At 39.5% G+C, this 72,089-nt stretch overlaps 1 protein-coding gene across 2 annotated transcripts; it reads left to right on the top strand.

Moving 5' to 3' along the window:
- The first annotated feature begins 52,054 nt into the window (after positions 1-52,054).
- Positions 52,055-70,241, top strand: LOC115415839 (RAB6-interacting golgin-like). Of its 2 annotated transcripts, XR_003934876.1 has the most exons (6): positions 52,055-52,257; positions 53,059-53,368; positions 56,411-56,512; positions 58,204-58,344; positions 67,449-69,377; positions 69,571-70,241. XR_003934876.1 is itself a non-coding variant. In XM_030129487.1 (5 exons), the coding sequence occupies exons 1-5, from the start codon at positions 52,203-52,205 to the stop codon at positions 67,858-67,860; spliced, it is 1,020 nt and encodes a 339-aa protein (XP_029985347.1). In that variant the 5' UTR covers positions 52,055-52,202; the 3' UTR covers positions 67,861-70,241. The 2 variants fall into 2 exon arrangements, 1 of the variants encoding a protein (XP_029985347.1); XM_030129487.1 differs by having other exon boundaries at positions 67,449-70,241.
- The last annotated feature ends 1,848 nt before the right edge of the window (positions 70,242-72,089 follow it).

Below are 72,089 nucleotides of genomic sequence, written 5' to 3'. Positions count from 1 at the left end.
AACCCCCCACTCCACACTCCCACCCCCCTCCCCGCCGCCTCGCAGCGAACAACGGCCGAGCTGAGGCCGAGGGCAGACACACAAAAACACTTAATGACTCATCGTGTGCCGCCAACAACGGGCCGAGTCATCCTGCTGCTGCTGATCCACATGTGTGCAGACGCTCACCTGGCATCGCATCAAGGTGTCTCATCAAAAAACCCTCCGCCCTGACTCACAGGAAACGCAAACGCACGCAAAACGCACAAAAACAGCAGAAAAAGCACAAAAAGGGTATAAAAAGCACTAAAAGAGTACAAAAAAAACACAAAAAGAGTACAAAAAACACTAAAACGGTACAAAAAACACAAAGTCCAAGAGCAGACTCAGGAAAACAGAGTATTTTCTAGGGGTGTGTATGGGTAAGAGTCCAACAATACAATACAAATCACAATACTAGGATCATGATTAGGAGTGTTAGAAAATATCGGTTCTACAATATATCGCGATATTTCATCTCACAATACTGTAGAGTGCACGGTTCACACATAACGTTACTTGAGCTAGCGTGAAAGCGAAGCTGAAACTCAACGTCTGGTTCCCTATTTCTGGTGGGGGTGGTATTTCAGGAAAATTTTCAGATTCAACTTTAGCCCAGATTTTCTAATTCTCCCATGTCTTGGTAATACAAAAATGTGAAAAAAATTCAAATCAAGCCCACCCCCCCGCCCTGAAAATTACTTTTTCAACCTTGAAAACGTGTTTTGTTTTTTTTTCCAACTTTCAAACCTTCACTTTTGATAAAGTATAATGAAATAATCTGCTCATGCTGGGCCCTTAAAGGTTTTTTTGTGAGACATGTCATGTCTTCAGAGTGCTTTGTACTATAAAAGGTGTAGAGTCAAAAGTCAAATTACAGGTCAAAGGTCACCCAAATGGTTCAAAATGCATATTTGATGGAATGAAGCTGTTCATGTGGGTTCTTCTAAATGTTGGGCTCAGGTTAATGGGGGTGGGACCTTTAGTCCATGGGGGTGGGACCTTTCTGTGTGGAGTTTACATGTTCTCCTGTGTCTGTGTGGGTTCTCTCTGTTACTCTGGCTCCTCCCACCATCCAAACACATGCTCTGATAGGTTAATGGGTTCATCTAATTCACCCATAGGTGTGAATGTGACAGTGTGTTTGTCTCTCAGTGTGTTTGTGTCAGTCTGTGATGAACTGGTCACATGTCCAGGGTGAACCCCGCCTTCACCCGTAAGTAGCTGGGATAGGCTCCGCCCCTGTGACCCTAGTGAGGATAAAGCAGGTTCAGAAAATAAATGAATGAATGAAGTGTTAGTGATTCCCGCCAAAATGTGTGCTAGTGTTTCCTCCACACTAATGGTGGCAAATTCAAATGGAATGTACATGTTACAATATTTAGTCTGTACTGTGTCTGTAAAGGGCCAAAGGGGGGGGACCAGAGGGAAGAGAACTGAGGACAGATTTGATAAAATGTTGGAATGGTATGAATTTTTTAAAAAACTAGGCAGTTTGGTGACCTTTAACCTCCAACATGACCTTGACATCAGACTGTTCATACAGTATATTGCGTATATATACAGTAATTACATATATTACGATACAATCTGGCACTGACAAGATCATGAACTGTCCCATCATGAACATATTTACACACTGCACTGGACAAAAGAGTGGAGAAGCTGGGAAAGCTGCGATTTTCAGAGTTAAAAAAGTCATTTTTGGGGTAGGGGGGTTCTGGATGAAAATTTAAAAAAAATTCCACAGGAGTGCGTAGAACATCTTGTTGCATCAGAAAATCAGGGCGAATGTGGTATTTGATATTAACCCCCCCCCCCCCCCCCCCATTTCTAGGGCTGATGTGCTTTGGTGGAGGTCTGCGCTCTCCGAGTGCTTCTCTAGTTTATTGATTTAATTCACAGATGACTCTTCTTGCTCCACCTGATGCCAACTGTGGACACCTACTGTTAAATCCATGGATACACTGAACCTTGAACTTTAATACTTTATTTATTGGCCCACATTTACACCTGGTATTAGAATAGGATCTGTGTCCAGGTGATATTTAATGCGTTCTTATTCTCCTCTTTTAGATCCGATGCTGTGTCATGATGTTCCATCAGGTTTGTTGACGTCCTGCACCAACGTCTGTTCAGAAACATCAGAAATGAACCATCCAGTTTCAGTCGAACTGCACTGCACGACATTATGAAGCTTCTCATTTCCATGGACGTGAATCTTCTTCCATCAGGTTAGTGTTGATGAGAGCTCAGATATTCACAGGTCCATAACATGTCTGTCAGTAAAATGAAACAAACCCATGATGAAGCAGAAAAATGACTCAAACCTGTCAGTTCTAACAGTAAAACACAGACAGGGAGTGTTTAACTGCACACTGAACACTTTGGTTTGGTTTATTTTGTTTCTATTTGTGCTACTTGTACTTGTAGTATTTTCCCAGTGTTTTAGTATTTGTACCTTTAGTGGAATGTGCGCAGCGGCGGTACCAGTGCAGAGTTAGTGTTAAACGCTGCTCTGACTGTTTGGAGAAAAAGGTCCAAGGCCTCTCACCGCCGCTGCTGCCTTCCCCCAGTTTGATAATGATGTAATGGATGTGGGCCCCTAAACAGCCCCCCCCTCCCCCCCAGACCAGAGACAGGCTCCGCTTCGAAAACGCCGCCTTGGTTTTTGTAGCTTTAGTCATTACTCTCCCTGGTTAGGATAACACGGTACGCAGCGAGGAACACGAGGCTTCACGGCGCAGTCAGCACATGATCAAAAGTACAATTTAACACAATTATGGAGAGTATTGTTTTTACAACTCCAGTCAAAGCCGCAGTGTTTTCACATTATTCTAACAGACAGTTTATGTTCCATAAAAAGGACCGTGGAGGAAAATAAACCTGCGGTAGCACACTGGCCTCTAGGGGGCAGTGTCATATGGAATCACGTGTTTTATGCATGTTTTAAAGCAGAGATTACAACCTTTTTTGGTTTGTGACCTCATTTTAACATCACAAATTTCTGGTGACCCCGGACATTCAAAACAAAGACTTTTTTTTTTTTTTTGCTAAAATTAATTAATTTTTGATCCTCTAACAGTTTGCTGTCCTATGTTTCAAATCCAGTTTAATTTTAGAGGACATTTAGTCTATATAATGTACACTACAGATCAAATTTTTAGAACACCCCAATTTTTCCAGTTTTGTATTGAAATTCCAGCAGTTCCAGTCCAATGAACAGCTGTAAATGGTACAAAGGTAAGTGTGAACTGCCAGAGGTGTAAACAAAAAAAAAAAAAAAAAAGTTAAGGTTAAACAAAACTGAAAAATAATGTCCATTTCAGAATTATACAAAAAAGTGAACAAGAAATGGGTTAACAACTGAAAGCAGTTCTGCAGCAATGGAGGCTGATCAAGCCTGGAAAGTTGGTGGTTCAATTCCTGCAGGTGTCCCAACGTTTGTGAATTCCTTCCACCCCCTGTGTCTGCAGAACAGGAGTGTGGAACACACTGTGGTACCAGACCCATGGAGCAGGACTGGAACAGGACTGGACTGAAGAAAGGAGTGTGGTACTGTAAAAATGGAAAAGAGGAAAAGGAATGAACCAGAGAAGAGAGACAGAGCATCAGAAGAGGGAAAAATGGAGGTGTGTCCTCCAGAGAAATGTCCAAGAAAGTCCAGGTGTCAGGAAGTCCAGTTTCCTTCAGCATCCAAAGGCACTGAAACTGGACTGGAAATGCAGACAGAAGAGGTCTGGAAGAAGCACAGACACAACAGAAGAAGAAGAAGAGTTTAGGACAGAAAACAGCTGGAGTGAGAGGAGACTGACAGGACAACAGCTGAAAGCACAGCTCAGTTGAGGTTTTGCACATACGTCACATGATCACGTGGTGTTCTGTTTATGACGCTATATTGGTAGGCAAGCTTTCCTTGGATCGTACAATTGCCTGTTGTTGGTGATATTTCTTTCTCCTGTGTAGATCTACAATAACATAAAGCTTTAAGCAGTGTGGTCATGGTAACCACACGTGTTGCGGTTGGTTGCAGCAGATGAGCTTCATGTGACGTATGCATACATTAAGTCTTGGAGGAGGAAATCACGCCGAATTCGTAACGTGTTAAAGGATGGACCTGCTAAACTCCTGTGTGCTGTTTATTCCTTAGCTTTCACCAGTTATAAGTTCTGCATACAGACCGCTGGGTTCCACTGGTGGCAGCGGTGGTTCTGTTCTGCCGACCGCTGTTTATAGTTATTACCGCGGTTAGCGTAGCTTCTCAGTATAGTTAGCGTAGCTTCTCAGTATAGTTAGCCTGCGTCCCTGTTGTGCTTAGCGGTGTGGAAAAACAGAACAGTCCTCATGTGGTCCGGTGCTGCAGAGCCCTTTAAACCTACAGGAGGACTCCCCCTGGACTATCACCTACAGACAGAGTGACTGTGGATCTACCTGCTCCCTTTGCCGGTGATGGCAGCCAGAGTTTCCTCAGCTGGAAGTGGCAGTCGGAGCTACGGCGGGCAACACCGCTGAGTTCAGCTGGAGCTGGTGACAATACTGCCCACCCGTCTGTGACAGTCTGCTTTAACTATGGGACAGCCTTCCACATGAGGTCCAGTCACATTATGAAGATGGGAGGGGCTTTTGGACACAGACAGTTCATGGACCGTTTTACAGCTAACATATCGGCTCGTTCACGAGTTCCGGGGCAGAGCCTGGAGGTGTACGGCTGATGTGAGCCAGCTGGAGCTGGTACTGGTGCTTTTGCCTCCGAGTTGGACGCGCATCACTGTTGTTCGTAAACATGTAAACTCATCTATGGTGCCTTTATCACAAGCAGACATACTCGCAAATAACAAAACACGCAAACATCAGTCCAAAGAAAAACACGATATAAAGCAACAGTTCTGACTTTCTGGATCCAGATGGCTCGCCTACCAATATGGCGGTGTAAACAACAATCACATGACCAGTGACGTCAGCTGCAAGTCCTCAAAAGTGGTCGGAATAAGCAAGTCTGAATTTACACTGGGAACACAAGACTGAACAGTTGCAGGTTTGATGAGTCCATAACATCTTCTTCCAGTCTTCAGTAGTCCACTGGCGGTGCTTCATGGCCCAGACGAGCCTCTTTTTCTTATTCTGAAGTCTCAGCAATGGCTTTCTGCTGCAACTGGACCCATCAAACCTTCAACTGTTCAGTCTTCTGTTCACAGTGTAAACTCAGACTTGCTTAATACGACCACTACTGAACTGTGTTTGAAGCTGTTGTCCTGACGGAAACCTGACGGGACATTTAATCCATTTTAGTAAATGTTTAGGGCCATGAAATCACATCTACTGTTTGCTTAGTTTTAATGTTTACAGACATTTTGACACATTTTGGTCAGTGTTCTTTAACTTTACCTGCTCTTTCTTTGCATCAGCGGTTCATCGGTTTGATCCTCTGATGCGCGGCATTTCCACCGCAGCAACAGTATTCGATTGGCTTGGCTGGTTGTCATAGGAACAGTCTAAAATGTTATGACATTTTCTGAGTGACTAGAGTAAAATAAGCCAAATTCTGTTTTAATTTATGAAATGAAATGTCATATTAAAGCAACACCATGGAACTTCTGCTCATGGGGTCCCCCTAAAGTCAAGAAACGGTATTGTCTGTAACAACTGTTGTAAAATCTGTATCTTGGAATTCAAACAGGTTGGAGAAATCCACTGGATTTTTGTCCAAATGAATCTAAAGATAATTTTACAGCAGCTGGAGGGTTCACATTCAAACTGTCTGAACTATTAAGATCCAAATACACAAAGAAATGAACCAGAGACCAAGAAACATGGGTTTAGACAAATATGAACCCTTTAAGATTTTTACTTGTGAGGATAAAGTCATTTACACTTGATTTATGGAAACAGAGTTGACTTGACAATTTCCTGGTGACATTATGATGCTTCACACACTGATGCAGCAATGACTGATTCAACCAACCTGAGATCTGTAGACGATATGTCATGATCACAGTATCGCCTCAGAGAAGGCTGGACTTAGACCAGTTTCTGAAGAAACACTTAAAAGGCTCACATACATAACTGTATTGTGTGTTTACAAAACTAACTAAAACGGATACAAATTATGGATAAAATTCCCTTCGTTTTCATCTTTGTCAATGTCAGATTGATACAAAAGTGATTTATTTCCCTCGAGCAATTTTCTCTGTTGTCACCATACGACACTTTTTGGTCCGACACTTGTGTTCACTTGTGGTTTCCAGTCGTCTTCTGGTCCCCACTCTACCTGGAAACATGGAGACTAAAGTTGGGAGAAAGCAGCAGAGTCCTGTCTGGGATTTATTTGAATACGACCACAGAGAAGAAGAGAAAAGAGACCACTGAACTACAATTAAAACTAAACTAAGACTAAGCATTTAGAGAAAAAAAAAAATTACTAAAAACTAGCAAACCTGCTCTAAAAACGAATTAAAATGAACTGAATTAGAGAAAAACAAGTTCAAACTAAATAAAACTAAACTAGAATAAAAAAATCCAAAACTATTAGAACCTTGCTTTGCATCATTAAACCTCTGTTGTGAAAACTATTGACATCAGCTGATGTGAATGCTTTTTGGTGATGCGGTCATAATGTTTTCGGCCCAGAACTACTGATACCGCTCCTTTAGCGTCTTTAACTCTAAATCTCTTTCATAACTGACAGAAATCCTGGATGAAGCCGTGACAAACAAAGCGAGCGTTGAGCAATCTTCTGGGTGTGTGAACTCATCTGCGGCAGCACATGTTTTGCGTGCTTGCGTTGGGATCGTATGTGGGTTTGCGTGCGTTGCACTCTCCTCTGCAACATGTGACGGCGGCGCGCAGCTCTCTGCCGGTTCTCAGGAAGATGAAATGCACCGCTCGCCGTCCCGGAGGGGGCCGCCGGGAAAGGAACGAGGGAGGGGAAACATGGCAACGTCTCCTCCGATTCCACATCCCAGGGAACTTTGACCTCCAGCAGAGAAACCAAAATAAAAATCCCCTTCTCGCCGCCAAGCCAGCACAACAGGAAGATGGGGTCTGAGAGGAGAGGTGGAGGGGGGGGGGACAATGAAGCCTCTCTGTTTGGCTCCAGATGGGCGCTTTTTTTTTGACAGCTCCAAGCTTTTGTTCTCTTCAAATCACAGGGCATTGCTTGGGCTTTGCGACGTTGCCAGACATTGTAGGTTTTCTCATGATGCTGCGCCGCGCTGGGTTTAATATCTGAGACTGGAGGAGCCTCCACCGACCAGAGCGTCCCCCCACTGATCCGATGTGTTAGCGCGCCGCTGGGCTCGACTCTGCTAACATGCAGCGGACTCACATTATTTATCCACAGACTCAGAGGCTTCAGGTTCTCTGGCCAGACCTGGGCCTGAGCTGCCAGCCACCATTAACAACATACACGAATAAAAAAAACCTGCCCGCTGTCTCAGGTTGGCTTTAACAGGACAGAGTTCAGAACACAAACCTCCTGTAGAGTCAGAACGCATTTAAACAGATGCTTTTCAACCCTTTATCACAATAGCATGTTGGCATTGAATGCTTTGGGAAAATATAGAATAATTCCTGGCTTTTAACCACAAAAACAGTTCCATATTTCCATCATCCAGAGACGACGTATAACTACAAAAGCACTCGGAGAGCGCAGACCTTTGCCAAGGCAGATCGGGCCCCCACCCCCATCACCACCAAAATGTAATCATTTGTTCCTTGTGTCAGTATCAACATTTCCTGAAAAGTTCATCCAAATCCGTCCATAACTTTTTGAGTTATCTTGCTAACAGACAACCCCCCCCCCCGATGAAAACAGAACCTCCACCGTTTCTGAGCGGAGGTAATAATAAGTACTAAATTTAATGTAAAAACATGTTTTGTTCAATAAACATGTTCTGAAAGTCCGACTCAGTGGCAGCAAGCTGTCGGGCACGCCTGTCAGTCAAAGCTTTTAGCAATATTCTGCTTATGATGTTGACAATGTTACTAAATGTTACTAAATGTTTATGTAACATTGTGTGTAAATGCACATGCATAAATAATAAGTCGAGGCATAATATTGTTCAAATTGCACTAATTTTCCAAATTAAATTTCTGTTTTTTCAGGTTATTCACATCTTTTTTGTAAAATGAAAATATTTTCATAATTTAATTGTTTTTTTGGGTTTTTTTTATACTAAAACAAAAAGAAAAACTTGGATTTGTCATTATTTATAGGTTATTAAGTCATTATTTTACTGGTCTGGCCCTCTTGAGATCAAATTGGGCTAAATATGGAACTGAACCAAAATGAGTTTGACAGCCCTGCTTTGGATGGAACTAAAACTAGGAGGTAAATGAGGCTAAAAACTGCAGAGTTTGCGATGAACCAACACTAAACTGACTGACTCTGCATTAGTTTCATAATGTAAGTGGTTTCACATAAACAGTGAAACTACATGAACTCCATACTGGGATTAGAACGAGAAATAATTTGGAAGGAACTGGTTTCATAAAAGGGAAACAAACATGAACCACAACTACAGACAAGTTCTCAGGAAAAACAGCCGTTTAATTCAATGAACAGAAGCTCAGACACCAGGGTTTGGTTTAACCCAAAAACTCCACAAAGACCTGATAAAAATGACTCACTATAAATGGACTCATATTTTTCGCCAAACCACAGTGTTTTCAGACACGAACTCCAGTCCTGGGTTTAGGAAATCCACTGTCACATCAAACCCCCTAAAGTCTAGATGAAGATTAAAGTGAAAAAAACACTAAATGCACAAATGTTGATATGAAAACATGAACTGTGTTTAGGGGTTACAGATGTTGGTATTTTATGTCCAATGGCAGCGTGGTGCTTTTCTCTAAATAAACTCTTGTTTTCATTGACCACTGACGGTGGAGGTGAGAGAGTAAACAACACAAACAAATCCCATGTCGTCTGAACAGAGGTCAAAAGGTCAGGTCACGGTGGTCGTCCTTACAGCTGGAGGCGCAAAAGTCAGAAAATGCACGTCTTCTGTCTGCAGTTTCCTTCTGCTTTACACTGGAAAAAATCCAATCTGACCAAGTGGATTTGTCTCATTTCTGTTCCAAATATCTGATCACACTTAAAATCAGACAGAATCACCGACAGAGGAACTGTTCACTGAGATAGAAGAACTGATGTACAGACAACTGATCTGGAAAATCTGATTTACACAAATTTCAAGATATTTTGTTTTTCTTTTGTTCCATTGGCAGATGTTTTTGCTTATTTCAAGGTTTTTTTGGTTAAGCGAAAAAAAAAAAATCTTGAATTGAGCAAAAAAAAATCTTGAATTAATTCAAGATTTTTTTTTTTTCTTAATTCAAGATTTTTTTTTTTTTTCTTCATTCAATACTTTTTTTGCCTATTCAAGATTGGGGGGGGGTTTTTGCCTCCGAGATTTTTTTTTTTTTTTTGCTTAATTTAAGATTTTTTTTGCCTATTCAAGATTTTATTTGCTTAATTCAAGATTTTTTTGCTTGATTCAAGATTTTTATTTGCCTTTTCAAGATTTTTTGCTTAATTCAAGATTTTTTTTTTTTTTTTTTTTTTGCTTAATTCAGGAATTTATTTATTTATTAATTTTTGCTTAATTCAAGATTTTTCCCCACTAATTCAACATTTTTTTTTTTTGCTTAATTCAAGATTTTTTTTTCTTAATTTGAGATTTTTTTTGGTTTGTTTTGCTTAATTCAAGATTTTTTTTTTTTTTTTATTAATTCAAGCAAAAAAATCTGCCAATGGAGCAAGGGAAAGTTATGTTGGTAAGATTTCTTGAAATCAGATTTTCCAGATCTGTTGTCTATAAATCAGTTCTTATATCTCACTGAAAAGTTCCTCTTCAGGTAATTATCTCTTATTTTAAGTGTAATGAGATACTTTGACCAGAGATTAGAAACATACACTTTGATTTTTTCCAGTGATAGGCTTCAGACACATAGAAAAACAGTACAATCACATCCATGTTATTGGTTAAATACAGCTGTCAGTCAAGTGCTTGAAGACAGGACTCCCTGACCCTTAGTTATTTCCATGTTTTATATTAGTTTGATTACATGGACACAGGTTTTGGGGTAGAGCTGATGAAAGATTTGGATTAAAAACAGAATGTCGTCGCGGCTGAAAACAGGAGCTGAAGGTCCAGGTGGATGGACGTCAGAGGACAAGTCAAAGCCAGAGACAGAAGCAGAAAGAGCCCGTCTGCATTAATGTTTACAGGGCATTAATCACAAACTGCACTGACGTTTTAATGGTTTAAACATGATCATTTTCGTGTTTGTAAGTCCCATTAAACTGGAGCGGTGGTAGCTGAACCTTAAACCCTGAGTGGACGGATCCTGGTCAGGTGTGAAACCCCCATCAGGTGCTTCTGAGCGAACACAAACACCAGTGGATGTGCTTTTCTAAACAGACACAGGAGGCTCCAGCCGCTCGCTGACTGATGCCATGATTAGACCAAACTACCACACCTGCTAGCATTCACGTCTGTTACTGTGCGTGTGCATGGCCTGAATTATGGTGAAGAGAAACCATTTCCCACCGCCGCCGCCGCCTCCGCCAATCTTCATACAACAACTGGGCTAACCTCTGGCCTGCAGAAGGCAGATTATTACAAGAATTCAGCCTAATGAAAACAGACACACACACATTAAGCCGTCACAGGAAGAACGAGCTGCAAAACGGAGATTACGGCATCGACCATGAGTCAAACGTGTGATATGCTTTATGAGGACGAACACATGGATCCACTTTGATTTTATAAACGGAGGATCTGTTGGCTTTACAGTATCCAAGGTCATGACACACACACACACACACACACACACACACACACACACACACAGCCTTAATCAGATCTGAATCCCATTTGTGCCATAAAATATTTATGATTGCACACAGAACAGGCCTGTGTAGATGTGTGTGTGTTTGTTGAAATTAGAGTGTAATTGAAAACAAATCCATGTAGTAGTTTTTCTCTGTAATGAGCCTGAGTCAGTGTTCGCCTCTGAGTCTGTGTCAAAGTCAGTGAGAGATCATGTGAGACGGAGACGTTTGAGAGGAAAGCCAACAACACACCTCATCCATCTGCACAAATGCACAAAGACGCACACACACACACACACACACACACACACACACACATACAGACCAGTGGTGGCTGCTGGTCTTTCAGACAGGGGAAGCTCATTGTCGGCTTACATAAAAAAAAACAAAAAACAGTCAAGTTATTTAAACATAAATTCGTCCTCTGTTCCTTTTTAAGAAAATGCTCAGTGACCTTATCGTACCAACTAAACAAGAAAACGCTGAAATTATGTTAAATGTAAACCAGTTAGTCCAGTGGTTGTGTTTTCTTCCAGGTCAGTAAATGAACAGTTCATTTGGTTTCTGTGATTTCCCAGCAGAATGTGTGACGGTATTAAACTGAACTGTGTCAGTGAAGGAGCAGATCTGAAAACAGCTGTCAATCAAACTGGATCCAGCCTTTGGACCGATCCTCCAATCAGCACGCGGAAGCCCGGTGTCTGGCCCGGCTGAGCTCCGCCCACAGCTCCATTCATCCCCAGAGATGCCGAGCATCTGGGGGCGGGACAACATGGTGGCATTTATCCAATGATGGTCCAGTTTAGAGTCAGTTTCCAGCAGTTCCACTCAGTCCCATTGAAGTGCATGGACGCTGAGCGTCTACGGACAAATGCACTGAGCAGAGATGGAGGAGAAAACACAGACACGGGAATGGAGGAGAAGTGAACAACATCCAGTCCACTGATCTGGGATCAAACTGATTCTGAACCAACTGGTCTGAGAGATGAACGTGTTCTAACTAGTGCTGCAAATTATCGATTAATTCATTGATCATTAGTTGGTTCACCTTATTGATCAATTAACAATTAATTGATAAGTGGCGATTTTCGTGAGAATCTGAATTTCTTTTTCAATACAGTCTGTAAGAATAAAAGCTAAATAATGTTTCTATACTTAATAAAAAACCATGTCATATTCCTTAATGATTGATTTATTGAACCATTGGATACAGTCAGTGTTTCATGTGAAATTCATCTGTTGATGTGGTGGTGTGGAATGGGGGGGGGCACGCACATGCATTTCGCCAGTGGATGGGGGTACTTGCACATGTTCAGTACGGCGGGGGGGGGGGTGCATGTTTAATCATTAATCATCAGTCGATTAATTGTTTACATCCCTAATCCTAACACATTTGTAGTCGGTGAAATGTCAACACAACCGTACAGATTTAACCATTTAATTAGAGTAATTTTAGGGGAGGCTGAGCTTCCATTGCAGTCTATGAGAAATCAGCCTCTGATCTGCAGGAGATTCCACACAAATATGGTGTGATATATTGAAAATAATCTGATCTGAGGCTCTGAGGTTCTGACAGACGGATGTGTCCAGACTGTCCAAGAATGAGGACAAGTCCATGTTTGGAGACGAGCACGGAACCTCCTGGTGCTAAACGGGTTATTAACCACGACTGGTCATGTGATGTCATCTACGACTGAATCTGGAAAGGAAATAGTGATAAGCGTGATGATGAACACTGCTGATGACGTGTTTATGAACATGTTAGAGTGAGGGTGTGTTAGGAGGCGGAGTCTGCAGAGGCTTTGAATGTGACGGAGCAGCAGAAACACCGTCCACATCCACTGAGGAGGGGACGATCTGTAGATTTAACCAACAGTGACTGAACTCAGGGTCAGGAAAACACCTCAAACTCAAACAAATGTTGTCAGTACTTCCTGTAGAACTGCTGTCCTTCAAAATAAGAGCATGTTATTTTCTTAAAGATACAGATGTCACAGTAAAAGTTTCTTAATTTCATTAAATATTCTCATTATTAGGGCTGTTAGAAAATATCAGTTCTGCAATATATCACAATATTTCATTTCACAATACTGTATCAATATTAAAAAGTACTGTATCGATATTTTTCGGTATTTATTCAAATGCAGATATTGTGGAGGTTCATTTTAGTTTTTTGTTTTTCTTTGTTTACATTATTATTTCACACTCTTTCATTCAATAATGTTGGTTCCTTTGTTGGGATTGAACTCAAATCCTGTTCTGATGTTAGTTGTGAACTAATAGAATCTGAACATTTGAACAGGATCTGAAACTGGAATGTCTGGAAAACAGAATTTCAGTTTGAACACAGTTTGAACATTTGGTGATAGAACATTAGATCCTGTTGGGATCAAATACAAATGTGTTTAGTATTTGTGCAGATTTCAGGTGTAATTCAATTCTTAAAGGAAATAATCATTTAAAAAAAGAAACAAACAAAAAAATTACCTTTTTAACAGTATCATGATATAGTGTGATATATCGTGATCCTTGTATTGTGATTGTATCGTTTCGCCAGATTCTTGCCAATACACGAACTAACAACTGGAATGGGATTATTAAGGACTAGTATCGGTACTCGGGATTGGCAAGTACTCAAATGTAAGTACTCGTACTCGGTCTGGAAAAAAGTGGTATCGGTGCATCCCTAGTTTGTGCCATTATTGACCCGGGAGTCGACGTCAGAACACGTGGTGTAAACACTGTTAGTCATCCCACAGTCCGTGTTCATCAGAGTTTATTAGATAAACTGACGACTGTGAGACCTGGCGGTGGGATGGAGTGTGAACTGGTTCATTTAGAGGAAGGTGAGCTGACCTGGAGGTCATGACCTCAGCGTCTGCACGGCTCTAGTCTGATCCTGCTGAAACAGCCTCATGTCCTCAGTTTGTCCCACAGCTGTAAACCTCAGCTCTGTAAGCGTCTTCATTTTCCAGCCTGGCCCCATCACAGTCTGAACACACAGATCATCAGCCATATCTACTCCCGTCTTCTACCCACGGCTTTGATTTGGAGCAATAAGACAGTACGTGTAATGACAGTATTAAGGCCGTGTTCTGCGCAGATCCAGTTTCAGGGAAAACGAACACAGATGCTTCTCGAACACATCAACAGAAAGGCTGAAAACACATTCCTGGTGTCTGCGCTGGCTGCGTCGCCTCCCTCCCAGCGTCAGTGTGTGTGTTCTGAAGGCCCGGAGAACAGGCGGTGCTGGATGTGTTGACTGGAAGCCCAGGCTCCTTGCCATCGTCAGCCGGTAACGTGAGTAATGAGCTCTGTCAGACGCTGGAAGCCCACTGATGTTTTCCACCGCAGACCAACCTCCCCGAGCGCTGACGGCCACATGCTAACGACAGCTCCGAACAGACGAGCGGCGGAATATCGGCCCGTCTCTGAACAGAGGAAGGAGACGAGATGATTGGCGTGATACGCCCACCGCCTCCTCGACTGGAGGTCACGACCTCCTGCGGCGGTGGACCGAGTACACTGTGTTCTTTAGGTGCGATTACAACCTGAGGGACCGGATCCACAAGTTCAGCAACGCTTTGTTTTGAACGTCGGACTTGTGCGTCTGAACTTCTTCAACTATTCCAACTTCAACTGTCAAAGCCTGTTCTAATCTGGTTGAGCGTTAATGTGACTTGAACACTCTCAAATGGCAATTTTGGAAAACACGGAACACGCTGAAAGCTCTGAGGAAGTACAGTAGTGTTTCTGAAATGTTGAAGTGAACAAACTGGGACTTGTTTTTGTCGTATTCATTTGACAAGAGCAGGGCCTCAGGAGGTTGAACACAATCTGTTCTGTAAAACTTGATCAGATCTCAACATCAGTGTGTTGTACATTATTTTAAAGGTAGGTCCAGTAAATCTGCACAGATGTCACTAGAACTACTGATGTGACACACCAGGTTGGGTTTGTTCAGAAATCGTAACTAGGGGTGTGTATTGGCTGTTCAAATGTTCATATTCTATTAGTTGAGAACTAACATCAGAACAGTGTTTGAGTTCAGTCCCAACAAAGCTCATCCACTGTGGAATGTGGACTCTGTGGACATTTTAATTTAACATTGAAAATCCCATTTACCACACACTTTTCATTATAACTCAACAAATATTGATTGGAATTTAATATAATTGGACATACACATGACTGGTACCAAGCTTCAGCTTGTTCTGCTGTATGGAGCAACACTGAAACTGTTGAATTTAAAAAGAAATAGTCCATCCACACATACACACCGTTTGGGGTGCTTAGCGGAGGTTTGTGTTCTCTGAACACTTGTTTTTTTCTTTTTGTTTATATTTTATTTGTTATTATTTAACACTCTTTTATTAATAATGTTAGTTTCTTATTGGGATTGAACTCAAATCCTGTTCTGATGTTAGCTGTGAACTAATAGAATCTGAACATTTGAACAGGATCTGAAACTGGAATGTCTGTAAAACAGAATTTCAGTTTGAACACAGTTTGAACATTTGGTGATAGAACATTAGATCCTGTTGGGATCAAATAAAAATGTGTTTAGTATTTGGTCAAATTTCTGGTGTAATTCAGTTCTCCCAGGAAATAATTATTTTTAAAAAAAGAGAGAAACAAAAAATTGCCTTTTTAACAGTATCATGATATATCGTGATATATTGTATCGTGATCCTAGTATTGTGATTTGTATTGTATCGCCAGATTCTTGCCGATGAACAGCCCTAACGGTGGGTTGGTGTTGGTCCACAGACCGTATGTTTGACACCCCTGCTCTAAGGGCATTTCTATCAGACTGAAGCAGCGTATTAGGCAGTGACCCATGTACAGTTAAAAAAAGTTTAAAAAAACAGGGCCAAAAAAATGGTGCACGGCTTGTGCAATAACTAATTGTCAGTGTATTGTTTTCTTATGTTGTCACAGGTTGTTGAAATACAAGCGGTTGGACTATTAGAGTGTTTGTCAACCTCTGCTTAAAGACCCCGTGTAAGTGCAAATTTATTTTTGGCTGGAAATAATCTTTTAAAAAAGAAACAAAACCAATAAAAAAATTCACCTTTTTAACAGTATCATGATATATCGGGATATATCGTATTGTGATCCTAGTATTGTCATTTGTATCGTATCGCCAGATTCTTGCGGATACACAGCCCTACTAAAGAGTCTAAAAAAGATGCGTAACTGTCAACATGAATGCATGAACTACTTCATACTCACAACATCATAAAATGACAAAACCATACAAACACACGTTACTGATAACTAGCAGCATTGTACCCGTGGTGCCATTGTATGATAGCATGAGAGGCTAAAATCTCCCAGCATACCTCACAACATTTGAATACAGACATAAAATTGTGCCTAGTACATAGTCAGGTCATGTTTCTATTCATTTGGTGAGTTTGGAGACGACTGAGCCTGTGAAGGCTGAGGAAAAGCTGTACAAACGCCCTCCTGAGCTGCAACATCGATGGGACGATGATCGGACGGACGAACACAGAATGTGCATTCTATAGCAGGATACAACAGTGATCGACTACAGAAAAAACCATTACACTGCCTACATCATGCTGCGATCACGTTTTGACAGATTTGACTCGTTTCTTTCAGCGGCTGTGACACAAACTGTTGAACTGGATCTGATCAGCAGATCCAGATCTGGTTCTGTTTGAAGGCCCTGCGTTCACCACTGCCCCCCCCCCCCAACACTTTCTTCACTTTGGGGTTTTAGAAAATGAAACAGAAAAAGCTTCCCAGTGAGTTTTTTACGGTGAGTGATTGTTTCCCTCGTGGAAATTTAAAGAGAAGAAACCAAACAAACAACCAGCCTGTGCTTTACACGACACACCCTTTTGTGTTTCTGACACATTAAGGAAACCTTGAGGCCACTCGTAAAATAAAACTACATCTTTTTCTCTTGGCCATAAAATAAAACAAGATTGGCTGCCTCCGCAAAAAAGCACACTGGCAGCACTTTTCTGCCTGTTTTTGCTCTGAGAAGAATGATTGTAAATGCGTAATTAAATTAATAAAATAGTCCCAAGTAGTAAATCAGCGCCCTGAGGAGGCCTGTTACAGCGCCGCACATGCGTGTGCGTTTGTACACGGGTGTATGTGGCGTGTCGGGTGCACGCGGCGTGTTCACATATTAAAGAAGCTGGAGTCCGGAGGCCAAGCGCTCGCTCAGCTTCACCTCCGGCGGTTTGTTAGTGAGCTGAGGAGGCGCATTAGGCTGTGGACGCGCTGCCAGATTCTGCCATAATAAAGGCATTAAAAGCTCCTCATTAAACTATTTCGGGCGGCGGGGTGGGTTCGTGGATGGATGGGAGGTTGGTGGTTGGGGGGGGGGGGGGGGGGGGGCAGTGAATCTGTGCCAGGGCACCTCTATGTCACTGGTGGCTACACAACCTAATTACAAACACATGCTTATTAATGCAGCTCCAGGGACCGAGTGATGAGAGAACAGAGGTGTAACACGCAAAAGCCGAGCCGGGCCAAGTCCACAGTGTGCACGGAGCACGGCGCAGGCTTTACTCTGCATTTAAGGCCTTCTGTCAAAAACAACAACCCAGACTCCAAGAAAAGACGTTCACACATAACTACATCCAAACAGTAATTAGGTTTTCTCACAAATGTAAAGGCCCTCTGCACTACGATCAGCTACAAACAATCTGAGCCTTGAATTTGATCCAATAATGAAAATCACCTAAAAGACGCAACGACGTGAAAAACACAAGAAACAGATGCAACATGATACAACATGTAATGAGTAAATGTACGTTCTGTCTGTCCTTATCAAGGTTATTATCATTAACGAAAACTAACAAAATGACGAAAACTAGAAGTGAAAAAACATTTTCGTTAAAGCTGCGGGAGACTTTTGTGACCAGTTTTTCCTCACATCTGTCCATCCTCAGTCCTCTCCTCAGTCTCATTCGTCTGTTCGTCTGTCATTCCTCAGCTGAATCTCTTCCTCATGGTGAACAGTTTCTTAGTTCCATCCACCACAAACAGACCATGTGTTTACATTCAGAGCTGAGAGGGAACTGGGCATCTGAGGAATTTTGTCGCGATGTGCATCGTGGGAAAGGGAGGTTCGCGCGGCCGCCTGCAGCGGCAGTACAACCATATCATATTGTACAGATGAAACAAACACGACGCAAAAACGTCTGAAACGTGGAAACGGCTGGAGGAACATGCATAGAGGGAAGGGAGCTCCTGCTGTTTCCGAGTCCTGTCTGTTCCAGCTGCTGCTGTCAGGCGGCGGTGCAAACCTCCGTTTCCCACAATGCACATCATGACAAAATTCCTCAGACGCCCCAGTTCCCTCCCAGCTCTATTTGTAAACACATGGTTTGTTTGTGGTGGATGGAACTAAGAAACTGTTCACCATGAGGAAGAGATTCAGCTGAGGAATGACAGACAGACGAACAGATTCATGAAACTGAGGATAAGACTGAGGTTTGACAGATTTAATGAAAAACTGGTCACGAAAGTCTCCCGCAGCTTTAACTGAAATAAATAAAAAGTACAATTAAAAGAAAAAAATGATAACTAACTGAAACTGTATTCTGTGTTTACAAAAGTAAAACGTATAAAAATTATGTGTAAAATTCCCTTTATTTTCATCTTTGTCAATGTTGGATTGATACGAAATCAATTTATTTCACTCTAGCAATTTCATCTAGCGTCACCAAATGATTCTTAACGGTCCGTCACTTGTGTTCACTGTGGTTTCCAGTCGTCTTCTGGTCCCCACTCTACCTGGAAACATGGAGACTAAAGCAGCAGAGTCCTGTCTGGGATTGATTTGAATAGGAGCACAGAGAAGAAGAGAAAAGAGACCACTGAACTACAACTGAACTACAACTAAACTACAACTAAGCATTTAGAAGAAAATTAAAACTGATAAAAACTAGCAAACCTGCGCTAAAAATGAATTAAAACGAACTGAATTAGAGAAAAAAAGTCCAAACTAAATAAAACTAAACTATAATGAAAAATCCAAAACTATTCGAACCTTGGCAGTTAGCTGTAGTTCTGGTTGACCTTTGTTGACCTTTGTTGACCTTTGTTGCTGTGTCTGTCATGACCTGATGTGCCTTGCTTGTCTGCTTCTACTCATCAGCTCTGGCGTACTTACATTTGTCTTTTATTATTGTTGTTGTTGTTTCTTCCTCTCCACACTTTGCATTTTGGGATTGTTTTGTAAAAGTCCCAAACAACAGCAGAAAAAACAGCTCCAGCTCGTCTTCCTCCTCCATCTGGTCCAAACATGGTCTCAGCAGGACCCGCTTTTGTCCGACTCAGCAGAGGTGTGGTCAATCAACTCAGATATGTTGGTCTTGGACAAACTGTAACAAAAAAAAAAGCTGTATTTTTCAGTAGAAATTGTTTTCTTGTCCACACGACAACACCACAGTGTCTTTTCCTTCCTGTCTATTTGAAACAGAGCGTGCTCATAAACGCTGACAGAACTGGTGGATCTGTCCTGGGTTTTGGAAATCCACCGTCCACCACAGCGACTCCTGAAACATAAGGACAGACAGAACATACATTTACTCATTTCATGTTGGATCATGTTGTATCTGTTTTGTTGTTTTCATCTTGTGTTTTTCACGTTGTTGCGTCTTTTAGATGATTTTCGTTATTATTGGAAGAAAATCCAGGCTCAGATTGTTTGGACCAAGATTCAAATAGTTTTGGATTTTTTATTCTAGTTTATTTTTATTTAGTTTTGACTTTTTTTTCTCTAATTCAGTTAGTTTTACTTCATTTTTAGAGCAGGTTTGATAGTTTTTATTAGTTTTCATTTTTTACCTCTGCCAAGGAGGTTGTGTTTTTGCCGTGTGCTAAATAACTCAAAAGGTTTTGGATGGATTTGGATGAAATTTTCAGGAAATATTGATACTGGCACGAGGGACAAATGATTACATTTTGGTGATGGGGGGGGGGGGGGGGGGGCTGATCTGACTTGGTGGAGGTCTGCGCTCTGAGTGCTTTTCTAGTTATCGTAGTTGTTGCGCTGTCCGCCCGAACATTCGAGGGAGATGGCTGCGTTGTGTGTGTTACTGAAAAGACCACGAACTCGCTACGTGTCCTCACTCGTCCGTAATTTTTTCAACGACAGCAATTACAATAACGACCCCAACGACACGCATACAACTTCCTCTTAGGCAGTATGAATCGATCAGACATGAAACATCGAACAAAACAGTGTATCGCTTGTTTAAAATAAAACGTAAATCTATGAAAATACCTGAGAACAAATAGAATTCTTAATAACCCATGAAGAACATTTCAAAGAAATAATGCACTTTTTAAGTTACAAAAACATAAGGCATTTTAGCCTGTCATGTAGTGAGGACTTGCCAGTTTTAGAACTTGAAGTTTCAGGACGTTGTAACTTTTATTATTTTATTATATAATGAAGAGTTAAGTTAATTGAACATTTTATTATGATTGCATAATAATATTTTGTTTTTAATGCGTAAACACTACTGAGAAATGTGGTAGCAATCTTTGATCTTTGTGGAAATCTGATATTTTTAGTGATTAAAGTTTTTCTGGATGAATTAATACAAGTAATTGTTTAGAGTTTTAAGATTTCAGTTTCTTAGTTTTCTCACTTAACTTGCCTGACAAAGATGAACCCCCAAGAAAATGTTAAAGGTTGCAAAGAGAAGTAATTCTTGTGTATATCGCTCCACACTACTGGTATCATGGGGGTATATTCTGGCCTGGGGGGTGGGGGTGGGTTTTTCATCCTTGCGTACCTTTTGCTGCTGTGAACATCAGTCATGTTGTGTTTTTACTCCAGTATCTGTTGTTGGTTTCACAAAGACGGTGTGAAACCAGTGGATCGTCTCAAAGAGGGAGGATTTCTTTGGCATACACAGAGTAAACGGACAAACTGACAGAGTATCGGCATCTGAATACATGTTACATACGGTGACAGGGCTGTAAGAAAATATCGGTTCTGCAATATATCGCGGTATTTTATTTCACAATACTGTATCGATATGAAAAAGTACTGTATCAATATTTTTAGGTATTTATTCAAATACAGATATTGTGGAGGTTCATTTTAGTTTTTGTTTATATTTTATTTATTCTTCTTTCACACTCTTTTATTCAATAATGTTGGTTCCTTTGTTTGGACTGAACTCAAACCCTGTTCTGATGTTAGTTCTGAACTAATAGAATCTGAACATTTGAACAGGATCTGAAACTGGAATGTCTGGAAAACAGAATTTCAGTTTGAACACAGTTGGAACATTTGCTGATAGAACATTAGATCCTGTTGGGATCAAATTCAAATGTATTTAGTATTTGTGCAGATTTCTGCTGGAATTCAATTCTTCTAGGAAATAATCATTTTAAAAAAGAAAGAAAAAACTGCCTTTTTAACAGTATCATGATATATCACGATATATTGTATCGTGAGCCTAGTGTTGTGATTTGTATTGTATTGCTGCATTCTTGCCGATATTATTTATATATATATATATATATATTTTTTTTTTTTTTTTTTTTCTCTAATTCAGTTCGTTTTAATTCGTTTTTAGAGCAGGTTTGCTAATTTTTATTAGTTTTAGGTTTTTTTTTGTAAATGCTTAGTTTTAGTTTAGTTTTAGTATTAAGTTTGGTTCAGTGGTCTCTTTTCTCTTCTTCTCTGTGCTCCTATTCAAATCAATCCCAGACAGGACTCTGCTGCTTTAGTCTCCATGTTTCCAGGTAGAGTGGGGACCAGAAGACGACTGGAAACCACAAGTGAACACAAGTGACGGAGCAAAAAGTGTCGTATGGAGACAGCACAGAAAACTGAGAGACAAAGAAATCCATTTTGTATCAATCCGACGTTGACAAAGACAAAAACGAAGGGAATTTTATCCATAATTTTTAATTTTTAGTTAGTTTGGTAAACACACAATACAGTTTCAGTTAGTTATCGTTTTTTTTTATTTTAATCATACTTTTTATTTATTTCAGTTCACGAAAATGTTTTTACAATTCTAGTTTTTCGTCATTTCTTTAGTTTTTTGTTAACGATAATAACTTTGTTCTGTGCGAATCCAAACGTCTGATAATGACGAGGACAGAGGAAGGAAAGTGGGCACGGTGCTGCCAAGCCCGGTCACCGTGGCAACCGCTGGTGTTTACGTTAATGTGGGATGTATAACGGCGCCGGGGGCTGTGATGTGGTGCGGCGGTAATCACGTGACCACGACGCATCGGGAGGGAGACACTCTTTGAGAAGTGATCAACACCAACAAACGGCCTGATGAAAGACTCCAACTGCTGGTTTCATGAACACATTTAGACGGGCGTTAAGACAAAACCACTGCGGTGGCGACAGCACATACATTTATGAGACCGAAAACCCAAATTAGATAAACAAAAGAACACAAATCAGATGACTGGGACTGAGGACGGTGCAGAATGTTCACAACAAGCAACGACAGGAGTTCATTTCTGCTCACAGATGGTATTTAAAGAACGACTTTCTCTACTTCCGGTGCTTGTGGATCATTTTCAACCGTTTTCACAAAGTTTGTAAAAGATTAACACACGCGTATGAGGAGTTTGGAGTCCGACCACAAGAAAATTATGGCTGTCAATAAAAAAAAAAAAAGACCTAATGTCACGTAATTTTGGACCATTATCACTGTATTTTTGTAGTAAAATTTGGAAAAGTGGCATTACAATGAACGGTTGGACATTATATATGAGATTTACATCATCTGTCAGAGTGCAAAAAGACACATTTTGGACTAAAAGGACTGAGTATGAAAAGCCACACTGTAAAAAAAAACAAACAGTATTATTCCGGCAGCAGGGGTGCTGAAAAAAAACTGTAAAATAACGGAATATAACCATCTCATAAAATACGGTAATTTTCCGTAATTAAAATACAGTTTTTTGGCCTAACTTTACATGAGATTTTGCTTTTTTTTTTTTTTTTTTTTTTTTTTTTTTTACTTTTTAATGTTTAACAAAAAATATTTTCATGTATTAAAACAATCCAATTCCCTATAAATATATATATAAATAATTTCCAATGAGACTCAGTTGTCCAATCCACTGATAAAAACTGTATTTGGACAGTTTATCAGTGCTTATACATGTTATACATTCACAAAAATACATTTATTCAACATTTTGGTTGTGAAACCTCCTGTAATTACACAAGATATTTGTCAATTAACAAACAAGTCTGGTTCAACTGACAGAACTAATACTTCTGTTACCGTTAACTGTCAGTAATTACCTCCGCCAAGGAGGTAATGTTTTTGCCAGGGTTTGTTTGTCTGTCTGTCTGTCTGTCTGTTTGTTTGTTTGCCTGTCCGTTAGTGTGCAACATAACTCAAAAAGTTATGGACAGATTTGGATGAAATTTTCAGGGTTTGTTGGAAATGGGATGAGGAAGAAATGATTAAATTTTGGTGGTGATCGGGGGTGGGGGGGCCCACGGGGGGGGCCACTGATCAGCCTTGGCGGAGGTCTGCGCTCTCCGAGTGCTTCTAGTTTTATCTGGTTTTATTTTATTTTTTTACAGTATTAAACTTTAAGTTAACAATTTAATCTCATAAATAGAAAATAAATATTTGTGAAATTGTGATGCATTTGCAAATGTATTTTAACTGTATTTTTCTGTGAAAAAAGAAAAAAATTTCTTTTAAAAAGGGGAAATTTTTTGGTTCTTCACAGTTACAGTTTTTCGTGTTATTTTCCATTTGACATGTAAAATCACAGTCTGTTTTTGTCATTTCATTGATATTTTCCTGTATCTTAAAAATACAGGAAAAATCTGTAAAATAAACAGTGAAAATTCTGTTAAATTCCAGATTTTATTTTTACAGTGCAGTATGATCTGAATTCATTTGAGTGCATCAATAATTTACACCTGGATATATTTTTATTTCTTATTTAATTATTCATTTTCCTTTTGAGGTACCGCCTAGACCAGGGGGGTCAAACTCATGTTGGTTCAGGGGCCACAAACAGCCAGATCATTCAAATAATAACAGAATAAGGCATAAATAATATCAATTCCAAAATTTGTATGTCTAATTTTCATGTTTTAGTGTGTAAAAAATACAATTATATTATCTAAATGTTTACATCTACAAACTATCTTTTAAAAAAACGTGTGGAAAAACATGAACAACTAGAAGCACTCAGAGAGCGCAGACCTCCGCCAAGGCTGATCAGTGGCCCCCCCCGTGGGCCCCCCCACCCCCGATCACCACCAAAATTTAATCATTTCTTCCTTATCCCATTTCCAACAAACCCTGAAAATTTCATCAAAATCTGTCCATAACTTTTTGAGTTATGTTGCACACTAACGGACAGACAAACAAACAGACAGACAGACAGACAGACAGACAAACCCTGGCAAAAACATAACCTTCTTGGTGGAGGTAACCATGACCAAAATCTAATTTATTAAGAAAAAAAAATGCAATTTTAACAATTTATGCCATTATTTGGCCTCAGCTTCTCATTTATACATGTTCATCACAACCTACAGATCACAGTGGATCTACAAATACACAAAACATTTAATATCAGGCAGAATATTGTTAAAATTCTACTTACCTTTCTTAAAACCTTTCAGGTTGTTCATATTTGTTCAGGTTATTCACATTTTTGTGAAATTCTACTTTGTTTTAGTGTAAATACATGAAAATATTTATATTTACAAAGAGAGAAATTTGGAGTTGTGAGTATTTATAGATTATCATGATAGTATTTTACTGGTTTGACCCACTTTAGATCGACTTGACCTAAAATTTTTTTAACATCCTTGATTGTTAACATCTTTAGCGTAATTTTTGTATTTCTCTAATTCATCCCAGGGGCTGGATTGGATCCTTTGGCGGGCCAGTTTTGGCCCCCGGGATGCATGTTTGACACCCCTGGCCTAGACAATAATCCACCCCTCCCTCACAGTTTTGATATGCAAATATTATTAATATGCAAAAGCACTGAAAAAGCATCTTGTAAACACTTTGGCAGAAATTGATGCAAGTGTATTTATATTGCTTTTTCAAATAAAAAGAACAAGTGAACTCAAACCTCCTCCTTCACCCTGAACTCTGTGCATGTGTGGATCGACTCTTTCTGTTGAAATTCAACAGTTTCCAGGTTGTTCCATACACAGAAACAGTTGAATCTGGTCCCAGTCATGTGTCTGTCCAATTAGATTCAATTCACATCAATTTTAGTTGAGTTCTAATTTTAAATGTGTGGGAAATGGGATTTTCAATGTTCAGTGTAAATGTCCACAGAGTCCACATTCCACAGTGGATGTGGACAATTTAGTTCCAGATACAAGAGATTGTTCTAAGCTACAGGTGGATCCAACTGGAGGAGAATCGGAGTCGTTTGGAATTTTTGATGAATTTTGGAAAATGTCTCAGTGATGACAGATGGAAAACTGTAGATGTTGTGACCTTGCTGTGACCTTGAACTTTGTCCTACTGGGACCAAAATGGACTGGGCTGGTCCCAGGGCCTAGGCCTATCTGTGGGGAAGATCTGGGAAAGATGGGGGGAAGAGTTTTCACCTAAAGTTACTAACTAACTAACTAACTAACTAACTAACTAACTAACAAAGCAAAGTGATCACAATACCTCCTGGAGGAGGGAACAGTGAACCTCCACAATATCTGCATTTGAATAAATACCTAAAAATATCAGTGCAGTACTGTTAAATATCAATACATTATTGTGAAATAAAATATGATATATTGCAGAACTGATATTTTCTTACAGCCCTAGTCATTACAGGCTTCGTTTTAATAAAAGAGTAAATGTTCTTTGGACTTTTACTGTCATTTATACATCACATGTTAAATCAGCTTCTGACAGACGTTTGTTCGTCATCTGCTTTGTAAACACACAGTGATAATGAGCCACAATTATACACGATTTTCACGTCTTCTTCAAAAGCCCAGTATTTTCTCGTACATGAACTGAGATTTTCCACAAAGTCGGTGAAAACACTGGAAAACCTTTCAGATCCTGTGAAAACTGAGGGAAAACCTTGGATTACCTTCAGATTATGTGGAATAGTTTAACACATGCAATAAAACAGATTGTTTTTTAATATATATTCATGTTAAATTCTTTATGACATGTCACACATCACTGCTGTGGGAATAAACTCATGTCTGTTGAAAGCTTTTTTTTTTTTTTTGGTGACAAATCTAAAACCTGGTGGGACCCACTGATGGGTCAGGACCCAGTGTTTGGGACTAAATGACGCTAAATCCTAATAAACTACAGTGGAATGGTGTTCAATAAAGTACATGTAGGTGACTTTACAGGAATATGAAACACAGTAAAACACAACGTGAACGTCTCAGAGTTTCAGACGCTGAAGAAACGAAGGCGTTAATCGGATCCAGGACCAGGACTCTGGAGCGGCTCCTCGGTTTGTGGCCTGATGTTTTCTGCTTGGGGTGACAGATTCCTGAAGCTGATTGGTCCACCGCAGCAGACCAGCTGATACTGAGGGATGGGGAACGCAGTGGGCTGTCGCCATGGCAACCAATTACACAGGTCGTCATCAGCAGCAGCAGTAGCAAACGTTCGTATGGACGTTAGAGTTTCGGTCTGTGAGCGGACAGTCAGAGGTCAGGATAGGCCTAGGCCCTGGGACCAACCCAGTCCATTTTGGTCCCAGTAGGACAAAGTTCAAGGTCACAACAAGGTCACAACATCTACAGTTTTCCATCTGTCATCATTGAGACATTTTCTAAAATTCATCAAAAATTCAAAACGACTCTGATTCTCCTCCAGTTGGATCCACCTGTAGCTTAGAACAGTCTCTTGTATGTGGAACTAAATTGTCCACATCCACTGTGGAATGTGGACTCTGTGGACATTTACATTGAAAATCCCGTTTACCACACATTTTTCATTTACATATGTTTCTATCTGGTTACCTCCGCCAAGGAGGTTATGTTTTTGCCAGGGTGGGTTTGTTTGTTTGTTTGTTTATTGGTTGCTTAGTTAGCAGGATAACTCAAAAAAGTTAAGGATGGATTTTCATGAAATTTTCAGGAAATGTTGATACTGGCACAAGGAAGAAATGATTAAATTTTGGTGGTGATTGGGGGGGGGGGGGCACTGATCTGCCTTGGCGGAGGTCTGCGCTCTCCAAGTGCTTTTCTGGTTGTTTTTTTTTTTTGTTTTTTGTTTGTAGTTAATATTTCATATAATTATAATTTCATTTTTGTATTTTTTGTTTATACTTTATTTATTATTATTTCACACTCTTTTATTCAGTAATGTTGGTTCCTTTGTTTGGATTGAACACAAATCCTGTTCTGATGTTAGTTGTGAACTAATAGAATCTGAACATTTGAACAGGATCTGAAACTGGAATGTCTGTGAAACAGAATTTCAGTTTGAACACAGTTTGAACATTTGGTGATAGAACATTAGATCCTGTTGGGATCAAATAAAAATATGTTTAGGATTTGTGCAGATTTCTGCTGGAATTCAGTTCTTCTAGGAAATAATCATTTTAACAAAGAGAAACAAACAAAAAATTGCCTTTTTAACAGTATCACAATATATCATGATATATCATATCAGGATCCTAGTATTGTGATTCGCATCGGTTCACCAGATTCTTGCCCATACACAGCCCTAGTGATGCCTGTTCATTTTAAGAAGGATTTGTCTAAAATGAGGATATTTTTAGTCAAAGTTAGTTGCTGTTGCTCTAATCCTTCGTCGGAGCTCCTCCTGATTCCGATCGTCAACACGTGAAAACATTTGGGGTTTGTTTTTGACCCGTCAGACTCTATTCACACGAAGAAGGCGTTCCGTTGCGTTCGTCTGGTTCCGAGTCCACGACCTTTTACTGTGTGTTCTTTTATATTTCCATCTTAATAAGCAACACTAATAAAATGTGATTTTGAAAATAATCAAATCAGTTTTATGTAATTGTTTATGAAGAACATAAAACAGGCGTAACTAAAGAGGATCGTAAATTAAGTGTAATTATCGCAGCTTCTTTCATTTAAAACAATGACTCATTATTGCTGTGCACATCCACAGACACGACACATACTTGGATTTAATGGGATTCACTGACGGCGGAGCAGCCTGGGCCGTAAATCTCGGCCTCTTTTACCTCAAAAATCCCTCAGAATCCGTGACTGCTGTCGGTTTTACGCCTGTCGTTCAGTCAAACGGTGTAATAATCCAGTAGGTGTGGTCACTTTTCGGGGGCACCGCCGCTCTACCTTCAGCAGACTCTGCTAATAGGCCTGTTCTGACTCTGCCTCGCACTGATTGGGACCAGATGTGAGTGAGTTGCACTCTGGGAAAAAAAAACGGCTGAGATGAGAGACAGCGAGGCCGCCAGAGCCGCAGTAAATTCGTGGAACGGCTAATGAATAAAACAACAGCGGATTAAATGTGCCGTGGCTAAAAATAATTTGATTAAGAATCGGATTCGGAGGCCAAATGGTTGGAGTCGGTGGTGCTGGAGACAGCTGCGTCTTTCTTCCGCCATATTTTCCTCCTAATGAGCTTCCAGCAGATTCCGGCAGACGTCCACGCAGGCTTTTTTTTTTTTTTTTTTTTTTTTACGGCCATTCTGGGCAGAGCTCCGGCCTGATGAGTCAGTTGTCATCGCGTATGATTGCTGTTTCAAATGTTTCGCAGTGTTTTCAGTCGGGTTCAGTCGGGGTCAAACCCGAGTCAAAACACGTCCCAGTTCAGCCAATAACACGCCTCCATCAGCGCCAGTTAGAGATAGAACAATACGAACATTTCATGTCACTGTTATTAGTGTTGGGCAAGTTACTTTAAAAAATTAATTATAGCTACTAGTTACTTACCCAAAAAAGTAATTGAATTAGTAACGGAATTACTCCTTCAGAACTATAATTAGTTACCAGGGACTGTAATTATTGCGTTACTTTTTTGAAAAACCTTCAAATATGTAAAAGAAAACTGATTTTTGAGCATGTTTCATGGGTCAGTTGTCTAGAGTAGAACAGCTGACAGGTACTGCATTAAACTACATATTTATTGGAGTGTGAACAAAATTAAAGACATTATCCATGAAATAATAAACAGTGTCATTCCTTTGTGGATTCTACTGCCTCTCCTTCTTATTCTTTGGCAAATTTGAGTTAAGGAAGACAAGTGATCGGACTTTTGTGTCTTGAGGCGACTTCTGTCTGATAATATTAGTGCTGTCTCAGAGAAAGTACTCATTCAGATGGAACCGACGTTCCACTAAACAGAGCTGCTTATCCATGCCTTTGGTGAGGCTGGGGTCCACCAGGGCCAGGCTGGGGTCCACCAGGGCCAGGCTGGGGTCCACCAGGGCCAGGCTGGGGTCCACCAGGGCAGGCTTTTCCAGCCCTTCAGTGCAGATGTGCATTTCTAGAAGCAGATGCTCCTCCAGTTAATCCGCATCTGCACTTTTTTCAGTCCTCCTCCTGATCCAGCAGGAAATGTGTTCAGTCTGATAACTCCTCCCCTAAATTAGCTGATAACTCCTCCCCTAAATTAGCTGATAACTCCTCCCCTAAATTAGCTGATAACTCCTCCCCTAAATTAGCTGCACACAGTTGCGTTCAGGTGCCTGTGTTGTGCTGGGACAGTTCAAGCTGGTAGATGTCATTAGTCGTTCAGTTGAAGGGGGCGTGGTCAACTCAGACTCATGGACACACAGGTGAAGCATGAAGGCAGTGTGGACAATGTGAACAGAAGAACGGCACGTAAACAAATCGGTTCTTATCACTTAAGAGTCATTCAAAAGACTTGACTGGTCCTCGAGCGTCACATCTCTCGTGCCTGGCTGAGCGAGTCAGGACAGATAACAGCTGATATCAGTGCATAGTAACGCACCGCATTTCACTGCCGGTAACGGAGTTGTAACGTTTCAAATAGTAATTAATTAGATTACCTGTTACTGGAAAATAATAACGACGTTAGTAACGCCGTTATTTTTAACGCCATTATTCCCAACACTGATGGTTATTGTGACCAAAATTATCACGGTTATTATTATTATCGCGGTATTGTTGAAATTGTGCTCAAATTGTTCAAAAAGTACTGATACACACACTGAAATAATTTAACCAAGTTGTATTTTGAAAAACAAAACAAAAAAACAAATTAAATAATAGGCATAATGTACTGTCTGTTGCAGAAACATTCAAATATTAACATAAACATCAAAAATACAAATGTGCATTAAAGATGGAACCTTATGGACACTGTTTGACCATTTTCCAGATAAGTTTGAGTTTTTAGGTTTTTTTTTTTCAGACATCGAAATAGATGGATAGGATGGAGGTCTCTCTCTCTCTCTCTCTCTTTCTCTCTCTCTCTCTCTCTCTCTCTCTCTCTTGCTCACAGCACCGTGAGTTTTCAAAGTGTGGTAATCACACGGTTATCATGATAATTACAGTTTAAATGGTAATTCTAACCGCTGGGAATTTTACTGCGGTTTATTGTTGCAGCGGTAATCATTACATCCCTAGTACCGGTCCAGGATCACATGACCGGTCCCACATCACATGACCACACACTGATCACATGACCACACACTGATCACATGACCACATACATGTAAATGTTTGACATCAGTTTGACTTTTGGACATGTGCTGGTTTCCTTCCTTTTAAAGGCTCATATTCTACTAGATTAAATCCTGTTATTGTCAGTAAATCAGGTGGAAAAACAAACCAAAGACGTTGGACACGTCCAAACACTGAGGACGTTTGACAGAAAACTGTCAGAACGGACATGTTTCTGATGTTCTGTCCACACAACAACATGAACTGTGTCTAACATGTCCAAAGTCTGCTCCTGTCTGTAGTAGTAGATGTCCAACCTGTGGACACTGTGGATAATTCTGTCTGTAGTAGTTGTTGTTACCACATACACTCAGTATAGGTCTGATACTGATACCAGTATCGGAGTATCTGATACTGGTATCAGTATCGTGCATCTCTAATATCTTGTTAATAATTTAATAAACACATATATCCATCTGTTTTCTTCAACTTTCACTCGTGGTCAAAACTCCGCCCCAGAAATGATGACTTGACATTTATTACTATAACTGACAAAACTGACACAACTATCAACGTTTTTCTCCTGAAACCCGTTGGTCTTTATGGTCCAGATCCAGGTCCAGATCCATCAGAACCACTCAGACCCTTTAACTGCAGTAGAAGTAGAATCCCAGCTCCATAATTCACCATGCAGTGCACTGTGGAAGCTGAGGCAGGTGAAGCCACACAGGCAGGCTTTGTGTGCTGCTGGTTCTGGGTCCAGGTGGGACTCCTCAGGGCCTGCAGCTCAGACGCCTTTCAGACAGATGAAGGCCACTCTCCAGAACACTCAGCGGCTTTGGCACCGTTTTGGCACGACACGAAATGAGAGCCAAGTCTGGAGGAAATGGTAATGACGCTGCGGTTTTTATTTGCAGGTTTGATCGTCTGAAGTTTCACAGCAGCAGGTGACGAGATCTGACCTTTAGCTCCGGTTTAGTCCTCCACCAACAGGACTGAGGACACTGTTGAAAAAAAAAAAAAAAACATGAAAAAAAAGGTAATATTCTGGCAGCAGGGGTGCTGAAAAAATACTGCTAAATAACAGAAAATAACCATCTCATAAAAATACGGTAATTTTCCATAATTAAAATGCAGTTTTTTGTCCTAACTTTACATGAGATTTTGCATATATATATTTTTTTATAAACCTGATCTGCAACATATTTGAGTGTAAATCAATTGCTAATTTTTATTAGAACATAATTAAGTTTCTTAAATAGAACTTTTTTTTTTTTTTTTTTTGCATATTATCTCCATAAAGTGAGTAATAACTAGTATTAGAGCAGGCATGTCCAAAGTCCGGCCCGGGGGCCAATCACGGCCCGCGGTCAGATTTTATACGGCCCACAGCTTGGGTTTTAGAATGCATTATTTATGGCCCGCTTGGACCGTTGAACAGAGTACATGAATCATAAAAGGTTCAAAATGCAGTTTCTCCTTTCACCTCATGGTGGCAGCACCACTCTAACTCTATCTGGCTCTGTGACTTTGCCGTGAACCCTTTTTGCTAATTTCTAACCATGGCGCCTGTAAATAAAAAAACGAAAGTTGACAGTGAGGGCCGCCGCTTCCAGGAGAGATGGGAATTACAATTTTTTTTCACTGAAAATCAAGGCGATTGTGTTTGCCTAATTTGTCAAGAGACTGTTGCCTTGTTTAAGGAATTCAATGTAAAGAGACACTAGCAGACAAAACATGCTAACGCATACGACAAGCTAGCAGGGAGTGAGCGCTCCGAAAAAATGAAGCAAATTCAAGCTGCTTTAAACTCAACAGTGACTCTTCATTTGAACCTCTGAGTTCAGTGAATTCACCACCAAGGCAGGATACCAAGTTGCCAGGTTAGTTGCCTGTAACTGCTGGTGTTCTGTACTTGTAGATGTGACACAGAATATTACTCTCTGAATGATTTTGTGAAAGACAAGAGTAAGAGTCATATGTTTTCATCTTAAATGTTAACAGACTTTGCATTACTGAGTAATATATGAGTAATGATTACTCATATAAGTCATGTTTAAAATGAATGTGGGGTTAAGAATTTTATCAACTTGGATGTTTAAGATACTCCATACAGTTTGTTCTATGTTATGTGACTCCAGATGTGAAAGGAAGGCAGAAATGTTTTTTTTTTTTTTTTTTTAATTTGTTCACACCTGAGTGGCTTAGATTTGGTTACATTGCCATTTAAAAAAAATGATATTGTGACAATGAAAATAAAATTGTTGTAGAACAGCGCATTTATATGTAATTTTTACTGTTTAAAAAATTTCCAAAGGGACCACTGGCCCCTGGCAATGTCCACATTATCAGATCTGGCCCTCTTTAAAAAAAGTTTGGACACCCCTGTATTAGAGTATGTTCAAATGTCAGAAAACATCAGATTAGCTGGATTAAAATGTTTTTATTTCATAGTTTTCACACAGTTTATCACTTTCTGATATTACGTTTTAAATACACACTATAAAAAAAAAAAAAAAAAAAAACGTCAAAAAATGGTATTATTCCGGCAGCAGGGGTGCCAACAAAATACTGTTAAATAACAGAAAATAACCATCTCATAAAAATGTGGTAATTTTCTGTAATTAAAATACAGTTTTTTGCCCTAACTTTACATGAGATTTTCCTTTTTTTTTTTTTCTTTTTTTTTGACTTTTTAATGTTTAATAAAGAATATTTACATGTATTAAAACAATCCAATTCCCTATAAAAAAAAAAAAAAAATGTATATATATATATATATATATATATATATATATATATATATGTATATATATATATATATATATATGTATATATATATATATATATATATATGTATATATATATATATATATATATATGTATATATATATATATATATATATATATATATATATATATATATATATATATATATATACAGTACAGGCCAAAAGTTTGGACACACCTTCTCATTCTTCGCATTTTCTTTATTTTCATGACTATTTACATTGTAGATTCTCACTGAAGGCATCAAAACTATGAATGAACACATGTGGAATTATGTACTTAACAAAAAAGTGTGAAATAACTGAAAACATCTCTTATATTCTAGTTTCTTCAAAGTATCCACCCTTAGCTCTGATGACTGCCTTGCACACCCTTGGCATTCTCTTGATGAGCTTCCAGAGGTAGTCACCTGAAATGGTTTCCACTTCATAGCTGTGCCTTGTCAGGGTTACTTCGTGGAATTTCTTGCCTTATTGATGGGGTTGGGACCATCAGTTGTGTTGTGCAGAAGTCAGGTTGATGCACAGCTGACAGCCCTATTGGACAACTGTTAGAATGCATATTATGGCGAGAACCAATCAGCTCAGTAAAGACAAACGAGTGGCCATCATTACTTTAAGAAATGAAGGTCAGTCAGTCTAGAAAATTTCAAAAACTTTGAATGTGTCCCCAAGTGCAGTCGCAAAAACCATCAAGCGCTCCAACGAAACTGGCTCACATGAGGACCGCCCCAGGAAAGGAAGACCAAGAGTCACCTCTGATGCTGAAGATAAGTTCATCTGAGTCACCGGCCTCAGAAATCGCAAATTAACAGCAGCTCAGATTAGAGACCAGATGAATACCACACAGAGCTCTAGCAGCAGACACATCTCTACAACAACTGTTAAGAGGAGACTGCGTGAATCAGGCCTTCATGGTCAAACAGCTGCTAGGAAACCACTGCTCAGGAGAGGCAACAAACACAAGAGATTTATTTGGGCCAAGAAACCCAAGGAATGGACATTAGACCAGTGGAAATCTGTGCTTTGGTCTGATGAGTCCAGATTTCAGATCTTTGGATCCAACCGCCGTGTCTTTGTGCGACGCAGAAAAGGTGAACGGATGGATGCTACATGCCTGGTTCCCACCGTGAAGCATGGAGGGGGAGGTGTGATGGTGTGGGGGTGCTTTGCTGGTGACGCTGTTGGGGATTTATTCAAGATTGAAGGCAACCTGAATCAGCATGGCTACCACAGCATCCTGCAGTGACATGCCATTCCATCCGGTCTGCGTTTAGTTGGACCATCATTTATGTTTCAACAGGACAATGACCCCAAACACACCTCCAGGCTGTGTGAGGGATATCTGACCAAGAAGGAGAGTGATGGAGTGCTGCGCCAGATGACCTGGCCTCCACAGTCACCAGACCTGAACCCAATCGAGATGGTTTGGGGTGAGCTGGACCGCAGAGTGAAGGCAAAAGGACCAACAAGTGCTAAGCATCTGTGGGAACTTCTTCAAGACTGTTGGTAAACCATTTCAGGTGACTACCTCTGGAAGCTCATCAAGAGAATGGCAAGGGTGTGCAAAGCAGTCATCAGAGCTAAGGGTGGATACTTTGAAGAGACTAGAATATAAGAGATGTTTTCAGTTATTTCACACTTTTTTGTTAAGTACATAATTCCACATGTGTTCATTCATAGTTTTGATGCCTTCAGTGAGAATCTACAATGAAAATAATCATGAAAATAAAGAAAATGCAAAGAATGAGAAGGTGTGTCCAAACTTTTGGCCTGTACTGTATGTATATAAATAATTTTCAGTGAGACTCAGTTGTCCAATCCACTGATAAAAACTGTATTTGGACAGTTTATCAGTGCTTATACATGTTATACATTCACAAAAATACATTTGTTCAACATTTTTGTTGTGAAACCTCCTGTAATTACACAAGATATTTGTCAATTAACAAACAAGTCTGGTTCAACTGACAGAACTAATACTTCTGTTACCGTTAATTGTCAGTAATTTTATCGTGTTTTATTTATTTATTTTTTTACAGTATTAAACTTTAAATTAACAGTTTAATCTCATAAATAGAAAAGAAATATTTGTGAAATTACGATACATTTGCAAATATATTTGAACTGTATTTTTCTGTGAAAAAATAAAAAAAATCTTTAAAAATTGGACATTTTTTGGTTATTCACTGTTAGTTTTTTCATGTTATTTTACATTTGACATGTAAAATCAGTCTATTTTTTTCATTTTATTGATATTTTCCTGTATCTGAAAAATACAGGAAAAATCTGTAAAATAAACAGTGAAAGTTCTGTTAAATTACAGATCTTTTTTTTTACAGTGTACCTGACTGATGTTCAAGATCAGCCTTTATCTGGGATTTTAAGGATAAACCTGTGGCGGGGGGGTCAAACTCATTTCAGTTCAGTTCCACATTCAGCCCAGTTTGATCTGCAGTGGGCCGAACCAGTCAAATAATACCAGTGAGAGAGGAAATTACATAATGATGAAGTTTACATCTACAAAGTTTCCTTAAAAATCTGAATAACACAAACACCTTGAATTTTCTTAAGAAAAACAAGTGCAATTCTACAATATTCTGCCTCGGTTTGTCAGTTTATCATTTCCACATGTGTGTTACAATCACACAAAACATTTAGTAACAGGCAGAATATTGGTAAAATTGCATTTACTTTTCTTAAGACATTTCCGTTTGTTCATATTTGTTCAGGTTATTCACATTTTTTGTACAAGTATAGGTTGGTAATGTAAACATTTTCATGTAATTTTACTTTTTTACACCAAAAAAACAAAGAGAACATGTGGGGTTGTCATTATTTATAGGTTATTCTGATCATATTTTACTAGTTCTGACCCATTTTAAATCTAATTGGACTGTATGTGTCTGTATGTGGAACCGGAATTAAAACGATTTGACACCAGTGATTGTTAATATCTTCAGTGTAATTTTTTCATTTCATAAATTCATCCCAGCGGCCGGACTGGACCCTTTGGGCGGCTGGATTTGGGCCCGGGGCCGCATGTTTGACACCTGTGCTGAAGGGAATTTTCATTGGTATCTATTTGATTTGATTTGATTTATTTACTTATTTCGAACATGCAAAGAAACAAAATAAAACAAAACAAAATAAAACATTTAAATGGACAGAATCTATCTTCAAGCACATACAAGTCTGAATTTTGCAAAAGGAGTAGGAAGAAGTCTAAACTGATTTAATCCAACCCCTCAGTGCTTTTACACCTTTATCACTATCTTAATACAAGAATCAAACTATACTATTTTCCTGATTTTAGCATCGAACCACAGCAAATCCATCCTGCAGTAACTGAATTACACACAACAGTATGATCATGTCAGTACAGTCGTACAAACAGACTCAACAATTCAACCGTTTTATTCAATAATTGCAGCAGATTTATCAGTACAACATCATCCATAAACAAACAGGCCTCAGTGTCATTATTAAATACTGGACCTCTCAAGAATCAATTCTTTATATCTGTTTTTAAACTGAATTATGTTTGATATTTGTTTTTTATCTCCACACACAGTTTTCCTCCACAGATGGTCATACAGAAACTTTTTCACCTAGTGCCTACTTTAGGAATCTTTAAATTTAACTTTCCCCTTAAATCATAGTCTTCCTCTCTTTCGCAGAACATTTCTTGAATATAATATATTTCCAAAGATCATCACGATTAGTCGACGTAGTCAACGTAATCGACCATGAAAATTAGTTGACGGCGATTTTTTTAGTTGTCACGTCGTTTAACTATTGACCGCGGCACCTTTGGGAATCCATGCCCACATTGACACCTGCAGCTGTACAGCCACACCTCAGAGAGAGAGAGACCCTGTTTTATAAGCCCACCCCCCCCACCCGCCCCCGGTCCGTGCCTACATCATTCAAATGTCCCGCCCCCTCAAATGAAAGTTTGTGAAGATTCAGGAGATAGGGAACAGGTAAATGAGTGTTAAGTTTCAGTTTCTCGTCCGCAGTCCATGCTGCAAAGTAGGGATGAGGACTAGGGATGTAACCATTACAATAGTGATAAACTGCGGTAAAATTTCCGACGGTTAGTATTACCGTTTAAATTCTAATTATCATGATAACTGTGTTCGATTAGCGCACTTTGAAAACCACGGTGATACCGCTCATTTCCTGGAGAAGCAGATCCCCCTAACGTGTTTTAAATCCTCATTCTTTTAGAATATTTCCATTTGTTCATTAAACAGTTCAGTTAAATATGAGTGTGTTTCACTGTCTGTGTGTGTACACTAGTGTATATGTGTGACACTGGGAAGGGTTTGATCTGGGAAGTGTTCAAACCAGCTCCACTCAGACCTGTCCAAATACTTTTTTTTCCCCACTCAAAAAAAACCATTCAGGAATCAATAGGAGAATTGATAAGGAATTGGATTGGTAAACAGAATGGACAATGGCACTGATACTGATCCAATCCTCTCAGTTCCACCCCTGGTGCAGATGTCTGTTCTGTCCACAAGGTTCCATCTTTAATGCACATGTGCATGTTTGATGTTTACATGTTCATATTTCAGTGTTTCTGCCACAGAAAGTACATGGTGCATGTTATTTCTTTTTCTTTTTTCTTTTTTTTTTTTTGCAAAATATAACTTGGTTCAGTTATTTCAGTGTGTGTATCAGTACTTTTTGAACATTTTGAGCACAATTTCAACAATACTGAGATAATAATGATAACCATGATAACTTTGGTCACACTAACAGTGATATGAAATTTTCATATGGTTCCATCCCTGATGACATATGCCATGGCTCAGGGGATAGAGCAGGTCATCCAATAATGAAGGGTTGGCAGTTTGAACCCTGCTCTGTCCTAGTCATGTGCTCTTGTGTCCTTGAGCAAGACACTTCACCCTCCTTGCCTCCAGTGTCACTCACACTGGTGTATAAGTGTGTATGAATGTTCGGTGGTGGTGGGAGGGGCCGTAGGTGTGAATTGTCAACCACGCTTCCACTAGTCTGGCCCAGGACAGCTGTGGACACAGACCAAGGTTATTATCGTTAACGAAAACTAACAAAATGACCAAAACTAGAACTGAAAAAACATTTTCGTTAACTGAAATAAATAAAAACTATAAATTAAAGAAAAAAAACCAGAAACTAACTGAAACTGTATTGTGTGTTTACAAAACTAACTAAAACGGATAAAAATTATGGATAAAATTCCCTTCGTTTTTGTCTTTGTCGATGTCGGATTGATACGAAATCGATTTATTTCACTCTAGCAATTTTGGCTAGAGGCACCATACAACACTTGACGGTCTGTCACTTCTCGTCACTTGTCATTTATAGTCGGTTTCTCGTCTCCACTCTACCTGGAAACATGAGGCCCTTTTCCACCAAAAGCCCAGGAACTTTATTACCAGGAAATTATTTGAAATTTGAAAATTATTTCAAAGAGTTCCTGGTCATTGAGGTTCCATCGCACCAAAAGTTCAGGGTAATTTATTCAGATCAGGTTGATGATGTATGAAGAGCAGAACCAGAACCTGTAGTCCAGTTCACATATGAGGAGCAGAACCAGAACCTGTAGTCCAGTTCACGTATGAAGAGCAGAACCAGAACCTGTAGTCCAGTTCACGTATGAAGAGCAGAACCAGAACCTGTAGTCCAGTTCACTTATGAGGAGCAGAACCAGAACCTGTAGTCCAGTTCATGTATGAAGAGCAGAACCAGAACCTGTAGTCCAGTTCACGTACGAGGAGCAGAACCAGAACCTGTAGTCCAGTTCACGTACGAGGAGCAGAACCAGAACCTGTAGTCCAGTTCATTTATGAGGAGCAGTACCAGAACCTGTAGTCCAGTTCACGTATGAGGAGCAGAACCAGAACCTGTAGTCCAGTTCACGTACGAGGAGCAGAACCAGAACCTGTAGTCCAGTTCACGTACGAGGAGCAGAACCAGAACCTGTAGTCCAGTTCACGTATGAGGAGCAGAACCAGAACCTGTAGTCCAGTTCACGTATGAGGAGCAGAACCAGAACCTGTAGTCCAGTTCATGTATGAGGAGCAGAACCAGGACCTGTAGTCCAGTTCACGTACGAGGAGCAGAACCAGAACCTGTAGTCCAGTTCATGTATGAGGAGCAGAACCAGAACCTGTAGTCCAGTTCATGTACGAGGAGCAGAACCAGAACCTGTAGTCCAGTTCACGTACGAGGAGCAGAACCAGAACCTGTAGTCCAGTTCATGTACGAGGAGCAGAACCAGAACCTGTAGTCCAGTTCACGTACGAGGAGCAGAACCAGAACCTGTAGTCCAGTTCACGTACGAGGAGCAGAACCAGAACCTGTAGTCCAGTTCATGTCCGTTCACAAACTCAGCTGTAGTTCAATAAAATGACCCAGTACTGTAAGTGGACGGGTTGGGTTTAATGTTTTACTGGTTGTTGAATCTCTTAATCCATCTGAAATACATTTGAAATGAAGTTAACCATCATTACAGATCCTTAATTTCTGTTTAAAAATGGTAGAACATGTGTTTTCAGCTTCTCATTCCTTAAACTAAATCACATCTAACTTTAAATGTGATGGATGGTTCTGTTTCATTTCTATTGTTTAACAGATTTAGTCCAGGTTCAACCTAAAGTCACACACATTTACTCAAATGCCTGCATTTAATTTGACTGCATATTACTGATAAAAGTACTTATACTCATATTTTGATGCCTTGTAAATGAACAGATAGTATTAGGTTAGATTTTTTTTATTAAAAATTGAAACAAAACAAAAGGTGCAAAAAAACAAGATACCTTGAGATTAAAAGGGAAATAAACATGTGTGAAAGGTTCAGGCTTTTGGACCAGGATCTGGACCAGCTGGTCCTGGACCAGTGTGTGGACCTGTGTGTGGACCATGTGGACCAGTGTGTGGACCAGTGTGTGGACCATGTGGACCAGTGTGTGGACCATGTGGACCAGTGTGTGGACCATGTGGACCAGTGTGTGGACCATGTGGACCAGTGTGTGGACCATGGTCCCGGTCCCTTTTTCTCTTTCCTCCAGGAAAAGTAATACAAATGCATAAATGAATCACAGAACACATGATGACAGATTCCTTCTACTGTCATGTGACCTGTCTGACCTGGGCTGTTGTAAACAGCAGGAGACGATGGACCAGGACACAAACGAGCCACAGGTTCAGAAAAAGAGGCGAGTCCGTCCGGTCCAGTTCAGGTGGAAATCACAAACATACAGAATAAATCAGTGTTCAGCTCACAGCGACAACACGAACACATCCAGTTCTGTGATTTAGGTTTAGCTCAGACTGTTGACCAGTTAGCATTAGCATTAGCATTAGGTTAACCAGACTTTTGACTAAACAGCTGATGTCTCTGACTACTGTTACATCATGGAACCAACTAAACAGTGAATATTTCTGTCATATTCAGACCATTGGTTTGTTCAGATCCACTGCACTGTTGTGGTCCTTTAGTTTCTTTTAATCCTGCATATGTTTCTTCTTCTTTTCTCGTATTTCTTTAGGCTCTTGTCTTCCGTTTGGCTGCGACAGCTTTTACTCGAACCTCGCTCGTTTTGTGTCGGCGATTCAAAGTCCGTCTGAATTTCCTCCTCCACAAAAATGCTCAAAAGAGCCTGGACCTCATCATCCGTCCACTTGTTGTAGCCTCTTTTTTGGTCCATTTTCTGAATTATCAAAATACAAAGCTTGTGAAAATGAAATGAATGAATTAAATATTGGTGGTGAACAGAATGCAGAAACGCTGCCAGTCTAGTCCACCACTCAGCCTTCTCCAGCACATAGCTCCGCCCCTAAGAGTTCCTGGTAATCTGAAAAGTACTACCTCCTACCAGGAACATCTTTGGGGAAAGTTCTGGGCCACAAAAAAGTTATTTACCCGGGTAGTTTTCGGTGCAAACGCACAGAGGGTTTTGAAAGTTCAGGGTAATGTTCAAAGTTCCTGCGGAGGAAAAGGGCCTGTGGAGACTAAAGCTGGGAGAAAGCAGCAGAGTCCTGTCTGGGATTTATTTGAATAAGACGACAGAGAAGAAGAGAAAAGAGACCACTGAACTACAACTAAGCATTTAGAAAAAAGTGAAAGCTAATAAAAAAAAACTAGCAAACCTGTTCTATAAACAACTTAAAACGAACTGAATTAGAGAAAAACAGTCCAAACTAAATAAAACTAAACTAGAATGAAAAATCCAAAACTACTGGAACCTTGCTCTACAGGGGTGGAGTTTATACACTTACATCCACCTCAGGTAAAAACATTTATTTCCTTTGACTAATAAATACTTGTGAAAAACAAAAAGCACTGAACCACAGTGAATATAAACTTCAGGCTGAAACTGTAGATGCTGAGGAGGAAACGGAGATAAAGGCGAACATGATGTCAGAGAGAGTTGGAGTGTGTAAACTGGCAGCAGATGGAGGAGGAAGCAGAGGTCAGGGATGGAAATGAAAGAACAAATTCAGAGCAGGAGGAGGAGGAGGAGGAGGCTCAGCCTGGACCTCCACACACGCCTCTGCAACTCTAATTAGACGTGGGTCCGAGTGGCGCTGACGTCCTGACCTCTAATCATCCTCAATTAGTGTCAGAGTCTGATGCACGTCTCCTCCGATCGGCTGTTTATTTTTCACAGAACTTCCTGTTTGATGGAGCTCAAACATCCACAGCCATCAGTCAGCAGACTTTCAAAATAAAGGCCTCATCAAACGTCCCAGTTTTACAGAATATGTGAGTGCTTATGTGTCACTGTAGCCTTTTGTTTTCTTTGGTAGTGGTTTATTGTTCTTATTTGTTGTTGTTTTTAATTGTACAGCTTTTTAGGTTTTAATCTATTCTTGTATTTAATTATTTGATTAAGGTTTGATGTATTCTTCTGCATTTTTATTTATATATTAATTTTTTAATTTTATTTTTACAGTTCTACGTCTTTTAATCTATTCTTGTGTTTTACTCTGTTATTTTGGTATAACCTGCATGCTTCTTTTTCATCTGCGTTGTGTAGTTTCTCTGTTGTGTCCCACAGGATGGAAGAAGGAGGCGGTGCAGGTCTCACTTAAGGTGGATTTATTCTGAACATACAGAAAATACAGTTTGTGGTGGATTAGTCATGGTTGGTATAAAAGAGTTAGCATCATTAGCTTTAGCTTAGCACATTTACAAATGTCGCTGAAACGTACAATCCAGAAATATTAACTACAGCAAAATTATTTCAAATCGATCACTGTGCCATATTATATGTGCTGAAATAAGTCTTCTCCAATTACAGTTGGAATTTCTGATTAATAAACTTCGTTCATGTGGTGAACCGAGCACATACACCTACCCTGAGCATCCCTCATCAGTGGACTAACTTCTGTTTCCACCAGCCAGAAGGAGAAGCCCCTGAACCAATGACCACCATACAGCTGACATGTGGAGGGCAAGTGGAAGCACTCTGTTGCATATGTGTGTATACATATATATATATATATATATATATACACACATACATAAAGAGAAAAAAAAAACAGCAGAACTTTAAGGAATTCCAGTGTTCCTCACCCATTGTTGTTGAATTAAATCCATGTGAAACTCCTCCTCAGAACGTCCAGTGGATCAGGTTCAGGGGTCTGACAGATGTGGCCTTGGTGCAGATGTTGAGACTCAAACCAGAGCTAACAATATGAACGTCCTGTAGAGGGTCTGCATGTGACGTCACCGCTAGCAGAAGTCACCGCGGTTCCGCCCACTGAGTGTCAGTCAGAGGCAGATGAGTAGCGGCTTTGTTTTGAATACTGTGAAAACTTTAGAACAATCTAGAAAACAGGGCAGAGCTGTTGTGTCATTGATCGCACAAATAGGTTTAAAAGCACTGGGAGCTCTGGTTTTAGCGGAGACCTAAAGCCACAGACAGAAGAAGCAGATGGATCGCTGACATTCAGAGACAGAACTGGAATCCAGACAACCAAACCTGGATCTGTGTCAGCTAACGTTCATTTGTGCTGTGTTCTGGTGTAAAATCATCCCTTAAATTCCATCTGGTTTTGCTAACGTTCCTTCTTAGTAAAGCTCTTAATGTTAGCATCTGTCATTTAGTTCTAGATTTCAGAACTGAATCGTTTGTGTCTTCAGTTGTGTGATTGTGAACCTTGTGCTCTACATGATTTGTAAACTAGCTTAAACTGAGGCTAACCTAGTTTTCCAGATCAGGGGCTCCTCTAGCACACAGCTGTTGGATCTGTGTTGGATCCAGTATTTGATGTGAACTCTCCTTAAATCTCCACAGTACCAGTAGATCATCCACTCACTTGGGTCAGTACTAAGGGTTCAACTCCAGTAAATCAGTAGTGAACTGTGAGCACTACTGCTGGGCCTTTACCGCCCAAATCACCGCCAACAAAATGCATCTGCACTGACACAAAACCTCCAAAACAATAGTATGTTGAATGAAAGCACTCACCAGCTGGAATCCTCTAATGAACCAGGACCAGGATGGACACAACTCTGGGTCTGTTGGATGCTTTCAGCCTTTGCATTGGGGATTTTCCCGGCATTGAACTCAGGTTCATGTAAATGTCAGGATAGGTGATTTCTGTCCCAGATCAGTGTTGGTAGAACACTGGTTGTTTGGTAGCTTGGATGGATCCATGTCCAGTCCAGTTGTCTTTAATTTCATGTTCTATTCCACATTTACCCGGTCTCACTGTAGTTACTGCTGTACTCCGCCATGTTGAGCCGCTTTGTTTTTGCCACTCAGTCTGACCCAGAGGGGCGTGGCCTGGGGGCGTGGCCTGGGGAGGAAGTGACGGATGTGCATACCCTCCATGACTGAAGATAAACAGGGCTGTTAGCCGTTAGCTGTTAGCCTCCCGTACATGTTGTGCTGGTTGTTGCTGCCCTCAGTCCACTTCTCAGTAAAGTCCTGGTGTACCTCTTATTTTCATAGTTGTGTATTTTTCGTGGTAAAACCCAGGCTGAAGTAGATCCAGTAGTTCTGGGCCATCTTGAGTTCATTCATGTCACTGGCTAACAGCTGTTAGCTACAACAGATCTGCTGAAAGTTCAAATGTAAATGGTGACATAACCTACGCTAGAGGGTGGAGCTTCATCTCAAGATTTTATGTTAATTATTGTGGTTTGTTTGTTTGTTTTTGTGAATTTTTATTTCATTTAAAGCTGAGCTGAGTTTCCGCGTCGTGTTTGTTTCATCCATATAATATCATATGGCTGCACTGCCGCTGCTGCTGCCAGGCGGCGGCGCGAGCCTCTGTTTCCCACAATGCACGTCGTAACAACAGTCCTCAGATGCCCAAGTTTCCTCCCAGCTCTGTTTGTAAACACATGGTTTGTTTGTGGTGGATGGAACTAAGAAACTGTTCACCATGAAGAAGAGATTCAGCTGAGGAATGACAGACAGACGAACAGACGAATGAGACTGAGGAGAGGACTGAGGATGGACAGATCTGAGGAAACATTGGTCACGAAATTCACCTGCACCTTTAAGCACTTTACTCACAGCATATTTATGTTCCCATGCTGTGTTCAGTAGATATTTTTTTGGGGAAAAAAATGTAAATTCACACTAGTACCTGATTGGCTGATGATACTGTCACTCTACCTGTATTCAGCCGCATTTCAACACACTAAACATCTGTCAGATAGTCAAAAAAATGCAGACTATGATTCAGTGAAGGTGTCTTTAAAATAAATGTATTGTACCTGGAGCTCAAAAACACAGGGAAAAACAGATGTGTTCAAAAATGACAAATCAATCAGTCAATCTAAGACAGCATGAAACTGAACACTGAGCCAAAACAATGTCCTGCCAAAAACAAAACCTGGATTGATGGACAGATAGATATAGGTACAGTTACAGTTATTTGTTCTGGTTCATTTTATTTTTTCATGATCATTTTTGTTCATTATTTTGTTAATTTTATCAGTAATTTCGCTATACAAGTGTCTATTAGCTTTCACAACATTCAATCAAAATGAAGCAAACTGAATGAAGTAAGTACAGTATCTATCCTCATTTTTATTAAATAAGGCAGAAGTAACATGACACACATTACAGTGTTATCATGATCAAATGTTTGTTCAACATTAAAACAAACATGATGCAAAATAAGGAAAAAAGAAGTCGGTAAACTAAGGAAGACAACACACATTAAACCGTTTTCAAATTCTCTGATGAGAATATGAACCAAAATAAAAACATACACTGATGATCATGTCAGGGTGACTGTGATGCCAGGTTATGATAGTTTTGGATTTTTCATTCTAGTTTAGTTTTATTTAGTTTGGACTTTTTTTCTCTAATTCAGTTCGTTTTAATTTTTTTTTTTTTTTTTTGAGCAGGTTTGCTAGTTTTTATTAGTTTTCATTTTTTTCTAAATGGTTAGTTTTAGTTTAGTTTTAGTTTTTTCATTATCTTTTATCTTTTTTAGCTGTCGTATTCAAATCCATCCCAGACAGGACTCTGCTGCTTTAGTCTCCATGTTTCCAGGTAGAGTGGGGACCAGAAGACGACTGGAAACCACAAGTGAACACAAGTGACGGAGCAAAAAGTGTCGTATGGAGACAGCACAGAAAACTGAGAGAGACAAAGAAATCCATTTAACATCAATCTGACAAAGATGAAAACAAAGGGAATTTTATCCATAATTTTTATCCATTTTAGTTAGTTTTGTAAACACAGAATACAGTTTCAGTTAGTTATGTTTTTTTTCTTGTAATTCTAGTTTTTATTTATTTCAGTTAACGAAAATGCTTTTACAATTCTAGTTTTCGTCATTTCGTTAGTTTTCATTAACGATAATAACCTTGACAGGAACACACACGTCCTTCAACATGTCTTAAATACAGGTTTACTGATACAAGCGAGAAAAGGCGGAGCTTCTTGATCAGGGGTGTCAAACAATCGTCCCGCCAAAGGTTCCAATCCGACCCTTGGGATGAATTTACAAAGTACAAAAATTCTACAGTCTTGAACTGAATTAAGCAAAAAAAAAAAAAATTATCTTGAATTAAGCAAAAAAAAAAAATCTTTAATTTATTAAAAAAAAATCTTGAATTAACCCAAAAAAAATCTCAAATTTAGCAAAAAATCTTGAATTAAACAAAAAATCTTCAATTAAGTAAAAAAAATCTTGAAATAACCCCAAAAAATGTCAAGTTTAGCAAAAATAAAGTTTTTATTTATTTCAGTTAACGAAAATGTTTCTCAATTCTAGTTTTCGTCCTCTCGTTAGTTCTCGTTAACGATAATAACCTTGCTGTGATGATGATCATTTTGGTGTAAATGTGAACGTCTTTGATCTGACACTCGTACAGGATCATTTTTACGTTTATTTCTGCTGCATGTGAACTGTTTAATGTTTAATTCCAGAACTAAAGTGTCCATTTTGGTGTGGGTGTGTCTAATCCAGGTCAGTGTGAGTGTCGGTCCCAGTTTTCCACAAATGAAGAACCTCCTCCCTGGCGTGTGTTATGACTGTTTCTGGACAAACGCTCTTCAGATCGGCGTGTTGTGAAGGACTTTCTCCGGTTGCTGCTCTGGACACGTGGACCACAGATCTGCTGAACTTTTGAACCAGGCTCAGCGGTCTCAGTATCAGGACCTTCAGGGGGGCGTGTTCCCACCCCCACCCTCCTCCCCTCCCCCACCTCTAACCCCGTCGTGCCTCCTCAGGTCAGCTCCGTAATGAGCCGTGCGTCCCCTCTGGCTCTGGGTAATCAGGGTCCAGGTCTGGTCCATCCTCTCACCCACTCTGGGCCTAAAACCAGTTCCTGTCTGAACCATCTGGCCTCCATGCCGGCCCTGTCTCCACTCTGCCGGCGATTTATGCCCTCCTGAGGTGTGTCGCCTTTTAACTCACACATAATTGGCCCCCAGATGCAACAAAGATGTGGAGGCCAGTTTTTATGAGTTGCCAAGCAGAGGTCATTGTTTTTGCATCGCTGTGACTCCTCAGAGAAACTGAAAAGAAACAGTTAGAGATTAAAAAAAGAAAAAAAAGAGCAAAGACATCAGACCATAAAACCATCCTGATCACAGTCGAGTTTTCAATATGAAAACTGAGTATTTAAAACGTTATTATGGTATGTTATTTGATGATGAGAATGGGGGTGGGATTAAATACTGTAAGTTTTTACCTTTTATCACTTTGCTTTGTGTGTTTGTTTGTTTGTTTGTTTGTTTGTTAGCAAGATAACTCAAAAAGTTATGGACAAATTTTGATTAAATTTTCAGGAAATGTTGATACTGGCACAAGGAAGACATGATTACATTTTGGTCATGTTTGGGGGGGGGTACTGGTCTGCCTTGGCGGAGGTCTCCACTTGGAGTGCTTCTACTTTTCATTATTTTGCTCGATTTTTGTTCAGTTTTGTTCATTTTTTTCATTATTGTGCTCGATTTTTGTTCAGTTTGTTCTGAGTGCTTTTCTAGTTCTTCTTCCCACTCCTTTTCGAGTGCAGATGAATGATTTTGGAATTTTGAATTTCCAATCCAATAGAATGTCATGTACTCACTGCGATATTTGAAGTGATTCCACAGAATACACACCTCAACAAGAATTTAAAGAACATCATTGCTTTCACAACTTTAAGAGCTCGTTGGCTCATTCTACTCAAATGGAAAGACAGAAATCCACCGACATTCAACCTTTGGATGAAAGACCTTATGACAGTGGTTCCCAACCCTTTTTCACTCCTGACTCCATTTTAACATCACAGATTTCTGGCGACCCCAGACATTCGAAACGGAGAGTTTTTTTTTTTTTTTTTTTTTTTTTTTTTGCTAAAATTAATTTGTTTCTGATCATGTAATAGTTTCCTATAATGTTAATTTTAGAGGACATTTAGTCTATATAATGTCTATTATTGTGGACAGAGGCAGTAAATCCAGGTGTAGATTACTGCACAAAGGGAGAATGTGATTTTCCTTGGTCAGGATCTGTCCAGTCAGTCCAGCTGGGATTTACAAGGAGGACAATTAATACTGAACAAACAAGAACTGAAACTATGAATTATGAAAGAGCTGCAGCATCTGAAACTGACCACAGTGAACATTTAACACAGAAACAGAACCACAGTGCTGCAGTTTCACAACCACAGTTTGTCATGTCTGTTATGTATGTGATTGTCTCTGTCAACTCACCATATATTTTTTTATTAGTAAGTTTTTGTTTTTATCAATTACTAGAAATTTCAGACGACCCCATTTGAATTCCAGGCGACCCCAAGGTTGAAAAACACTGCCTTATGAACTATCTGACATTAGAGAAAATAAGATGTACCATAAGAAGCAATGCAGCCAAATTCTATGCAATGTGACAGCCAGTCTTATCATATATTAAAAAGATGGACACAAACAATTTCTCATTGTAACTAAGGATTTATGTACTGTATATATAATTTTTTTTTTTAAATTAAATTTAATTTAATTTAATTTAATTTAATTTAATTCATATATTCATTTTGGATGTGTATGTTTATATGTTTTTGTTGGAGCATGAGGTGCATCAGGATTGGGACTCTTAGAGTGGGGGTACATAACTATGTTGTTATATTTTATGTACATTTAACTGTACAGTTATGATTGTTACAATATAAAAATGCAATAAAAAAAACTTTGAAGAAAAAAAAGTTAGGCTTCAGTTTATCTAGGAAGATGACAATGTGTCTGTAAAATGATCAATTACACTGAGACAAAGGCAGGTTAATTCACTGCTGACCCACATTCAGGTCTGTTTCTACAGGGTGAGTCAGAAAAAACGCTCTTTCCATTTAAAGGTCCCGTATTATGCAAATCTGACTTTATGACAGTTTTCTTACAGTAGTGTGTGTTGCAGTTCCTCATTATGAGGTTAGAATGTGAAAACTGTCTGTTTCCTCCTGCCTTGCTACACCACAGTTTGTGAAAATGCTCAAAAGGCCCAGTTTGAGTTGGGTCCGCTTATGACGACATAAGCGGATTTAGCTCCTCCCCCTGACTGTGGCTCCACCCTGGCAAAGCGAGCCCCGCCCTGGAAAAGTACCTCTTGGACAACAAACATGGCGAAGGCGAGATACGCAGGTTGTGGTGTTGTTGGCTGCACACACCAACACCAAAGTTTAGTTTTGCTCCCCACTTCCGAGCCTCTCCGTAAAAAGTGTCTGGATTCTGTCTGTGATGCTCATGGACCAAACAACATTCCCAAACGCTTGTATGTGTGTGCCCGGCATTTCACGGACCAGTGTTTTTTTAACATGGGCCCATACAGCTGCGGCTTAGCACAAAGACTCCGAATCCAGAAGGACGCAGTACCAACGCTTCGTGACCCAAGTACAAGTGTGGGAGATGTAAGTTCTGATCATTTTTTTGTATCTTTACTGCATAACCCTACATTACGGAGAAGCTGGTGGGTGTTGATGTGTACGTCTAACGTTAGCATGGCAGCTAACATAGCTCGGTTACTGCTGCTAACGTTTGCGTCCCCGTTAACATGCACGAGCTGATAATATCCAGAGACATTCAACAGAACTACTTTGAACACGGGCCTTTTGTGGTTGGCATCAGTACAGTTAGCATCAGGCTTGTTAGCAGCTGCCTGCATTAGTGGCGGCAGGCGGCTTTCCGTGTCAGGTCCACGAACCCGACACAACACCGCCGTTTTCCGTCGGGGCTCAATCACGCCTCAAGGCAAAGAAAGCCAGTGTTTGGAAAGACGTTCTGTCTGAGACATGTGTATGATGGCTTCACAGTCAACATTAGCGCGTAGTACCGCTAGCGTAAGCCGCGTCCTCTCCCAGAGAGGGGAGGGGGAGTGGGCGTGGACACATGCGTTCATTTGCATACCCGGAAGTAGGCGCAGAAACAGCCTGTTCTGAGGAGGGCCGGTGAGAGGGACTGTTTCGACCGCAGAAACTCCGAAAAAAGGATGATTTTGGGGCGAACAAACTTAAATACTATGTTTTTGGGCTTCTGAGACCTATATGACGTGACTGAAAAATAGCAAAATACGGGACCTTTAAAGAAATTGTACTGCTAAAACGGAAACACTGATTTTCCTTTTGACCATACAGTCATATTGATGTGGTTATTGAGCATGTCTGGTGATGTATTCATAGATTTATTGCATTGCATAAGAGAGAGAAGGTCCATTGTTTATTGGGCACTGAAATACCTGCCAACACAGTGTATGCCACAGTGAACAAACTTGAAATTGACAACAATTACAGGAGTCGGGGCTTTGCTTTCACACTCAGGACATAGGCCTACATGACAGTGCCCAGGGTGTATCAGACTGTTCCACAAACTCTTCAGGAACTCCGAAATCGCATCACGGCTGAAATCCAAGCCCTACGACGAACACGAATGGCGAGAAGAGCTGTGTTAGAGATGCGACAACGAGCACAGATTTGCATCAGTCTGAATGGTAGCCAGGTTGAAGGTCGTGCCGGACGACTTCGTTGAGACAAAACATTTTGATGGTGAGTAAACATGCTGTAATGGTTGACAATTTCAGTTTCATTCACGGTGGCATAAACTGTGTTGGCAGATATTTCGGTGCACAATAAACAATGGACATTCCCTCTGTTATGCTATGCCATAAATCAATGATTCAATCGCCAGACATGCTCAATGACCACATCAATATGACTGTAGAATCAAAAGAAAAATAAGCATTTCCATTTCAGTGGTACAATTTCTTTAAATGAAAAGAGCCTTTTTTCTGACTCACCCTGTACTGTTTCTTGACTGTGTTCAGGCAAATGTAATGAAAGAAACATATTAAAATAAATAAATAAAAATTTATCATCTTGTACATCATGTATATCATACATATTTGCATACACGTCATGTTTTAATTTGTAAAATAAGAATTTCAATATTTGTATTCATAGATTCATTTCTAAAGCATAAGTCTAGAAACTGAACTAAACACTTAGAAGAATATTTATTTATTTAATTAATGAAGCATTTGTTTATGTACATATGTATGTATGAGTGTATGGATGTATTAATTTATTTGTCAGTCTACTACTGTTGTTTTCAATTTAAATCATTTTTACATTATGGATTTACAGTTATAAAAGCATAAAGAAACACTGAATCAACTTTTTCCCCCCAACTTTATTAATCAAACTCTGGTCATATATTCTAAAGAATTCCATAGAAAAAGACTTTTTTTCCAGACTGAGCGTGAACATCAAACTTATGCAGAACAGTATTTGTAAAGAACAGTATATAAAAAAAAGAAAGAAAGAAAGAGAAAATATCAAAATAAAGTCAGAGGTCTAATCAGGTATCAAAACATTCAAATTTTCACAAATAATCAAGGCTTGTTTGGTTTTTACATATTTCAGGTTTTGTTTTGTTTTTTTTTAAGTTATTTCATTTCTGTAAATTAAGAGCAGTGGGTGGTTCTTCATAAATCTACATCTGTGTATAAATTGTTTAGCAATAATAATTAAAGTGTTGTACATAATGTCTCCTTTTTTGTTGTTCATTATAACTCTGAATCTAATGCCTTACCATTGAATAAACTCTCAGTATGCCCATAACATTGTTCACTTCATTAAACTGTCAAACTTGAATGGACCGTGATAAATGTGCCTTCTGTATGATCATCTTTAAAAGCAAAATTACTGGAGGAGAGCGTAATAAAAAAAACCCTGTACACTTATTTTTATTCATTAAAGGAAATTTATTTGATGAAAGGTTGAAGAAGAACGTAGTTTAATAAACATTTAATTATCTTTATTCAGGCGATATCGGTGAACACCCCCTGCAGGGTCTTTCGTGGGTCCTTGACGTGGCATCAGTAAACAAAGATGGCGGCGCAGATTATAACTTCTTAGACTCTCTTTTAAACTTCAGAGCTTCATAATGTCTTTTATTTAATATCTGTGACCCAGATATTTTCCGAATGTGTTGTCTGTTTTTATTTCAGTGTGTGTAAAGTTTAATGCGGTGAAATGAGCGGCTGGGCGGGTTTTTCTGACGAGGAATTGCGGAAAATGCAGCAGAAAGGTAAGTGTTAAGACTCTTTCCAAACCTAAAATGGAAGAAAATTTGGTGTTTACCCTATAAATATTTAATAATAAACCAGATAAAAAAAAGTTTATTTCAAATTAATTCATTGGTTCTATCCTTGCAAAATGTTCCTACAAAGATATAAAAAGGACATCAGTGTGGATTGGCTTCTTTTATAATCAATCAGATGAAAATGTAGATCATCTGTTTGGTTCCTGTCCCTTCTCAAATATTTTCAGGCAAGATGACTGTTTTTTTATTTGTCAAAATATAGTTTCTTATGTTTCTTTTACTTATTAAAAAAATATTGTTTGGTATCTTCTCATATCCTGCTAACAAATCACATCAATATTACATAATCAACCTAATTCTATTTTTGGCAAAATACCACATTCACAAATCCAAATTCTCCAATCTCAAACCTTTTTTAATTTTAAAAACTGAGCTTACCCAGTATATTTCAAATATTCAGTACTCTAAAAATAGAAAAGCTATCAAAACCACTGATTTATGGAACAGTTTTGAACTTTGTGTAATTGGATCTATTGTTTTTGTTTGTATGTTTTGTCCCCTGGCTATGGTCTGTTCTGTTCATGTCCTGTTATTTTATTAATATTACATTGTACTTTTCATGTCTTTTTTTGTACTTTTTATAACACTAAATAAAAAAATATGTTTGGGGGCGGGGGGGGCGGGGGGGTAAAGTGATAAGAGCCGGTTGAATTAGCATGTTCGGCCCCTCTTCTCGGTTGGCATGTGGCGGCACTGAGCAGCAAACACACCCGCTTGTACTTCCAGACCCTGCGGGGCCCGCAGCGGCAGCAGGCCGCGGCAGGAGGCCGGGTCCGAGTAACCGGAGTCGGCAGCAGCTGCAGCGGGAACGGGCTCTGCAGTTAGCCGCTCAGAGAACCGCGGAGTCCGGCTCTGCTCCTCTTCCCCCGGACCAGAAGCTCACCAAGCCTCCGCCCAAGGACGAACCTCAGGCCGGAGCCGCTGAAGGAGCTCCGGGTGTCAAACAGGAGGCTCCGGCAGAGGAGAAGCACCGACCGGCCGCAGTGGAGGAGACGGACTGTCCGGTGAAAGAGCTGGAAAAACAAGAGGTGGAACTGTTAGTATGTTTATTTACTGTTTACACTGAAAACTGTGTATGTGATGGACAACACCAGGGATGTGCACACTCACTACATGGCCAAAAGTATGAGGACAGTTAAAGGCATTAATGAGCTGCTGTTTCAGCCTCCTCTGGGTGTTCCACATACATGAACTAGATTCACACAATTTGTCCCATTCAGACTAAATTCACAATCTGATGGCAGGGCCCGGTTCCACATCAGTATTCAGTTCATCCCAAAACCAGTTCTTTCTGGATGTGGTTCACTGCCCAGAGACATCTTACTGCCATGAGTAAAGACAATGATCACAATGTTCATTTTTGGCCAGGGGTCTCAAACTCATTTTCTTTCAGGGGCCACATTCAGCCTGATTTGATCTCAAGTGGGCCGAACTTGTAAAATAATTGCGTAATAACCTATAAATAAGGACAACTCCAAATTTTGTCTTTTTTTAGTGCAAAAACCCCCCATTAAATTATGAAAATCCTTACTTTTATAAACTGTTCAAACAGAAAAGACGTGAATAACCTGAAAAAAATGAAATTTCTTAAGGAAAGTAAGTGCAATTTTAACAATATTCTGCCTCAACTTATCATTTGTCCATGTGCATTATGCAGTGGATCTACAAATAATAATAATAATAATCTTTATTTATATAGCACTTTTCATACATCAAAAACTGTAGCACAAAGTGCTTTACATATCAGTTTAAAAATCAGTACCGCCCCCCACCCACTCACCCGCACATACACACACACACACACACACACACACACACACACACACACACATATACATGCAAACCCACAAGCTCACACATACTATAGAAGACTGGCTGAGCACGGGTAGACCAGAACAAAAATGTAAAAGTAAAAGAGGAGGCGCTTTCTCAGGGAGCCATCCGCACCAGGAGGCAGCCGCTGACCCTGGCAACCAGGCACCAGCAACACAGCCCCGCATCCCAACCAGTGGGAGAGGGCCAACTGGGACCCCCACCCACCAGAAAGGAGCGGACCCCAGTGAGAGAAGGCGCCACAGCCCCCGGAGTCCACAGCCGCCCCCCGGCATGGAGGGCTCCCTCTGATGAAACACCGGAGAATAAGAAACATTAAAAACATATAAAAGAATTGATTAAGAGAAACTGAATTTAAGACATATATGAAAATAATAAAAATATTAAACATTAAAATGATAAAACAGAAGCACTGGTTAAAAGAATCTTAAGATATATATATTAAATATAACTATAAAACCTTTGAGTAGATAAAACAGAAGCATCAGTTAAAAGCCAAATTAAAAAGGTGGGTCTTGAGCCTGGTTTTAAAAATTTCTACATTCTCTGCGGCCCTGAGGTTCCCTTCAGGCTGTTCCAAAGGCCAGGAGCATACTGCTGAAAAGCTGCCTCACCATGGGTTTTGTGTTGGCTTTTGGAACTGTTCAAAGGCCAGTGCCAGAGGACCTCAGGGTCTGCGAGGGTTCATAGGGTAAAAGCAAGTCTAAATGATAAGAAGGCGCAAGACCATTAAGACATTTAAAAACTGTTAAAAGGACCTTAAAATCAATCCTGAAAAAAGACACAAAGACACTAAACACTGAGGAACAGGCAGAAAAGAGTTAAAAATGTGCTTTCTTTAGACATTTCAGGTGTATATTTGTTCAGGTTATTCACATTTTATTGTTTCAGGATATTTTCATAATTTAATTTTATTTTTTGCACTAAAACAAAGACAAACAGCTGAAGTTGTCATTACTTATAGGCACAGTGTAATATTTTTTTCCCATCAAACGGAGAAGAAAATCTGCAGTCATTCTTTTTTGTCGGTTCTTCCGCTGTTATTATTTGACTGTAGATCAGATTGGTCTGGATGTGGAACTGACACTAAAATGAGTTCCACAGCCTGGACTGTGGAATTTTTGCACTTTGCAGATTCATCCTATGGGCTGGATTGGAACCTTTGGCGGGACGCTTTTGGCCCCTGGGCTAAGTTTTAATGCTGTCTGAACACTGAAATATCTGAAACATTCATTCATTCATCTTCAGAACCTGCTTTTTCCTGGAGTCCCAGCCACCTGTGGGTGAAGGCGGGGTTCTCCCTGGACAAGTCGCTAGTTCATTGTATTGCTGACATGTCGAGACGAACAACCAATCTGTCTCACATTCACACCAATGGTCAAGTTAGAATAACCATGTAACCATTAAGCATGTCTGTGGATGGTGGGATTACCCGGAGAGAACCCACACAAACAGGATCTACTTGCTGTGAGGCGACAGTGCTAACCACTTCACCACCATGTCGCCCATATCTGAAACGTGTATTCTGTTCATGAAAACATGACACAGGGACATTTCACTTGTTTTTCAACCTGCTCAGATCTAAATCCATATCATTAATATCGTTAAATCTAGATTACATAAGGAACTGTTAAACAGCATTTTAGGATTGCTAACACTTTTTTATAGTAACAGATAATTTATAGTTTTTACCCTTGGCCCTCGCCACAGGGTATTGTCATCAGTTCGTCGTCAGTCAGTCTGTCCATCCGTATTTTGCAAAAACTTTGGCGTGGACTGAAGGCCGAGGGTTTTTGAGTGTGCGCACATTATGTGTTTCTTTCTTACAGTTAACCCACATTAGACCAAGTCCAGATCCTAACCTGCTGCACATATACAGATCAAATCTGATCTAAATTATATCGGAGATGTTAAAGACTGCTTTAAATATAACAACAGGACCTCAACTAGAAGAACCATCTTCAAACCAGAGCAAGAAGAGTGAATGAGTTACAGTGTCCACAAACTTTTGGATACGTAGTGAACATTGTCCAAAGATTCACTATGATAAAAGTTTCAGCCTTTTTTTGGTTCAATGAACAAATCTTTTCAGCCTTAAAGTATTTGTTAGAAACCTGTTCATCAAATATGCTCAAGAAACCAGTGCACATGTCAAATTTAGTTTTACAGTTTTTTTTTTAGCTGTGAATGTAAAGATCGGCGTCTTTGGTCTGACATTTATGTGCATTTTGTTGTTTGTTCACAGTCGGGAAAAGAGTCGTCTGGAGCAGCTTCAACAGGAGCAGAAGATCATCGAAGAGAGGAATAAACGCAAGAAAGCTCTGCTGGCAAAAACCATCGCAGAGAAGTGAGTGGAGCTGTCCACACGTTTTACCACTAATGAAACTCATTTATCGGGTATAACTGTGGATGGCACACTGTTGTGGAATGGCTAAACAAATAATATATTGCAAAAAATGGGTCGGAGTATAGGAATAATTAGACACTGTAAGAAATGTGTTCCCCAGTGGTTGACCACGCTGTTAATTCAGTCATTAGTCTGATCTCATATGGATTAGGCCTCAGCTGTTTGGTCAAATACTAATGAAAATAATTTACACAAATTGCAAGTCGCACAGAACAAAGCACAAATTGTTTTGGCTTAAACAAACAGAACTACTAGAACCACAATGTACAACAGTTTGACATGGTTAACAGTAAAATCTAGATTGAAATATTCTTTATCATTTATTCGTAACATTATAGCAACACAAACTCCAGAAATTATTCACAGAAAACTCATTTTTTGCTGATCTATATAATTATTGTACAAGACAAACCAGTGAAACACAGTGTGCTCTGCCTTTAGGCAGAACTCATCAGTTACAGCCGACTGTTTTTTATGGAGCCATGGTTGAATGGAATGGACGCCAGGGTTTGTGTGGTTGGAAAATAACAGAAAATGTTTTCAAAAGAAATTAAAACTTTTCTTGTTTACACATCAAGCATGAAATGGAAAGAGTATTGATAATATTGAACGATGTCTTATGATTTTTTTATCAAACAGCTATTGTTTGGTGAAGGAGTGCAAATATATAGAACTTGTTTTGTTTGTTAATTTATTCCCTCCGCCAGGAGGTATTGTGATCGCTTTGCTTTGTGTGTTTGTTTGTTTGTTCTCATCTTCAGTGGAAAACTCTTCCACCCATCTTTCCCAAATCTTCCCCACAGATAGGCCTAGGCCCTGGGACCAACCCAGTCCATTTTGGTCCCAGTAGGACAAAGTTCAAGGTCACAGCAAGGTCACAACATCTACAGTTTTCCATCTGTCATCATTGAGACATTTTCCAAAATTCATAAAAAATTCCAAACGACTCCGATTCTCCTCCAGTTGGATCCACCTGTAGCTTAGAACAATCTCTTGTATCTGGAACTAAATTGTCCACATCCACTGTGGAATGTGGACTCTGTGGACATTTACACTGAACACTGAAAATCCCATTTCCCACACATTTAAAATTAGAACTCAACTAATATTGATGTGAATTGAATCTAATTGGACAGACACATGACTGGGACCAGATTCAACTGTTTCTGTGTATGGAACAACCTGGAAACTGTTGGATTTAAACAGAAAGAGTGCACACTGTTCAGGGTGAAGGAGGAGGGTTGAGTTCTGAACACTTGTGTTTATTGCATTGGGCTGTTGTATATGTCCCATGTGTGTGTGGGTGTGAATGGTGTAAGATTAATGTAAATAATTAAAATTGTAATGTAATGTAGAAGAGACCCCAGGAAGAACAGCAACTGATGATCCAGTTGCTAATGGGGATCTTAATAAATGAAATGAAATAAAATGATGAACCTGTTTTCACTGCACCACTTTGGAAGGTGTTCGCTTTAATAACATGAGTTTAGTTAATGTTATTTTAACTCTTACTGTCATTCAACTGTGATTTCATTGATGACTTTATGGAATCATGGTTTGTTTTGTTAGTGTTTTTAATCTGGTTTCTCGTGGTAAATGAAGTCTTTCTGATATTATTCCTGTGTGTTCAGGTCCAAACAGACTCAGGCCGAGGCCGTGAAGCTGAAGCGGATCCAGAAGGAGCTTCAGGCTCTCGACGACATGGTGTCCAACGACATCGGCATCCTGAGAGGGAAGATCGAGCAGGCCAGCTGGGACTACAGCACCGCCAGGTAACACACACACCATCCTGGTCATAACACAAACCTTAATGGAAGTATGTTTAGGCTGCGAAATGTCCTAAATGCAGGAGTATCTGCTTAAAGTTTGTCTGTATTATTTTTTTAAAATATCTTTTTATTTCACAAAAGAAAATCATCCAGATACAGTACAAACATAGTGATACTGGGTCTTACTTTTTGCAGTTCTCCTTTGTGCACTCTTCCCACCCCCCACCCCTAAAGGAATAAACCAACTAAACACACTCAAAAATAACAAGCCAAAAACCTAAAAGTCTGAATAATTTAAAAAATAAATAATAATTATCATCATCATTATCATCACAATAATAACAGTAATAAGGGTAAGAACATAAGCATGAGCATAGTGCTGCATGCTGTCACATAAATAGCAGTAACAGGGCAGTATTCATGACGTACAAACTCAAACTGTCTCCATACCAGAAAGTAACGGTGACCAAAATTCATTAAAGACATGACCATGATTATATTTCTCCAAAGTCAGTTTTTCTAAAGATGAAAAAGGAGACAGCTGATCATGGAAAATCTTAAAAGTTGGAGGGGAGTCATTCTTCCAAAAATAAAAGTGTGTATTTCTTTGCAAAGTAAGTGATCAAAATTAGTATCTTGCATTTTTTTATGATCTAACTGTAAATTATGTCATTTAGCAAATATAAACTGCTGCTTAAATCAAGTTGCAAGTCCAAGACCGATTGAGTGAAAGAGTGAATTGAGCTCCAATAACTTTTTCAAAGGTGGCAGACCCAGAACATGTGCATGAACGTTCCCTTCCCTCTTTTTGCATCTATGGCACACTAATGACATATCCCATAATATTCTATGCATTATTATTTGTCTGTATTTAACCCTTTCATGCATGAATTATGATTACTTAAATCAAGATATTTTTTTTTCCTTGAATGTTTTTATGCCTCTTTAGACATGACAAAAACAATATGTTTGATACTTTTTTAGGAATCTGTTTTTCATAGAGTTACAAAAATGTCCACTCAGCTGGACACCATGCTTTTCATTTTTGAAGCAAAGAAAGTGTATTTACTGACACTAGCAACGTTGTACCCGTGGTGCCATTGTACGATAGCATGAGAGGCTAAAATCTCCCAGCATGCCTCACAACATTTGAATACAGATATAAAATTGTGCCTAGTAGATCGGCAGGTCATATTTCTATTCATTTGGTGAGTTTGGCGGAGGTCGGTCCTGTGAAGGCTGAGGAAAACCTGTACAAACGCCCCCCTGTGCTGCAACAACAGGACATGGATCAGATGGTGGACGGACACAGAAACGTGTATTATATAGTAGGGTACTGTGTGAAAACTAGGAAATAAAATCATTGTTAATGCTGTGAATCTGATGTTTCCTCACATTTTAACATACTGTAATACTAGTTATTACTCAGACAGATAATATGCAACAAAAAAAACAACTTTGTATTTTAAAAGAAATTGAAATTACAGTCTAAAAACAATTAGCAATTGATTTACACATATTGTTACTGCAGATCAAGTTTAGCAAAAACAGGATCAGTAATGGTATGAATTGTAACGTATGGGGTGTTGCATAAGTGTCCACTATGTTGGTTGATATGAAAGTAAAACAACAAAATCCATGAATATACAAGAGAACAGCTGGAGAAGAACTGTCCACTGGAGTGACCAGTATGCATGAAAGGGTTAATGTTCGGTACTTTGTTCAAGTGAACTGAACCCTAAACATTTGGAAGTTTAGACATAAATGCATCAGACAAACAGACAGTGGCTGTTGTAAAACCCACCGTCACCACATGTTGTATTCGCACCAGGACAGAAAACAGACTAAAGTTTCACCGTTCTGTCGGAGGTTGAACTTTTAGGGGTACACTGTCACCGGCCCATGACTGAATCACATGACATTTTCAACATGTTGTAGCGTCACAAGTCGATCACGTAGACCACGGGGGACAACTGCATTGAAAAGTGCGGACTTGAAACACTCTCCCACTTTTTATTTGATGTTGATTAGGGCTGTGTCTCAGCAAGAGTCTGGCGATACAATACAAATCACAATACTAGGATCACAATACAATATATCGCGATATATCACGATACTGTTAACAAGGCGATATTTTTTGTTTGGTTTCTTTTTCTAAAAGGTTATTTCTTACTATCTTTCATAACTTATAGTGCATTATTTAGATTAATAAAGTTTTAACATGTGGCTTTACCAGTACAAAAAACACTCACATAAATAAATAATGTTTTACAGACACTACAGTTTAAGTTTCTGCTTAAATGTTCGTATTCTATTGCGAAAAGAATGCATAGTTTTCAGTCCCTAAATCATCCAACATCAGAACATTTTTGTGCGTTCCCAATAAAAAAAACAAAGAATTGTCTCTTTCAGACAGTAAAAAGTGCTTTTAGGATGCTTGAATTATCCATTATTCAACAAAACTGCATTATCAATTTCAATAAACTACATTTATGACCTGCAATATCACAGTAGTACTTGTGTAGTAAACAAACAACAGAACAAAATAACCATGTGACTATAGAAATAAAAGAGTTTTAAAAACAAAAACCTTCACAATATCTGCATTTGAATAAATACCTAAAAACTTTTTAATATCGATACAGTATTGTGAAATGAAATATTGCGATGTATTGCAGAACCGATATTTTCTTACACCCCTAATGTTGATCGAGCAAATACAACTGGAGATATGAGGTTTTGAAACCGGAGCAAACAAACGTGAATGAAAGTATTAAACTGAGGTGGGGGGGTTAGATTTCTGACCATATCTACGTCATTTTTGTCCTTTTTCAAAACGGAAAAAACCGTCCAAATGTGCAGATTCTAATCCACAGACGGCATTAGCATTACAGGTAAGGGTGAGGATGACCCCCACCTGAACTGGATTTGGAACACAGGAGGAAGAGGGGGGTGAGAAAACGCTGATGCAAAAGATATACTGTTACGCAGTATTTTTCAACCTTGGGGTCGGGACCCCACATAGGGTCGCCTGGGATTCAAATGGGGTCGCCTGAAATTTCTAGTAATTGATTAAAAAATGTTTTGTTGTTAATGTAAATACTTTCATAATTTAACTCTTTTTTTTTGCACTAAAACAAAGACAAAAATTTGGATTTGTCATTATTTAAAGGCATAATGTCAAATTATTTTTTCACATTAAACTAAGAATAAAATGTAAAGGATGTTAGGACTTGCACACAAGATGGGACAAATTAAGGAAAAACAACATAAAGTATCAGCATTTTTTATGTAGACACTTGAATAAATAAAACCTGGACATAAACAGGGGTCTGAAAACTGAACGACCCCACAGTGAACGGTGAACCTGCCCCGGATCACGGAAAACCAGGAGTCCAGGAATGGTCTGGATATTTTAGAAAAGTCATGGAATTCAACTGTTAGGACTGTTCTCAGATCAGAATATGTCAACGGCTTCTCTGGATGTAAAAATCGACTGTAAAGTCACATTTTAGAACTGACATTTAAAACATGTTCTTCAGGGGGAACTTGACCTTTGACCCCACCAGAGGGTCCACATGTCCATCTGTGTTTCAACCCTGATGAGTGTTTACATCCATGAATTTTATCTGTAACGAAATTCATGAAACGAGAGAGAAATGTCTATATGAGAAATGTCCCAAAAAAAAATAAATAAATAAATAAATAAATAAATATATATATATATATATATATTTTTTTTTTTTTTTTTTTTTTTTTTTTTGGGAAAATAAAATACTTTACAACAGAGTAAAACTAAAAAAACAACTAAGCACATTTGTATATTATGTCTGAAAAATCAGCAATGGTAAAACTTGAGATTTAACAAACATTTTCTATACAAGTTCTCCGACTTCCCCTTTTCTTTATTTTTACCTCCGCCAAGGAGGTTATGTTTTTGCCAGGGTTTGTTTGTTTGTCTGTTTGTTTGTTTGTTTGTCTGTCCGTTAGTGTGCAACATAACTCAAAAAGTTATGGACAAATTTGGATGAAATTTTCAGGGTTTGTTGGAAATGGGATAAGGAAGAAATGATTAAATTTTGGTGGTGATCGGGGGTGGGGGGGGCCCACGGGGGGGGCCACTGATCAGCCTTGGCGGAGGTCTGCGCTCTCCAAGTGCTTCTAGTTTTGTTATATTTTGTTAAATAACATACATTAGAACAAAAACATGTCACATTTCCCCTTATTTTCACTATTCTTATTTCAAAATCCACAGAAGTTTCAACTCCTTTACATTCAACCAGTACAAATAGAACTTAAGTTTAATCGGGCCTCAATACACAGGAAAAATTACTGAGCATTTTTTCCAGAATCAAAATTATTTTCCTCAAAAAGAATAAATTTAACTCTATATTGAGTAAATTTGGCTCTACATTTAGTTTGGAGAGCTCTACCCAACAAGTAACTGTAACTCTTTTTAGAGAGGGACCAAATGTTACCTGGGTAGAGTCAAATTTTACTCAATTTGAGTAAATTTTACTCAGGCAAATGTCCTGTGTAGGGTGGTATATATACAGTCCATTTTAACCATGAAATGTCCATAGTTTTATATCAGTTTGTGGAGGTTCAGAGTACTTCCTATCTAGGGATGAGAAGTGATAAGGATTTAATGATTCCAATTCCATTATCAATTTTGCTTATTGATCCGATTCTCTTATCGATTCTCATTGGGTGAGGGAATAAAAGAGTACAAACAGGTGTGTTTGCATGAACTGTCTTTTATATTTCCATCTGCAGAGAAAATAGAACATATACAGTATGAACAAATAAGAACAGATGACACTGGCCCAGCCCAGTTCCGGGGGGGGGGGGGGGGGGGGGGGGTACAGTGAAAGCTATGACACTTTACTAATTCCTCTATTGCCGCATTTCTACTGTGTGGTCCTGGTCTCTGGCCCTGGTCTCCGGTTCAGGACTCTGGTTCAGGACTCTGGTTTTGGTCTCTGGCCCTGGTCTCCGGTTCAGGACTCTGGTTTTGGTCCTGGTCTCTGGCCCTGGTCTCCGGTTCAGGACTCTGGTTTTGGTCCTGGTCTCTGGCCCTGGTCTCCGGTTCAGGACTCTGGTTTTGGTCCTGGTCTCTGGCCCTGGTCTCCGGTTCAGGACTCTGGTTTTGGTCCTGGTCTCTGGCCCTGGTCTCCGGTTCAGGACTCTGGTTTTGGTCCTGGTCTCTGGCCCTGGTCTCCGGTTCAGGACTCTGGTTTTGGTCCTGGTCTCTGGCCCTGGTCTCCGGTTCAGGACTCTGGTTTTGGTCCTGGTCTCTGGCCCTGGTCTCCGGTTCAGGACTCTGGTTTTGGTACTGGTCTCTGGCCCTGGTCTCCGGTTCAGGACTCTGGTTTTGGTACTGGTCTCTGGCCCTGGTCTCTGATTCTGTACTTGGGTCCTGGTCTGTGGTGCTGTACTCGGATCCTGATCTGTGGTTCTGGTCTCTTGCTCTGGTCTCTGGTCCTGGTTCTGGTCTCTGGCTCCGGTTTCTGGTCCTGGTTCTGGTCTCTGGTCCTGGTTCTGACCCAGCCCTCACCGGTCCTCTGCTCTGTTTGGATTCTGCAGATTTATTCACTAGTTGTGATCACACCACAGTACAACAAAAGCCTGGAGGTGAAATGTTTGACATCTGGTCCCGGTCCTGGTCCCGGTCCCGGTCCTGGTCATGTGGTGTTGTGTTTCTCACAGTTAAACCAACATTTGTGTGTCGAACATCATGGGGGCTGTTCCGTTGGCCCTGTTCTGCCAACAGAACCGACTTTATGAAACATTAAACTCATTGAGTTGAACCCAAGGTTTAAGACGCGCATGTCGTTCAGAACCAGAACATGTGCGTCTACATGGTTTTAGTCCAAACAGAACTGGACCCACATTGGATCTGTGTGTTTGTGTCATCGTCGGGTTCATCAGCTCATTAGTTTGACAATAAATCAATAATCAGCAGTGTTTAAAACCTCAAAGAACAGCCTGAAATCTTCCCTTCACTTCAGCCTCTGGACCCAAAACCACCGGGTCTCGGGTTTCAGAACACGTTTCTCACTTATTTACTTAATAAATTTAACAAAAACAAGTTCAGAGCTGTGAAACTGTTCCAGATGCAGTTCTGCAGTTACAGTTCTAAACCTCAGAAACACTGATATTAAAGGGAAAATAAAAACATGACGGATCCAGCTTTTGGATTGTGTTTCTGTCCATGCTTTTATGGAGTCATGAATCATCTGGACTCGACATTAACGGCGTCTGCGACCACAGCTTTGGCTTTAATCCATCAGTCATGTGGTTAAAATCATTGTTAACCGCGTTGTTACATTATTAACCTGATGTTATTTCTGCTCAGATGGAGTTCAACTTCAATAAGATGAAAATGGTAAGAATTCTCACTCCATGAATTAATATTATTATGTGAAACTACAAACACTTTGGAATGATTGATTTTTTTTTTTTTTTATGTCATTTAAATAAAGTAAATAGGGGCTCTAATACTAAACCTGAGTGAATTTAATTTTCATTTTCCTCTTGTTTTTTTAGTCCAACGCCCAAAGGTCTGATGGACTATTGGATCAGTTATCGTCCGTCCGTCATCCGTAAACAATTTTTCTAGAATCTTCTTCTCCAAAACGTCTGACAGAATGACTTTAATGTTTGTTGTGGAACATCTTTGGGGTAGGGATGTAACGATTACCAGTATAATGATAAACCACAGTAAAATTGCAGACGGTTAGTGTTACCGTTTAAATTCTAATTCTCATGATAACCATGTTTGATTACCACACTTTTAGGAGAAAAAACGCCTATGTAAAGATCTGCTTTTATGTCAAATATTTAAGTATAGTTTGAATTTATTACTATTTTAATTTTCTATACCTAATATTTGGAACCAATATTCACTTTTAAAGTCTTTGAAAAGGTTCGTTAAGCATCTGTGTGTTATTTATGCAATAAATTATTTACATTTTTCAAATCAGATTTTATATTTTTTGTGTTTTTTGTCCTTTTGTGTTTTTATAGTAGGTTAAAGTGAAAAAATAATAGACAGATGATATAGATGAAGTTGTGCTGAAAAAACAGATCCAAACATGGGTATAGTAAACATGTGTTTATATAGTGTATATAAAGGCCAAATCAAAAGGACTGAAAAAATGGACAAAATAGGCTCAGACCACTAAGGGTTAATATTTGAATGTTTCTGACACAGAAGGGACATTGTGACAGTTATTTAATTTGTTTTTTTTTTTGTTGTTATTTTTTTTTCCAAAATACCTCTTGGTTAAATTATTTCAGTGTGTGTATCAGTACTTTCTGAACATTTTGAGCACCATTTCAATAATACCGCGATAATGATAATAACTGTGATAATTTTGGTCACAATAACCGTGATATGAAATTTTCACATGGTTCCATCCATACTTTGGGGTATGGTCTACCAAGTTTGCTAAAACAAAAAGGGGGAAATATTGATTTTGGAATTTTTATGAAAACAGTTGAAGATAGTGATGTAATTACTATTGGCAATCGATAAGGAGTCACATGGGTTTTCATTTGGTGCCATGACCTTTGAACTTCAGTGACCTTCAAAGGTCAAACGAATGTCAATTAATGTCTTTAAATCTGCCGTTGATCTTATTTTTAATTTACTGGACTGAAGTCTTCATCAGTTCCATTTGAATCCAAGCCTGGACTGAATCAGTACCACGTTCCACCAGTAGAGGTCGACTCAGCAGACGCTCCCAGGTGGAACTGAATGACACGTCCACCAGGCGGCGCTAATGCTCCTCTGAGCTGCTTTAATAACCTCCAACAAACGCGAAATAATGAGTAGAATCATCAGGAGTGTTTCAGCTCTGATAAAGTCCGAACCTCGGTCTGGATTCAAGAATTTCAGTTTGTCCAGATCAAGGTTCTAATAGTTTTGGATTTTTCATTATAGTTTAGTTTTATTTAGTTTTAACTTTTTTTTCTCTAATTCAGTTTTAATTAGTTTTTAGAGCAGGTTTGCTAGTTTTTATTTTCATTTTTTTTTTAAATGCTTAGTTTTAGTTTAGTTTTAGTTTTTTCATTATCTTTTATCTTTTTTCGCTGTCGTATTCAAATAAATCCCAGACAGGACTCTTCTGCTTTCTCCCAACTTTAGTCTCCATGTTTCCACGTAGAGTGGGGACCAGAAGACGACTGGAAACCACAAGTGAACACAAGTGACGGAGCAAAAAGTGTCGTATGTTGACGCTAGCTAAAATTGCTAGAGCGAAATAAATTGATTTCGTATCAATCCGACACTGACAAAGATGAAAACGAAGGGAATTTTATCCATAATTTTTGTACGTTTTAGTTAGTTTTGTAAACACACAATACAGTTTCAGTTAGTTATCGTTTTTTTCTTTTAATTATAGTTTTTATTTATTTCAGTTAATGAAAATGTTTTTACAATTCTAGTTTTCATCATTTCATTAGTTTTCGTTTATAATCTAGCAATAGAGTTGTCTTTTTTAATTTCGTTGTACATATATGTGACAATAAAAGCATTCTATTCTATTCTATTTCTATTTCTATGTTTGTTTGATCAGATTGAAAATGCTTCGTACTTTAAAACCAGATCACACATATCTTCACTTGGTGTCAGTAATTCTTATTTTAATGTTCAAGTGGGCCTTAAAGAAAAGTTAAAACTGTTTCCTAATGGTTTTAGATTCTTTTCATGAATCTGCACTGAGTCTATATTTAATATATTTTAATGAACTGTCAAAATAATGAATGTAAACAAGAGAAAACCTTCACCTTTACTGAACTGGACCACATGTTTTTGCCTTTTTTATTCTCGAAAAATAAAAAAAATGAACAATAAAAGTCAGAATTTCATATGTTTTGACGGTTTTATGAAGTAATAAATAGTTTCAGGTCAACATTAACACTTTTCTATCTGCGACTCTGACTTTAACATCTGTGGAACATGTTGATGGATTCATGTTTGACCTGATTTTCATCTTTATTTTCATGTTTATTGAATGAATGAGACAGTGTTGGTCTGGGATGAGTCTGTAGACGTTCAGTCAGCTGAAGTGACTAAAACATCTGACTGGTTTTTGTCGCAGAAAACGCTACGAGAAGGCGGAGGCCGAGTACGTGGTGGCGAAACTGGACCTGCACAGGAGGACGGAGGTGAAGGAGCAGCTGACGGAGCATCTGTGCGCCATCATCCAACAGAACGAGCTGAGGAAAGCCCACAAACTGGAGGAGCTGATGGAGCAGCTGCAGCTCCAGGCCCACGAAGAGGAGCAGGAGGAGGAGGAGGTGAAGAGGAGGACCAAGGAGGAGGAGGTGAAGTGGAGGACCAAGGAGCATGAGGAGAAGCAGGGGAACGGAGCGCCGGCCAATCAGGAGGAGGCGCCGCACTCCAACACAGACGGTACCAACACAGACCAACAGACAGCGACGGCAAAACCTGAGACTGACTGCGAGAAGACGGTGGAAAACGGAGTTCAGAGTGAAGCGGTGGTTTCCTGATGAGCGGAGGAGGTTCACCACAACGCCAAAGAGAACAGAACCAACGCAGCAGGTGGTGGTACGGTAGAAGAACACAACGTGTACCCACAGGGGGTTCACCAGGACCCGGGGCTTCACCGGGATAGGGGTCTTCACAGGACTTGGTTCTCTATACATGAGTAACGGGGGTGTCAATAGATAACAGGGTTCTCCATGGGTCCATGGGTAACGGTAGGGTCTCCATGGGTAACGGGGGTGTCCATCTTCAGAACAGAATCAGATTTACTTCATATAATAAAACAAAACTCCTCGTACATCAAACAAAAACACTAAATTAAACTGAAAACTGAATTAACCAGGTCATCACAAACACAACAGATAAAACTTTAACTTTATTTAACTTTATTTATCTGTATTTAACCAGGTAGGTCAGTGGAGAACCAGTTCTTATTTATTTATTTCTAATGACGACCTGAACTAGAACCAAACTCAGACTATTTATATGAAGTTGGACCACATGGTTTTTCACCTGTGACCATGTTAAGGTTCGGTCCTGGTCCCAGTCCTGGTCCTGGTCCCGGTCCTGGTCCCGGTCCCGGTCTCCCAGTCTGACGTGTTTGATGTTTCAGCTTCATTTTCAGTACTCAGATCTGGTTTCATGAGGCTTCAGGTTCAATCAGAGTAAAAACAGGACGTGGGTTCAGTTTGTTGGATGTCGGAGCTGACGGACGGACGGACATGTTTGTGTTTGTTTTTATTTGTGTGTTTGTTTGTGTTTGTTTTTATTTGTGTGTTTGTTTGTGTTTGGTTCCTCTGCTGGTTCTCAGTAACCTGACAGAACCTTGAAGACGCCTCATGCTTTAACTCCTGGAAACAGATCATACACACGTCTGTAACTGATCAAATAAATCTGCTCATTAGTTTCAGGAGAAATCGACCTAACCGTCGTGTGTTTAAAACGTCCAAAACACCTAAATGTTCACTTTACAACAGAAAAAAACCCACTGAATTCTCATATTTCAGAAGCTGCAACTTTTCATTTCTTCCCTTAAAAAACTCCTGCAGGTCTTTGAGCGGTGGATAAATATGGATGAATTCACCAGAGCCTGAAACCCAAACCAGCCCAGATTATGTTTCTGCAAAAACACATTAACAGGCGGATGAAAGTAAAACTGTCACATCAGACCAAACCTGATCATATCGGCCTGGGTTAATAATCAGGACTGTAAGATGATTAAACAGATGGTTATTTATTGTTTTAAATTATTTGTAAAAGACTAAATAAGATCCAACTCCAGCTGCAGACTCTGAACCATCTGAGTCATATTCAACCAAATGAAAAACATCCTGGATGTGAATCAAGTCCTGATATTTCAGGTTTTAGTTGGTGTCTAATCTACGGGTGTTGACGGTAATGTTCACGTGGTCTGTGGTGAAACCTCTGACCTCTGCAGGACTGGGCCCATCCCTAAAACCACCATAGAACCAGTTTGTGGTCGAACGCTGAGGGATGGGGGCTGTCTACTTCCTGGACTCATGTGGGATGGGGCTGTTTACTTCCTGAATTTAGGAAGGATGGGGACATCTACTACCTAGACTCCTGATGGATGTATATGTCTACTTCCTGGACTCCTGAGTGATGAAGCTGTGTACTTCTTGGACTTGTAAGTGATGGGGCTGTGTACTTCCTGGACTCATGTTGGTTGGCGCTGTCTACTTCCTGTATTCAAGAGGGATGGGGCTAGCTACTTCCTGGACTTGTGTGGGATGGGGCTGTTTACGTCCTAATTTAGGAAGGATGGAGCTGTCTACTACCTGGACTCCTGATGGCTGGATATGTCTACTTTCTGGACTAATGTGGTATGGGACTGTTTACTTCCTGTATTCAGGCAGAATGGGGCTATCTACTTCCTGGATTTGTGTGGGATGGGGCTATTTACCTCCTGATTGAGGGAGGATGGGTCTGTCTACTACCTGGACTCCTGATGGATGGATATGTCTACTTTCTGGACTCCTGAGTAATGGAGCTGTCTACTCCCTGGACTCGTGAGTGATGAAGCTGTGTACTTCTAGGACTCGTAAGTGATGGGGCTGTGTACTTCCTGGAGCATTAATCTTGTCTTTTTCAGGATGGAAACGCTGTCATGTGTTGTATGAAGGCGTCTCGTGTTTCTCAAAGCCGGGCCTCCGCCGCCGTAAGCCGATCCCCGCTCATGTATGTTACAGATGCATTTATTTTCTCTGCAGCTCATGGAACAAGGTGTCAGATATAATATATGACACTAATCTAATGCAAACGCTGGCTCTGTGCACGGCCGAGCGGAGGATGAAGATCTTTAAAGGGACTGTCTTTAAAGGGTGAGAACACTAATATTTTACACAAATAAAGGAGCAAAAGAGCAGCTTTTCAGAGAACGCTGTGATTCTTTTAGGGGTAAGATGATCCTCGGCGCTGAGGAAACTCTGTGGTCGGTTGTAAAGTGTTTGTGTAAAGAGCTGTGAGACGTTTACGGTCACACGTGTTCGTCTGAAGGTGAAGCCGTAAAAGCAGCGCTGCCGACGAAACCAAGCTTCAACAAAGAAAAAACCAGCAGCGTCGTGTCTGTTCGGACTCGGGACACGTTTGATGTTCCTTCACACGTTTAACAAACCAGCGCTTTTACTGCAGGACTGGGGTCCGGTCCTGGTCCGAGGTGGTTCTGCTGCAGCTCCGGACCAGAACCAGAACCACATTGTATAAACAAAAAAAAAAAAAAAAAAAAGGTAATATTCCGGCAGCAGGGGTGCCAAAAAAATACTGTTAAATAATGGAATTTAAACATCTCATAAAAATGCAGTAATTTTCCATAATTCAAATACAGTTTTTTGCCCTAAATTTATGTGAGATTTTTCATATTTTTTTGACTTTTTAATATTTAATAAAGAATATTTACAGGGTGGGGAAGCAAAATGTACAATATTTTGAGGCAGGGATTGAAAGACAGTGTATGACCAATTAGTTTATTGAAAGTCATGAGAATTTATTTACCACAAGAAAATGTCCATAATAGAAAATGTTTTTATTCTATGTGTCCTCCTTCTTTCTCAATAACTGCCTTCACACGCTTCCTGAAACTTGCACAAGTGTTCCTCAAATATTGGGGTGACAACTTCTCCCATTCTTCTTTAATAGTATCTTCCAGACTTTCTGGTAATAGTTTTGCTCATAGTCATTCTCTTCTTTCCATTAGAAACAGTCTTTATGGACACTCCAACTATTTCTGAAATCTCCTTTGGTGTGACGAGTGCATTCAGCAAATCACACACTCTTTGACGTTTGCTTTCCTGATTACTCATATGGGCAAAAGTTTGTGAAAAGGTATGGATAATAGTGTTAGGTATGATTATGACATCAGTATATGTTTGGGTTCAAAACAACTGACGTAGTGTCTGCTGAGAAAAAACAACTAAATGTTCAGTGTACATTTTGCTTCCCCACCCTGTATATATATTAAAACAATCCAATTCCCTATAAATATATAAATAAATCATTTTCAGTCAGACTCAGTTGTCCAATCCACTGATAAAAACTGTATTTGGACAGTTTATCAGTGCTTATACATGTTATACATTCACAAAAATACATTTGTTCAACATTTTTGTTGTGAAACCTCCTGTAATTACACAAGATATTTGTCAATGAACAAACAAGTCTGGTTCAACTGACAGAACTAATACTTCTGTTACCGTTAATTGTCAGTAATTTTATCTGGTTTTATTATTCTTTTTTTTTTTACAGTATTAAACTTTAAATTAACAGTTTAATCTCATAAATAGAAAAGAAATATTTGTGAAATTACGACACATTTGCAAATGTATTTTAACTGTATTTTTCTGTGAAAAAAGAAAAAATGTCTTTTAAAAAATGTAAATTTTCTGGTTCTTCAGTTCCAGTTTTTTCCTGTTATTTTCCATTTGACATGTAAAATCACAGGCTGTTTTTGTCATTTCATTGATATTTTCCTGTATCTTAAAAATACAGGAAAAATCTGTGAAATCAATAGTGAAAATTCTGTTAAATTATAGATTTTTTTTTTTTTTACAGTGCAGAACCACCACTCAAATCACACCCTGGTTTACCCTGCCACGGTCACATGACCCGTTAAAACCCACCCATGTTTGACTGGATTTTATTTAATTTCCTGTTTTTATTTGTTCTTTAATCAACAAACACTTAAACTGACCCGCAGAAGGTCTGTTCCAGAACCTTG

The sequence above is a fragment of the Sphaeramia orbicularis genome, unplaced genomic scaffold (genome assembly GCF_902148855.1).
Source record: "Sphaeramia orbicularis unplaced genomic scaffold, fSphaOr1.1, whole genome shotgun sequence".
NCBI lineage: Eukaryota > Metazoa > Chordata > Actinopteri > Kurtiformes > Apogonidae > Sphaeramia > Sphaeramia orbicularis.
The sequence above is the reverse complement of the archived record's forward strand: the minus strand, read 5'-3'. Positions and strand labels throughout refer to the sequence as shown.

Coding starts and splice junctions, on each gene's coding strand:
- LOC115415839 (XM_030129487.1), top strand. CDS start 52,203: ATGAGCGGCTGGGCGGGTTTTTCTGACGAGGAATTGCGGAAAATGCAG. Junction 52,258..53,058: donor GCGGAAAATGCAGCAGAAAG/GTAAGTGTTAAG, acceptor TTGTACTTCCAG/ACCCTGCGGGGCCCGCAGCG. Junction 56,513..58,203: donor GCAAAAACCATCGCAGAGAA/GTGAGTGGAGCT, acceptor CTGTGTGTTCAG/GTCCAAACAGACTCAGGCCG.